The following is a 72,089-nucleotide window of genomic DNA, read 5'->3' on the forward strand; positions in this document are numbered from 1 at the left end:
CCACCCTTGATTTTTACTTGCCAGTCATGTCTGTGAGTCTGTGTCTGATTCCAGTTACAACTAGTTGCATTTTATTTGCTCTAGGCAATGAACTCAAATAGACAATGTTCTTAAAATTGTATAGTTTTCTAAAGAAAGGGCTCTAAGGAGTAGACAGTTTTTGGCTACTTAACAACTTTTTTTTTGCTTTTTAAATATGTTTGCTTTGTTACTAATCTTCAAATTATTTGATTTGTATTTTTAAAGTGAGTTTACAAGTAAAAGTTTACATTTTCTCCCTTTTGCTTTTTTAGAATGATGGAAAACCAGAAAAACAATTCTTGAAAGAATATTTTACATAACAATTGGACAAACCAAAACAAAAAACAAAAAACTCCTTATATACTGGTCCTGGTGTAATGTCCTGTAACACTGCCTAGCAGAAAAATTATAAACTTGTCAAAGTCTAAATTAATACAAATAAGAAAAACATGCATGAGAATTCTATTGCTGAAGGCAGAATTCTACAAAATATGTGTAGCCTGTTATAATTTTGTCTAAGAAAAAAGTAAAACAGGATATATATGCAGCCAAAGGGAACGTTAAGAAAAAAAAAAGTCTCTTGACTACAAAGTTCACATCCTGCACTCAGACTTGGGACCTAGTCTTCCTGAGGATATTTCATTGTTGATTTGGTTTCAATTTAGTTAATAGAAATCTATAAAATTTCTAGTATTCTCCACTAAATTAATCACAAGTTATAATTTTTAAATAATTAGCACTTCTTTAGTTCCTGATACTTAAATAAATGCATGATTAAAAAAAAAACAACTATAATAATAATTAGTATACTAATAAGCATTTTAACTACATATATCTACAATGTTTAGAAAATAGAAAAAAGCACTAAATTTTAAAAATAGCATAAATTTAGTATTGATGTTTCATATAATTTTACATTTAGAATATAATTTTTAAAGGGGACAGATTTCAAGATCCATTATCTACTCTTTCTTTCTTCTTTTTTTAAATTGGGATCAAGAGCTTTCCCAGGTTAAATCTCAAGATAGACTCAACAAGACAGATTCAAGACAGATACTCCATCCCCAGACAAACATCATTCCCTAGAGTTTAAACCTTTGGCAACAAAGCCTTGTTTTCCAGAGGCAGGTTACTTTGTCTATACATGCTTCTTAAGGTGTGTGTGTGTGTGTGTGTGTGTGTGTGTGTGTGTAGAATTGTTTGAAATGAATTTGCCTCATGCATAAACAGATTTTTAGTGAATAATTTAATCATGTATAAATTCATGATAATCTCACTGCTACAAAGAATGAGAAAGAAGGAAACCTGCTACTCCTCCTTTCCCATTATCTTTCTATGCAGTGCATTAAATCCAGAATCTCTGGCTCCTTCAGGTCACAGCTAGCAGGATTTTTGTTTCTAAAACTCTAGCTCTTCCTGTTACTTATACAAGCTCGGTGGGCCCAGAGGAGGGAAGATATCAGAGCCTGGAGTTTGGGTGAGTTGACGTAGCTGAGCACGAGAGAGGACATTCCAGTTGCAAGGAAACAAGAAAGGATAAAACTAAAAACAAAGAAATCAGTAGCCTGGCACACACAATAAAGAGGCTTCAAGTTTCGGTTATCAGTCTAGATACACTGACTCTCCTTAATAGAAGCATCCAGAAATGCTCAGAAAATGTGATGATCCTTCTATGTCCGTATGCATGCCTGTGGTAATGCCTGCCACCATGCCGGACACCAAGAGGAAACAGAGCTGTGTGTGCAGAAGTGGTGACTGTTCCCAGGGAAGACAGGTCACTGTCAATCCAGTAATTAAGGTGTGAATTTTAGTGCCCAGAGGCATAAGTTTAGGTCCTGAACCTAAGCAAGGCAAGAAGTTGGAACTAAGATAACTATGTAAAACTAGGATGCTTAGGTTTCTCATCAAAAGGAGATTAAGGAAAACAAAACAAAATGAAACAAACAGAGATGCAAAGATGAGCACAAGGAAGCAATAGGAAAGTCTCTCTTGGTCTGGGACATTGATTCAGGCAAAGTTATTCTCCACCGAGAAACCGTCACCATAGCAGATGCTCCATATGGTTGTGAGGTTGATACACTCTGCAAATGGTTCCTAGACCCCCCAACTCAAGTACCTCATGCAAACCTGGTCCCCAGCTTCTGGGATTCTTACAGTGTCTATCACAATCCAACAAAAAAGCACCCTGGAGAAAAATAGAATCCCACATAGCCAAGAGTACAACTTATAAAGTACCACTGGAATAAGCAGATAATAAAAGATATAAAGCAGACTAGGAAATCCTCTACTCTGAGTGAGAGCTAATAAACACCAAAATGGTTAAAAAATGAAAGACTTTCAGATAATAGGAAATCTGAATGTGTGTATATATATATATATATATATACACACACACACACACATATACACACACATGTTATTTATATACATATATGAATAAAATTCCTGATGATTAAAAAAGAAAAAAAAACACTTTAAAACATAGAAAAAAATTAGAAAAATAGAGTCATTAAAATGCTGCCTTCATACAAATAACATTCCTGAACTTTAAAATCCAACGGAAAGTTTTATACATATCAGTTTGTCAAATATTCAAGAAAATGTCAGTCATGAATATAAGCAAGGACATAGAGCAATGGGGACTCACATTCCTGTTGGGATTTCAAATTGGTAAAACTGCCTAGAAAACCAGATTGAACTTATATAGTCAATTCAAGGTGCTCAAACCTTCTTATTTCCATTAGGGACCTCGCCCTTGTGAACTACATTGCATAAGAAATTTTATTGAAATGCAATCAATAGGAAAATTAAGCACCTGTGGTAGAGTCATATAATTCTATGCTAGGTATCAGAAATTATTAACAAATATTAACATATATGGGTCTCAGGAATAACACCTTGTTTGGGATCTGCCTTTTTTCCTCTCTAAATTATGATGCCTTTTTTATAAAAATTTAAAAATTATAAGTGAATCAACATGTTGCTCTAATATTCATAATTATTTAATAGCAATTATTTTTTAAAGGGAAAGAAATCTTAGTTCCTGAAGAGATAAAAATATTCCTGGTTCCAAAATCAAAGATCAGCAAAAACTTGCATTTTCTTATAAAGACAAATAATATACCTCTATTATTTAAATAAATTCCATTTTCATTTTCCCCCCATTTATTCCCCTTGCCTCTTCTAGCTAATATTTTTGGTAGTTTCTAGTTTATCCACTACTTTTTCACCTTATATGCAAAGGACGGCATATCTATCAATCAATCAATTTGCTATAACCGTCGGTACTCTCCCAGGAGGCCAAATCAATAGGAGAGAAGTAGATATATAGATATGTAGATAGACTGATTTTGAGACTTTTCAGAAATTGCCTCACAAGAATGTGTGCGCTAGTAAGTTCATAGCATGAAGGGTAGCCCAGCAGACCTAAGAGGCAGGCAGGATTTCTATGCTGCCAACTGCAGACAGAATTTCTCCTTCTCTAGTAAACCTATCTTCACTCCTGGATCTTTCAACTGATTGGATGAGGCTCATCTATGTTATACAGGGTAAGATGCTGCAGTCAAAGCCAACTGATTATAAACATTGACCACATCTACAGAATGCCTTCACAGCACCATCTAGACTAGTGTTAGAACAAGGTCCTGGGAAGCACACTCTGGCAGAGAGGACCTGTGATATTAACCACAGCCTCTGCCTTCCCCATCTATCCAGCATTCTGCACCTGGGTTTCCCTGTGACAAAAGACCTGGAGATAATTCTATTTGTCCATAAACACGCCCCCTTCCCTCAACGACATACTTAATGATGGCCTAGCACTCCATTGAATAGCTATACCATTTATTCAATCATATTTCTGTTTTGATGTTTCCATGATCTTGATTTATCAATCTGTTGCAAAAAAAAAAAATCTTGTACAAATGTTGCTTAATATTTATCCCAGTGTTTAGGGGACGGATTGCTAGGATTGAGATTATCAAGAAAAGCAATCCATAGTTTTCTCCGATATCAAATTTCATTTCCATGGCAGTTCCATCATTTAGCATTCTATCCAGCAATGTGTAAGAGGGACTGTTTGGACATAAGATCACAATAAATACATACTTACATGCAAACATATGTGAAATTAAGTATTTATATTTTCTTGTAGTTTTCTACCTCCCAACCTCCAACCAAAGTTACCTTCTGCTCAAGGACATCCAGGACACTACCTCAGGTCCAGGCCATGAATAATGCCCTAGGAATAGGGGTAAGAGACACTCTTACAGGAGGATATGACACAGTCCTCCCTGTCTAGCAGGTAAGACTTGGTCCAGGACCTTCTGCCAATACCAAAATTCACATGCTCAAATCCCTTACATAAAAAGGCATAGAATTTGCACATAACTTACATGTGTTTTGCCATATACTTTAAATCATATTTAGATTACATATAATACCCAATACATAGTTAATGCTCTGTAAATAGTTGGGATACTTTAAGGAATTGTAAAGAATAAAATTTGTACATGTTCATTACAGACACCTTTTCAAATATTTTCAATCTGCAGTTGGTTGAGCTCGGGAAGGTGGAACCTCTGCAAACAAAGGGGCAAATGCACAAGGCAGAATTTTCTCACTGTGCCAGTGAATGGAAACTCTGAGAAAGCTCACTCCTGAGGTTTAATACACAGAGTGTATCAAGAGAACAAGAACACCTCCTCTTACATGGAGTCCAACAAAATTAATAGAAGTTAAAAAAAAAAAAAAAAACAGTGTGTGTCAGAGGGTACCAAGACCAGGGACAGAGAGGGAAAGGTTGACCAGGGGACACTGAGTCATAGGTAGGAGCAAGAAACTCCAATGTACTATTGCACAGATGGTGGAGGCAGATTACAATAATAAATGGTGTACTTCAAAAAATTAAGAAAGGATTTTGAAAGTTTTCATCACAAAGAAAGAATGCTTGAAGAAATAGAAATGTTTAATCTGATCATTGCACATTGTATACATGTATCAAAACATCACATGGAACTCCATAAATGTGTAAACTTTATGTTGATTAAGACAAGTAAACAAAAAGAATACTTCCTGTCTATCACAAGGAGAGTAGCAAGTAACGCCAGCAGCCAACTCCCTCATAGGTGGGGATTTCCAGGGGTCAGGTCAGGTTTCCTGGAATAACACCAGTCTCCAAATGGCAATGGGGGCTGAAGTGGTAGTGTGACTGTTTTCTTGAGGACAACCACAGATGCCCTGTGTCAGTTAGAGTCTTGGTGAATTTCTCCCAGTGGAAGAAGAAAAGGGTTATAGATGTCCTTGGGAAGATGCAGTTCTGAAGTGGCACCTACTACACCAGTGGATCTGGTAGAGGAGCAAAGACCTGGCCTCAGGGATTATCTTCAGTCCTTCCCCAGGGCTTTCACTGTCACTGTGCTGACATCTGTCAATCCATGCTGTAGGCTCCATGCATGTATCTTGACCTGAGAATCAACACCACCAGATGGTCTTGAAATTAAAATGTGTTCTTTTGTTAGCAATTTCATGACTCTTCATCAAGACTAAGAAGCTGTCATAAGGTGGCCAGAACCTCGATTGGCAGACACAAACTCACCTGCTCCAAGTGGGCTATTAAACTTGAACCGTGAACTCATGATTATCTGAACACTGTGGACAATATTTACCAAGCCCTGAGTCACATAGGATACCCTGATTCTGAAGAGAAGGGAGCTGGTGGGTACCCCAAACCTTGAGAGCTGGAAAAAATGGGACTCAGAGTTGATTTAGTTTGTTTGATACAGAGAACTGTGTTACTTACACTTCAGTATGTGGAACTAACACATATTCCCTATACACAAATAAGTTTCAACTCTATATTACAGAATCAATTCATCCAGTAACACAACTCCAAGTTCCCAAATTTCTCCATGTCTCTTCCTTAAATGTTTTACTTGAACAGATACAGAACACATTTAATTTTAATTAAAGGATTTTAAGCCAAAATAGTAAAAAAAAAAAAAAAAAAAAAGTTGTCTCACATATATCTTGACAATTACATTTCTGACCTGGTCAGGCAATTGCTCTACTCAGAGTCCTGGAGGGACTAGATGATTTTTAATTTCCCTGAAATAGACATACTGAGACCTTTACAAATGTATTTAAGTTCTGCTAAACATGGCAAGGTTTTATGTCAGATGCTGAGGGTGGACTGAAAGATGTAATCCTTTTTATTAGATATCAATCCACCAGTGCTTCCTGTTTAAGAGGTCCATGGGAGATTGTGAGAGTTACATCAGTTTAAAGCAAGCTGGCAAGAGAGTAATCCAATAACCCAACTGTCAGGAGAAATGAATCTAAATGTTAATATTTCCACATCCCAGACTCCTCCAGGTCTGGACTCGAAGAAACTGTAGCAGAGCAGAATGTTACTAAGAGAATTGCTAGAGCAACAGCCTGCTGAGGAGACACCGGAAGATCTTTTTTTTGTGCCTAAGGGAAACTAACAGGAAGCTGGCCACAGACACAGTGACTTTAAAGTAAACCTACACACCATCGTTCCTGACACTTGTGCCCAGTCCCCAGCAGGGGAGGGGGCTGCAGTCTAGAGGCTGAGAGAAGCAGCCATTCCTCATCTGTGTGTCTCCTCATGAGCACATCTGTCAAGTCACAAGCATTGACTGGGAACCACTGACCTGCTTAACCTTGAAAGTCACCAGAAGGTCGTCATCATTAAACTCATGGGGCATTGATTGGATTCTACCATTTACAAGCAAGTTGCACAGGAAACACTCCAATTCCTTTAAGATATTTGTATGTAGAGTGGGGGTGGGAGAGTAAGGACAAGATGATGAAGACTTCTGAAACAATTAGTTGAAAATACTGAACTATAAGTTTAAATTTTGAAAAGGATTAATTTGAAGTAGGCTGATGGGCACACTAAGTTTTACTTATTTAAAGTATATGTGAAGCAGATGTCATTACACTGCTGAGACCTACTGAAGATGTCATAAAAGTGAGTCTAACTTCTGTTCTCATGTAAAACATACTTTGGGAGAAAAAGATGTTAATAGAACTACAGGACTAATGAACACACAAAGATAAGGAATGAGTTTAAAATAAGACTTCTGTTGTGTTTGAGAGACAAAAGTGACCTAGTAGTGGATGGTAACAAGGTTCCCCAAGGCAAAGAGACTGGTGCCGGATAGGAAGGGCAGGTACATCTGTCCTCAGGCAACACCTATTATCCAGATTGCCCCCTCAATATCACAGAAACAGGTTTCAAGGTTAAGGAATCTTTCCTGAATCTCAGGGCTGAGAAGCCCCTGGACTCAAATCCAGTACCCTCCCACCCCAGAGTCCTCGCCCTCAACCATTCTATGATGCAATACGCCCCTGCACTGCTGCAGAGGTGCTCAAACGGCACCCTAGGATGCACCTGTCAGCTACACCTGAAAGCTTGAAGGAAATGCATGGTCTTCCTTCCCACCACAGCCCTGCTGGATTGGAAACAGTGGGTAGGGGGCAGGGGGTGGGCAGTGACCTGTGCTTATCCTTCCAGAGGACTGTGGTGCAGTAGGAAGGAGAGCAATTGCACCATGGTGTTTCAAGGGCCACAAGAGTCAGGGAGATCACACAGGCTTCTCTCTGCTCTGACTTCTGTCTCTGAGCCTCCTTTCATCACATGACTGAGCGCGTCTCTTCTTCCTGCACGACGCTTCCCTCAGCATCTCACTGTGTTCTGTCTGACAGCAAACCTGGCTCTTTCCTAAAAACACTGCTCCTTGTAATGTATAATATTTTTTTCTGGTAGAAACTAGCTATAAATATAGGTGGCCATGACATTATGAAGCCTCAGGAATTATAAAAGAAGAACAAAGAAGAACTAGGTGGAACACAGTTCTCTGAAAATTAAACTAGAGCATGATCTTGGATCCAAGTCCTTCTCCCCAGGTTTACTAGCACTTAGTAAGAAACTATACTTATAAGTGCAATGTTTTACTTAAGATTGCTATCTACATCAGCTGGAAGAAATTGGCTGTGTTTCTATTTGAATCATATTATACAAAATTGGATTAACTTACATTGGCCTTAGTTGAACCACATATCCTGGGGTAGTGAAGCTGCCTCTCTAAACTCCTCACTTGTGTGGATATAATAGGACATGCTCCCCACAACCAAGGCATGTTCTCAGCACAGGACACTCCAACTGGTTTGCCCCTGCAGCAGTGGAATCTTCTACCAGCTGCCCATGGTAGACTCTCTCTGATTATTGCTAAACCCCACTTCTCTCAAGTTCACTTTCTTCCCTTCTTTTCAACCCTGTAGTGCCACTGTGCTTACATTCTCTCAAACACTGCTCGCCTGGGGCACTGTAGTTGTCTCCTCTGTCCACATTGTCCCCCTCATGCCCCTTCCTTCAGGCAGACCATGTCAGTCTCTCCTGTAGTCCGCGAGCCCTGCATGAAGCCCACCTGACTGGTTTCTCCTCTAAGGGCAAGGCCAACCCTTCTGGCTAATTTCATCAGCACCTTGTCATCCCTGACTGAACCAAAGGAGACCAGGAAAGGGCAGGACATGGTTTGCTGAAATTTTGAGGAAAGAACCTTCCTTGCTCTTATGGGGAGCTTCTTAGAGTCCTACCTCTCCCTATGTGTATCAGGAAGCAGGCTGCCCCAGGAAAAGCTGGCAATTCTATTTTACTACAGAAAATGTACCAATTGTAGTGGGCCAAGGGAGAGGTGAAGTGACAAGGACAGGTCCCACGTGATATTACTGAAATGCTTGAAATTCACATAATTGCTAGACTCGCTTGTTACAAGACCCAATAAATCTCCTTTATGGTTGAAGTCAATGTGAACTAAGTTTTTTCTTCTTATTTTAGCCCTAATACATTCAAAATGCTATAGATCATTCCATTAAGGAAGGCAGTTTTACATAAGCTTCAGAAATGTTTGTACCCTATGAGCCAGCAGTTCTTCTTTTGAGGGAGATGTAGAAAGGCTTAGGCAGTCAGGGCAAGATGGCCAGTGAGGAGGTCGGGGACAGGACCAGAACAAAGGATTACGGAGAGGGTCTTCTGATGAGGCCAACATCCTACCTGACCAAAGTGCTGGTGTACACAGGCGGCAACCCAATCAGACAGACACTTGTGTCTTGGTGCTCCTAAGTGTGGGATCCAACAGAAAAACAAAAACAGATGCATGGACAGAGGGACACCGATCAATAATAGTGAGGAGCACGTGGACCAGGGAGGAGGAGATGAGGAAAGGAAGAAATTCCAGAGACCATTAAAAAAAAAAAAAAAAAAAAAAAACAGACCCAACCCCCCATTGGATTCCCAGCTCTGGGGCCCCTTCTCTTCCAAGAAATCTGTCTCTGTATATCTGTTGCCTTTGCAATAAACCTACTTCTTGCTTGCTATCACTGTGCCCTATTCTTCACTTCTTTGCCGACTGGAGACAATGAAGCCAGCACTCCTAGACAGTAAGTAACACTTCTACAAATTTATCTTGAATATTTGAACAGAGAGAAAGATATTTATATGCTCAAGTCAATTCTCCAATAATCCTTAGAGGAGTGAAATAATCAAAGTAATCTAAATTTCCAATTTGTGAATAACTGAAAAATTAGGATATGAAGGAGCAACCACATACCATCCAGTCCATGGGAAATGCCAAATAAAGTCTGTACAAATATCCACCATGAGAGCTATACCCTGCTATGAAGCATGTTTTATTAATCTTATTTTATTTATTAATTAAATTTTAATTAAAATTTATTTATTTATTAAAGTTTTAAAAAAACCTGTACATTATGTTATTTAAGTATCAAGAGCTTTGCACACATTATTATGCATATTCTTAGTCCTGGTTACACAAATAATCTAGGAGAAGCATTTTCAAAAACACAGGAAAATAACATTGATCTCTCTGGGGAAGTAGAACACACACATTGGTAAATGTCAACAATTTTGAGTGATTCCAATGCACAGTGAGGATTAAAAATTACATTATCATTTTCTTTATCCTCAGGACAGCACTAAGTAATATTTGTGTCACCACCTTGTATAGATAAGCACACCACAGACAGGTTCACTGAGTAGCTTCCTATAACACAGAAGAGCCTTCACCCTACCTCGGGATTCTGATTACAAAAACATCATGTTGAGAGCAACATGTAGGGTTGTCTTGTAGGGTCAACATGGAAGGAACTGAGGTGAAAAGAAAAACAAGAAAAATCAGAAGACATAAAAACATTTATGTTTCTGGATGGAGGGCTTAAAAATAATTTAGTGTTTATTTCTTACACATTTAAAAATGTTACTTTAATAAACATGCTCCCCCATTTCTTCCTGGTCTGCTGAGGAAATATAAAATGTGCTTTCTTAAGAAGACACTAAGCTATTAAAACAGAGCTCCTCAACTGTCAATTACCTCATAATATAGTTTTTGGAATTATGGCTTTCATTGATTATCCACAATATTCTGTCCTTAAAATTTCTCCCATGCATATTGTCCAAGAAGCCAGATGCTCACACACAGAGCTGGAGCTGGTGGGGCCCGCAGCCTCCCCTCATTTGTAACTGCCGCACTGACCATCCTCATGGAAGACCCCACCCCTGCCCCAGACCCTGATCTCCTGCCTGGGTTTGCATGGCAGCTCCATCTTGATCAGGATCTGTCATTTTAGGTAAGGCCCAGGGTTAAAAAGTTTAAAATCCACTGATTTGAAGTAAGCTCTGCAGGTCTGGTGAGAAGACAGCAGTTCACACAGGAAAACACCCTCAGGAACACCAGGGAGGCCCTGGAACCTCCTCCAGGAGAGCAGACACAGTGGGTTTCCATGTGCTGCAGTAAGGACCTCGAACCTGGTGGTTTAAAGAATTCAGTATCAGTCTTATATTCCTAAACTGTAAAGACTGATTTGAGTTCCCCAGGCTGCTCCTTCCTGGAGGCTCTTGGGAAGAAACTGTGACCCTGCCTTTCCCAGCATCTCGGGACTGCCTGCCCTTCTCTGGGCATGGCCTTCTCCTTCATCTTCATTCAGCACCAGCGACCTTAGAGCATCCTTCCAAAACTGCTGTCTCTCTGGTTTTCTCTCCTGTAGTCATGGAACCCTTTGATCAGGGCAGGAAAGCTTTCCCCCTTTAAGGGCTTAGGTGATGATCTTGGGCTCGCCCAGATAAGCCACAGTAGTCTTCTCAAGACTCTGAGTAATCATCTGAAAAATCCTTTTGCTACATAAGTAAACTCACAAATTCTGGGAATTAGAACATGGGCCCATGTCGGGGGACAGGGCATTGATTATTCTGTCCCCTAGAGTTCGTGTCCTTGTCCCTGCACACACAGGGAGACACCTCACACTCATTCACACCAACGTGCCAAAGAATGACAGTCGAGCATAGAAATTCTCCCCCTGCATGAAGCTGGGTGGAGGTAATGGTGAGAAACCAGTTCCCGAAGCGGTTCCTTTATCACAAGCTGACTGATTTTAGGGAGGCCTATCCCCTTGACACAAGGGTTTTACCAACATTCGTTTTGTTGGCATATTCACACATGCTACTGCTAATAAAATACATGCAAAGGAAATATTTTACAGGTATAGATACTTATTTAATGCAAAAAACGGGAATTAGAATGTTTTTTATTAAAAATCATGGATTCCGATGTGGGGGCTCAGCAGATTAAAATGTTCATGTTGTACCTTATTACATATAATTTATTTCAAATAGATTTTTTTTGGGGTGCTGGGGATTGAACCCAGGGCCTTGTGTTTACAAGGCAAGCACTCTACCGACCGAGCTATCTCCCCAGCCCCCAGATATTGTGTTTTCTTGATAATGCAGCTCACGTCTTTCCACATCTTCTTAAATGGTTATGGAACCTATCATTGCCTTTTAGAAAAAAAATTTTAAAAAGTCAAATTCCTGAGGGCAGAATTGTCAGGTTTCCAAGTTAAATAGCCTTTTCCATTAATGAGATGTTCCAGAAATGTCACAGTCCTAAATAAAAGGCTGTGGTAATGCCCAAGGACATGTGGAAATGCTCCACTCACTCCAGCATCTTCTCTGCACAGCTCCAGCTCCTCAAGACAGTTTTGACCAATTCTGGACACAAGACAGAAGTGACAGCCACATCCATGGCCCCTGCTGGGCTTCATTTGAATTATCCAGGTCTTCGAGGCTCTCTCCATACTTCATTCACTCTCACAGAACACAGCTGGGCACGGTGGTACAGGCCTGGAATCCCAGCTACCCAGGAGACTGAGGCAGGAAGATCAAAAATTTAATGATAGCCTGGGCAATTTAGCAGGATTCTGTCTTAAATAAAAAGTGGTTGAGCACTATCCTAGCATGTGTGAGGTGCTGGGTTCCATCCCCAGGACCATAAAATACAAAGAAAGAAAAATACAACAAAAACATTCATAGACTATCTAAATATGCTTCCATCAGAAAATTTGTTCAGACCTGTTCTTTTCTACCAAACACAAGATTCAGAGAAGGTGGGATTATGCTTCAAATTTTATTCATCTACACTCAGGATATTTCTGCAAAACCACTGAGGAAGATTTTTTTGGCAAACAAACCCTGAGGCCCCCTTGTTTATCTAACCCCGCAGCAGCCAGCTCAACCTTGGCTACTTTAATGTCTCTCCACATAAATGCATGTTCAGATGGAGGGGAGGGAGCACATGTCAACAGGGGGAACCCGCAACTCCAAACCTAGAGACTCAGATATCAGTGAAAATGTGCTGGGATGCAGACTGGGGTGAGATTCCCATGGTTTCCACATACCACTCCCTCCCTGGTAGAATCTGTCTTGTGGAGAGAGGGGATACAGGAATAAGCACACTGCTAACTCCTCAGGTGGGTTGGGTGGTCCTGCTCTCAGAACACACTGGGAGAATCCAAGTGGAGATGATGAAGTATTTGGGGGCAGCAGCCACAGGATGAACAGGAAGGCATCCTAATATGGGACTAAAGAGTCTTAGAACCACAGCACAAGGTGAGGAAAAAAGCACAGACCCCAGTTCCCATACTCTAGCCAGAAATGGAGTGATTTCCCCAGGGGCAGGAGTGGGTAAATGGCAGACCTGGAATCCAGACCCAGGGGTTCTAACTCCTATCCTCCCTGTCTCCATAGGGCCTCTCATTTCCTTTATTATAACTACCCCATAGAATCCTTGGAACAGAAGTTATTGCATTCAACTGAAAGCAGACTTACAAGCTGATCACAGGCTTTCTGTCCTGCTGAGAAATCAGTGATTCCAAAAGGAAAGATAGACCTTTACTACTGCCCATAATTTAATAAAGAGGGTTCTGACAGAAAGGCCCTTGCTAGGCTAGGTCCCTCCTCATAGACCCTGGAGTAGACCTCTGGGCCACTCTTATTAGGAGTCAAGAATGTAGAGCCCCTGCCCACTCTCCTCCTCATACAGATAAAGAAAAATTTACAAAGATACCAGGGTAGGCCTCACTATAAGAGGGTTGATTAAAATATACATGTTACTTTCAGCCATTTAAATCAAATTGCCATGTGCAGGATATAAATTTAATAGCCATAAATCAATTACATTTCAATACATCAGTGATTAATCAACTGAAGGAGAAATCAGGAAAACTACCACATTACCAATAACCTCAAAAAATATATATTTGGTACTCAATGTAATAAATGAGATGAAAGAACTCTACAATGACAACTACAGAACACTAAAGAAATAAGTTGAGGAAGGCCTCAGTCAATGGAACGATCTCCCATGCTCTTGGATAGGTAGAATTAATATTGTCAAAATGGCCATACTACCAAAAGCACTATACAGATTTAATGCAATTTCTATTAAAATTCCAATGATGTTCTTCATAGAAATAGAAAAGGCAGTAATGGAATTCATTTGGAAAAAGAATAGACCCAGAAAAGCCAAAGCAACCATTAGCAAGAAAAGCGAACCAGGAAACATCACAATACCAGACCTTAAATTATACTACAGAGCTATAGTAACAAAGCGGCATGGTATTGGCACCCGAACAGACATGTTGACCAATGGTACAGAATAGAAGACATGGAGACAAACCCACAGAAATACAGTTATCTCAAAGGTGCCAAATATATACATTAAAGATAGCCTTTTCAACAAACGGTGCTAGGAAAACTGGAAATCCATAGGCAACAAAATGAAATTAAACCCCTATTCTCACTCTGTACAAAAGTCAACTCAAGAATCAAGGACCTAGGCATTAGACTAGAGATCCTGTACCTAATGGAAGAAAACATGGGTTCAAATCTATATTGCATTGGCTTAGGAACTGATTTTCTCCATAAGACTTCTTAAGCAGAAGAAATAAAATCAAGAATCAACAAATGGGATGGAACCAAAAACTGCTTCTCAGCAAAGGAAACAATGAAGAATGTGAAGAGAGAGTCTGCAGAATGGGAGAAAATCATTTCCGCCTGCACCTCAGATAATCAATCTCTAGGATATATAAGGAACACAAAAAGCATAAAAAAATCAAGTAACAGTCAATAAATGGGCAAAGGAACTGAGCAGACACTTCACAGAAGAAATAGGACAACAAATATGTGAAAAAATGTTCATCATCTTTAGCAATTATAGAAATGCAAATTAAAATTACATGGAGATTTTATCTCACTTCAGTCAGAATGGCAATTATCAAGAATACAAGTAACAATAAATGTTGGTGAGGATGTGAGGAGAAAGGTTTACTCATACATTGCTGGTGGGACTATAAATTGGTGCAACCATCATGGAAAGTAGTATGGAGATTCCTCAGAAAACTTGGAATGGAACTATTATTTGACCCCTTTATCCCACTGCTTAGTATATAACCAAAGGTCTTAAAAATCAGCATACTATAGTGATGCAGCCACATCCATGTGTATAGCAGCTCAATTCACAATAACCAAACTATGGAACCAACCTAGGTGCCCTTCAACAGATGAATGGATAAAAAAAAAAATAAGTGGTACATATACACAATGGAATATTACTCAGCTATAAAGAGAAATGGAAATTTTGGCATTTGCCAGTAAATGGATGGAACTAGACTGTCATGCTAAGCAAAATAAGTCAATCCAAAAAAAACCAAAGACAGAATGCTCTCTCTGATACATGGGTGCTAACTCACAATAAGGGGGAATAGGGAAAAACAGAAATACTCTGGACTAGACAAAAGGGAATGAAGGGAGGGATATTGGAAGTAGGAAAATTAGGAGAATGAATCAGACAGTACTTCCTATATTCATAGATGCTCATATATGAATACTTGATCCTGCTTGGAATGCAGCCATGGTGCCCCCCACAGCTCTTCACTCCCAGGACCATGGCACCTGCGAGGACTCTCAGAGCTCCTCACACCTGCACAGTCAGACCCCTTCCACATCTCACTTCACGGTTCCTAATATTCTTCTCTCCAGTGTGAGAATTATCACTTCCTGAGACTCCCCGCTAGGCTGCTCCCCTCTTGTGCTCCTCTCCACACTGGTGGACTCTGGCCTCCTTCCTTCCCACCAGCCTCAGCTGCTCTGTCTTTGGAGACTCCTGGCTCCAGTGCCAGCTGCTCTCTGCTCCTCCCCACCCAGGTCTGTCTCCAGCATTTTGGAAGCTTTGCTTCCCGCCCACCTCAGGTCACGCTGCAGAAGTGAGCAGGCCTTCTGCCACCTAGCGGAGAATTCCATGGGCCTCCACTGCTCATGATGGAGAAATGACAGCGATTCCCCACCAGTCAGCAAGAATCTGCAAACAGGGAAGCTGGACAAACCCCCTGCTCTAACCCTGAACTCAGGGACTTTTCACTCAAATCTCACATCAAGCTTCTGGGCAATATTTTCCTTCATTGTAGTCAAAATAAATAGGCATTTTATACATTCTAAGGCCTGTAATTTATAGGGGAATTAAATAATCATCTCCATTAAGAATACACCAACACAGTCACCACTAGACCCAATGCAACTCTTTGTTTTCTCTTCCCCATTATTTTGCACTGACAGTGGAAAGGCAGCACCTGATTCTATAGCTTCCACAACATTCCCAGCTAATCCCTTTTTCCTCCTGTGTGGACCATAAGCCCTTAGTCTGTTTCAAAGCTACGATGACATACAGTTCTTTTGCCAGTGGGACCTGGCAGCAATGTACCGTGTGCTGGGTGAATGACCAGGAGATAAAGCTGGGTTCCAATACTCAACTCTCAAGCTGTCAGGCATCTGCCTCAAGGGAAGGAGGCCTCCATGGGGGACACAGTCAAGCACTTAGCCATCCAGGCTTGCCACCCTCTTCCCAACCCCCACACTGACAACAGCTGTCCCCAACCAATCAAAATCTTAACACGTACCAGCAGGAGGCTCTAAAACAATAAAAATCCCTGATTCCAAACATATGAGTACTTCACTATCTCAGAGAATTCAAAGGGATGGCCCTGGTTGCAGTCTTTGCTGACTAACTAGCTATCCAGATCAGAATCAGGCCCACAATGAGGAAAATCCCTGTAATTCTGTTCACTTAGCAAGACTTCCCTCTGTATAATCAGTCTGTGCCCACAGACCATCCGTAAGTCCTGCACCCGTGTGCCCATAAGGCAGGTGAGTTATCTTAGCACAACTTCTGTATCTCAGCAAGGAATGTGACAAATCATTGCTTACCCCAGACTAGGGGAGAAACCTGCAATCACTGGCCCAGAAGATTTTGGTCTCAGAAGATCATCCCCATCCTGACTATAAGGGAAGAAGGAGAGCTGTGAACTTCCTGGGACTTACAGTAGGTGTGAGGAGGCTGGGATCGCCTCAGCCAATCCCCGTGCCTCCACACTGAGCAACACGAGATTGCACGGTGGGTTTCAAAACCCCAGTGTACAAGCATCACCTGGGTTAATCACCTGTAGTTTAGTAGTTTCCCTCACAGGATTCTACTCAATGATGAACATCTGGGTGACCCCGGGGCTTGTGAGGAAACTGTCCAGCACTAAGGAGCAGACCTTGAATGACAAGGAACCCCAGAGGGCAGGCCCTGCCACCTCATGGGAGGCTTTGTTCCCACCTTGAGAGCATCCTCATCTCCTGGCTGCCTCAGTGATGATAGCAGTAAAGAGCGGACATGTTCAGAGTCCTTACTCTGTCAGGGGGTTAAGAGGAAATACTTGGTTTATCTTCCCTGTTTTATAAAAGAGGTCTACAGGGATTTTTCTATACTTGAGGTCACACAGCTATAAGGTAACTAAAACCAAAAGACCTCTGACTCAAGTTCTTGGTGGGACTGCAAGGGGTCACAGCCCAGGAGAGTGAGTTCAGGGGAAGCTGTGGAAGGTGACGGTGTGAACGTGGTCTTGGTCAAACTCCCTACTCATGAGATGCTGAGTTCTACATGAGGTCACTCATTTCATATTGACTTCTGTCCTGGTATTACCTCTTTGTTATGGATGAGGAGACACTGAGGTCCAAAGAAATTTACAGTCATGTGAGACTGACTATAGGAAGGCAGGTGCAGATATTAACATGTCCTTGATCACTACCTGCAGCTACCAGCCCTGGAAAGCCACAACCCAGGAAGCCAACCTGCTAGCATATAGACTTATAAGGAGTTTGCTATTGTTAGTAACAACCTAGAAAGCTAAACATAAATACAAAAGTCATTCCCAGACAACAGGATTTAATAGCTGAGTTCTCCCAAGATTTTCTCCCATTTTTAATTTAGGATGCAAATCAAATGTGCACCCTAACCAGTCCCCCAGAAGGACCCTTTTCTAGTTAGCCTGACCAGCTTTCTACACCAACATCTCCATCAAGCTTTCTCTGTCCTCCGTTGCAAGACACTCCTACATCTGTCTGCCTTTGAGTCTGCCAAACAGAAGTGATGGTGGTTAAATCTTGCACAGTGAGCTCTCAGTAAACACCTGTTCTTGTTCTCACTGATTGGTCCCTATCTCCTCAGTGGCCTATGACAGCATATGAGGGGAAGCCTGGGACCAGCCTCAAGCTCTGGGGCCCCAGAGTCCATTCTCTTAGCTTTGACTGAGAATGCAGAGCCTGCTCTGGGACCTTCAGCTGAACTCTCAGATAACCAGTTGCTTCTGCCAACCTTTGCAGGTGGCTGACTCCTAGACTAATTTACCAACTTGGTTACAATAGTCTAGTCTAAGAGTTCTCAGCATAAGCACTATTCACATTACTGACTTGCTAGTCTTTATTCCTGGACTGGGGGAGAGTCCTGCACATTGTAAGATACTAGCATGTCCCTGGCTTCTGGCTACCCAGGTGCCTTTACCATCTTCCCAGTTATAACAAGTAAAGCTGCCTCCAAACAGTGGCATGGTTGGGGATGGGTGGAGCAAAAGCTACCCTGAAGACCACAGATCTAGAATCGTGCTTCAAAAACCTTTTAAATGTAACTGAACATGTGAGAACCTTATTAAAAATGCAGAGTGATTCAGCAGGTCTGGGTGGGGCCTGAGAGTCTGCATTTTCAACAGCTTCCAAGTGATGCCCATGTTTCTGGTCTGAGCACAGAACTTTAGAAGCAAAAATCGACATTAGAGTGTTTTCATTAACATGTAGATTCCTCCAGACAGCCCAGAAGATGCTGATACAGAGGACTCGAGCTGTGGTTTAGGTGCCTGTATTTTAACATGAACAGTCAAGTGTGATAACCCTTGTTATGTTCTAATAAACACTCGACCAGTGCTCCGGATTTAAATATTCAGAGCAGAGACTGGGATACCAGGGGAATGACATCCTAAACACAGTGAACAACTGTGACAGGAGACATTGTCCTAGCTGTGTTAAGAGTGCTTGGCTTTCTATCTCAAGGAGAGGCTCTTGGTTCACACCACTGGAGAGGCCCTGCAGGAGGTGGTGTCTCAGGGTCTCTGACTGCAGGCAGGAGGAACTGATTCTGTTTTCCATGGGCAGACATGGACTGTCCTCAGGGTAAAGGGGACATCACAGTGGCTCAAGGGGGAGATGCAGCTGCAAAGCCATTCAGGAAGTCTCCTTGAATGAATCCATTTCTGGATTTCTTCTCCAGAAGCATTACTTAGCTTAAGACTCAGTAAGAGAAAGAGAAGCAGAGAGACCAATGCAGACACACCCCAGAGAAAAATATTTGCCAGGCTTGATATTGATTATAGATTGGTCATCAAATACTCTGAATCTTTCACTCTATGGGTATGGATTTCCTGGGGCAGAAGTGTAGTAATCTCAAGGCCAACCTCAGCAATTTAGCAAAACCCTCTGAATTTTAGTGAGAACCTGTTTCCAAATAAAAAATAAACCTGACTGGGGATTAGCTCAGTGGGAGAGCATCTCTGGGTTTAATCCATTGCACTGCCAAAACTTAAAAATAAAGAATAATAAATATCTTATACATTTATCATGATACTGCTTCTAATATTCATTTGTATTCTCTATATTATAGCTGCACATTCTATTCCTTTCCTATATACAGCTAGTGAATCATCTACTATGAATGAAACCAACCTTTACTGATGGCCTACTGTATTGTACAATCCTTTGCAAGTTACCATGACACCTACAGAATACAGGTTAGGAAGATCCCCTCCGAGAGCTTCATGGAAAGGCTGTTGGGGGCTATGCCATGCGGACTACGCCAAGGTGGCGCCTGGCAGCCAGCCAGAAGTTGTTTTGGTCACATGGGCAGTGAGGAGGTTAATTAACATAAGCACACTCAGGTGATTTGTCATTGGTTGTATTCAATTAAGTCCACGCACACAATGCTGCACATGTGTTCTCCAGTGCTCCTGATCCTGCCTGCTTGTTTTGACCTTTACCATGATTGGGCAGCTGGCTCCTCACCTAATCTTCGCATAATTGGCATCAGCCCTACCCTTCACCTCCTGGAGGGGATATAAGCCAGCTCTCCTCGAGTGCTGGGGTTCCAGGTTCGAGGTTCTGGTTCCCGGGTTTCCTGAATCTACAATAAACCGTTCTGAATTCAAGAGCCTTGCTATTCGTTTGTCTCCCGCGCTAAATTGACTCCGCTGGACGGTGTCAAAGGCTGGGTTATGGACTGGACCACGAAAGGGAAACATCAGAAAAAGGCTTTCATTAGAAAGAAATAGGAGAAATAGGAGGTAAGAAATTCTAGGCTGAGAAAATGCAGATGATTTGACATGCACATAATTCCATCACGGTATATGTGTTTCTCACAGGCACAAATATTGCACTTGGCTCATGCTTTTCATTGATTTAGATTGAGAATGTTCCAAATGCTCAAAGACTCCAATGACAGGCAGAGTATCTGAACTCTATACAAACTCCATCTTTGCACGTGTCCTCCCAAACAGGTGGCCTTGTCAGACTCTCATCAGACTACAAGTGGGGCCCACACTGCCACTCCAGATTCCCAACTGCATGCCAGGCATGGCAAATGGTTCTTGTCAACGCCACATTCAACAGCCACTGCTCTTAACTGAAATTCTCTCTTCTGATTAAAGGAATCTTCCACTTAAGACCTGGCTCTGCTTAGGACAAGAACACACATAATCAAGAAAAATCTTGTCAGTTTTTTGATCTTATGTTACTTTACCCTTACCATCCCTGATAATATTTCATAATAAAAATTAAAAGTACTTAAGTTTCTTTTATTTTAAATCTACTTTGCATGGTTATCAAAATGATGTGACTAAGAGAGCTTATTTGTATACACAGATAATTGGAATTTCATGGGAACCAAAGAACTCTGATGAGATAGCAGAAGAGAGAAAGCAGAGGGGAAATTAGTTAAATGACTTGCCCAAGTTCACAGTGATTCTGAGCAAACCTAGGTTTCCTTTACCCTATTGTCCCTTATTTGCAATCAAATCACAGACTTTTGAATGTATTCTCTTTTTGATTTGGGATATTACAGATTTCTTAAATACTTAATCCTGGAGTTAGGATTAAAGAATCTGATACATTAAAAATATCTTAGATCTGGCATGGTGGTGCATGCCTGTAATCCCAGCAACTCTGGACATTGAAGCAGGATAGCGAGTTCAAAGTCAGCCTCAGCAACTTAGTGAGGTCCTAAATGACTTAGTGAGACCCTGTTTCAAAATAAAAACTAAAAAGTGCTGGGGTTGTGTCTCAGTGGTAAAGCATCCCAGGACCAAAAAATAAAACCCCAGTTGTTGATTGAGGCATGCAATTCGTTTTAGGGATTTTACTTTCATCCTAGAAAACACTGCATCAGAAATGCTGATCTAGGTCAACACCCTCCCATTTTATGGATGAGAAAGGTGAGGTCCAAGAGACTAACCTTTGACCTTGATGAGAAAATCACATAATCAGAACTAAAATTCAGGTTCCTCGTAACAACTGTTATTTGTGTTGAAGCTTTCGATTTCCTGAAAGTCTTAAAAAGCAAGATTGAGGTGTATAAAGACACCTGAAGTGGGACTCACTGAGCAAGGAGTCAATAGAGCTCTTGGGTAAAGTGGTTAGGAAATTGGAGTTTCAATTTAAGTCAGGCTTTGTAACAAACAGTTTTGAATTTGTTTATCAGCATAGCACGGTCTAGGTTTACAGACTATTCTTCAAAACTGCTGTATCATTCTGCATCTTATTTTGACAAGCACAGCAACTAAATTGAAAGTAAATTCCAAAGGACCTCTAAGAAGATTGTAGTAATTTTAGCCTGGATGAGTTGAAATGCAATCACCTCTGAGATAAGCTGTAAGTCCAGCTATTTCATACCTTTCCCTGTTCAATTCTGGTACTCATTCAAAGAGAAATCTAATTTTTTTTTTTTTTTTTAGTGGGAAAAACTGGAGAATGCTGAAGTAGACCTCGAAGACAGAGCCTCCCTCAGGACCGCCCCTCCATGGCTGTCAGAACCCACTTAGGTCTCTCTTGGGCTCTCAGGGTCTGAGGGCCTGACAGTGCACCAGGTCCTCATGCAACACAAACTCAGGCAAGTCTTGAGGTTACTTCTTTCCTAAGGGGCAGGCAGGACTGGTCCAGGGCCCTGGGGCCTCAGCCTGCTGACTGCCATCACAGGAGGTGTGTCCCACCTCAACCAAGCCAGCAGCCTCTTGCCAGAGTCCTGGAAATAAGTTAACCTGACTCCCCACCCCACTAGAGCCACAAACAGATACACGGGAGGTCATCCAACTGGAGGATCATTAAGGGATGACAGAAGCCTAGTCAGGAGATGATGAGGCAGAAACATACTATCTACTCCTGTGTGAGCAAACCAGACAGGTTAAACATGACAGCACAGCTCCCACGTCTCCCCGAGACCCTGGCCTCAACTTCATTCTGCCTTTCTCAAGCTGCAGGGACTTTTCTCTTGTTCAGCTGTGTGCCTCCATCTTTCCGCCTAAATCCCCATCTGGCTATTACACACTCAAAAGCATCACAGGATTTTCTGAAAAAGCTGGTGAATCGAGCTTAAAGCAAACAACGATCTCCTAGTTCCAAGGCTATTTCACTCCATCCGTGTGTCCTAAGCCTAACCACATGCCGTCAAGGACCCTATACAGGTAGCTTGTGAGGGAGATGTTTGAGCAAAGATAGGTAAAGACCAACACAACTTGGGAAGGGGATGGAATAAAAATTTCTAAAACCATGTTTATAAAGTCAATGCCTTAAACAGATAAAACACTATTCCAAAATATTTAGTGGTTCTTCAGTGCAGGAGAGAATCACCTAGAGAAACGGAAACTGGGAGAGCCCACTGTCAGAGATTCTGAAACCAGAGGTCCAGAGCAGGGACCCGGAATCTGCATTTCTGTCAGGTACCTGCAGTATTATGTAGGTGATCCTGCTTGGAAAAGCTCTGACTGGTGGCACACAAGCCTGGAAATGGCTGTTCCAGCTGATTGTCACCTTTTGACTTTAGAGGTTTCAGAAATGAATAAATTCATCCTCAGAAAGTCTTAGATATTTGCCCAAGATCTTACATATTACAGAGAGCCAGGCCTCAAAACCAAATGTCTCATGTCAAATCCAATGACATCACAAAGTCTGGTGAATTGAACACTAATTAAAACATGAACATGAAGGAAAACACTATTGTATTAAAGAAACCATGTGTCTGAATGGTCTGAAATAAGAAGAAAGAGAAAGGGGACTTTCTCCTTCTCACTGTCATGTGTGGTGTTCTCTCCTCAGACTTCCCGTGGGGTCATGCACTCTCTGCTGACTGTACTTCCAGCCTCATCATGACCTGACCAGACACATCATAGGAATATGAGTAAATAATGGCTGAAATAACAAAGAGGTGAGTGAATAAATGAATGAAAGTGTGAAAAATATGACTTGGCACCTGGACCATTCCTTTAAGGATCAGAGAGAAGACTAGGATGCAGCCTAGAAGGGGTGACCAGATGACACCCGGAGCAGGGCAGGGGCTCATTCCCTCTGCAAGACAGAGAACCAGCAGAGCAGGTGTGAATGTGCAGAACCCCCTGGCCCCCGACACACCCCCATCCACTCTCAAGGAACAACCGTGATGCAGAGCAGGAGTGTGAAAACACTTGATAGGATCACACTTCTCTCAGAAGAACTTTAAGTCTGAGAGCTTGAGATGTGATGGACATGGCATGGGACAGTGAAGTGACCAACACTGATAAACCATCCTGCTGCATTCAGAGCCAAGCACTCGTGTGGAAGACCAGGGGCCAACTCTGTGCCTTACACACACTTTCCACGTCTGAAGCTCTTGTCCCCATTAGACCCCATGCCTGACTCTTTACCCAGCCATGCCTGTTAGTTTGTCAACCTGATCACTTAGAGCAGGTACAAGCCAGGTTTAGGGCTCAAAGGAGCCAAAGAATGGAGAGTAGTGTTTCAAGTTTCTCTACTGAGACCCTCTAGGAAAGGTGGACAAACCCCTTCAGACTCCTCACAACCTGAATTATCCAGATAAAGCCTCCTCTTATGGAGGGCCCTCGTGAGTTTGCTGCATGCGTTATCCAGAACCAGTGACGGTGACGTGGCTGGAGGCATAGGATGCAGATTTAGAGACTGGGGCACCCCTCCTGGCTCTACACTGACCAGCTCAGGGACACTGGACTTGCAAGTAACTTGGGTGGACCTCATTTACCACATCTGTAATATAGGAAGGATATTAATGACTCTCTCACAGACCAGATTAAAGGAGGTAATACACGTGAGAGCTCAGAATAGTTCCTGGTTCATATTGAGTGTCACGTTATGTTAGATGCGGCTGGTGTTCCTGTGGTGGTGGCACCTACCTGTGGTGGTGGTACTCCTCCCATCGCTTCCCATTTAACCCTGGAATTGATATTTCTCAGAAAATTAAGAATTATATAGTTGAACAGATTTGCCCAAGGTCACACAGCCAAGAAAGTGACTTGGGTCCTACTGAATTCAGACACTCTGACCTCAAATTCCACACCTCCATGATGGCTAAATATTTAATGATCCCACGTGCTAAAATGAGTGGAACCAGAATTGCAAAGAGAATCAGAAGCTGAAAAAAATGAGTGAATGAATGATGAATGAAGAAATTGTTTCCAATCCTGTCTGGTACCGACACTGATGTCATCCACCGGGACAACCATCAGTCCAATCACCGCACTAAGACTTTTAATCTGTAAAATGAGGACAAGGACAGTTCATACATAAAGGTAGTGAACACATATCTGAGCTACCACTATGAATCAAAGTATAGTTAGAGAAGTGCCACACAGAAATCATGCAACAAATCTCTCTTAATGTCAATTGCTTGTTGTGAATCAACAGTCAAATGATGGACATAAACTTTTAAAAATCTTGGCAAATGACAATACTTGAATCTCAGCAACATTTTTATTAACAAGAAGTCCATAATAGAAGGATAATGTTTTGCTTGAAGAATTGTCATCATAACAGTGAAATTTCAGGCAATAGGACACTGAAAGAGAGGATGGCAAAATTCTAGGGGTCAGGGAATGGATGGCTCTTGAATCATAAAGCACAGCTTAGCATGGCAATGATTCCTAGTCCAAAATTTGTTAGTTGCCTACTGATAGCCTGATACAAAGGCACACCAGGGTTCAGCAACTTGCCTAAAATGCTCCATTAGAAAGAGGCGGAACCATAGTTTGAACAGGGATTTCTGACACCTGGACCCATGCACCTAGGCCACTTCTTGTGGTGCTAGCCATGCCTGCTATAATATAAACCAGTAAATTCAAGACGGGCCAAATGGTATATTGGCCCCGTATGAAGTCAGACTACCTGGTATCAAATTCTCCTTCTTCCACTCACTAGCTGTGTGAGTTACCTTCTGCAGTTTACTTAACCTCGAGCCTTGGTTCCTTTACCTGCACAATGGAAGAGAGTCTAGTAGAACTTACCTGTCTCATGTTCATGAAAATTAAACACCATTCTTCTCTGAGTGTCTAGACCACTATAGTATTTAAAGGCCAGTAAACTTTAGAGCTAAGAAAACATTTAAAAAAACATCTCTAGTCCCTTGCTTTTTAATAAGATAAATATAGAGGCTCAAGAAATATAGAGATGTGCTCAAAGTCATCTAGACCATTGGATGTTGCTGTTCTAAGCCCTGGTGCCATGCTCCTCGGTGCCAGGACTGACTCCTGTTCATCATCTTGTATCTCAAGCACCTGATGCTGTAAGGGTCCTGGGAAACACAGAAGAGGGAACAAGAGATGAATGTAAAGAGTAAAATAGATGAAACTAAGGACAGGATAAGAGACTAACAAAGGAGCCCAGAAGACTCAGTGGTCTACTTTGAAGATCTAGGGTGGTGTTGGACTTCCAACCTCTGTGTTGAGCCTCTCTGACAGTCTCTCCTCCAGTCCATGTCCCGTTTCCTTCTTCTTCCTATCTGGTGCTCTCCGTTCTGCTGGCAGAAGCCTGGACATAAGGATATTCTGAAGTAGGGGCAGTAGCAGGGATCTGGCACACACTGAAGTCCATCATTGTAAAACAATTGCTGCATAAAGCACTCCAATTGCCTCCCTTCACTTCCCCTGCCTGGTTTCAGTGCTGAAGGGGACACCTGGTATTCCATTAGGCTTGTGGGGAAAGGACCGTCCATCAGTCCCCATGCAAGGAGATAATTAGCATGATGACTGTTTTAGTCAGTTCTTTCACCTCTGTGACCAAAAGACCTGACAAGAACATGTAGTGGAGGAAAAGTTTATTTTGTGGCTCATGGTTTTAGAGGTCTTTATTGTTCTGTGCTGGAGATGAGGCAGAACATTAAGGTGGAAATGTATGACAGAGAAAGCAGCTCAGGACATGGTACCAGGAAGCAAGAGAGATTTCTCCTATCACCAGTGAGAAAATATATACCCCAAGGCACAACTCCAATGACCCACCTCATCCTGTCCTACTGTACCTGCCTATAGCTAGCACCCAGTTAATCTGTATCAGAGGTTTATGTACTGATTAAATTAAGGAGGAGTAGATAAAAATAAAAAATGTATGCTTAACTATACAGAAATTGACTTGTTTATGCCTCTGACCAGATTGTGAGCCTCAGGAAAACAGGGGCCAGCACTGCCTTCAACCTGATGGATGCCTAGCCCCATCCTCAGCTCTGTTTCTTAACTGGCTCCCAGTGGATGTGTGTTTAATGGACAAGTGCAGAAATGTCTTGGGCAAAAATTGGGTTATTAGGATAAACAAAGGGTTTATCCTTTCACACAGGGGAAATGACATGAACAGAGAGGCAGAAGGCAGAAATCATCTGGTCTTGCAGAAGGGGGATTGAAGTAAACCATCTGGAGTAAGTAGAAGGTTCAATAATCAGCAAGATTCACACTAAGATGGGGTCAAATCACAGAGCGCTTTCAGGTTGAGAAGCACAGGGAAGGCAAAAAGAGATGCGAACCACTATATGCTCTCTATGTCTAAAGAGTTTCATTGAACTGGACACAGTGGCACACACCTGTAATCCCAACTGTTTGGGAGGCTGAGGTAGGAGGATCACAAGTTCAAAGCCAGCCTCAGCAACTTAGCAAGACCCTATCTTTAAACCTAAAAAAAAGGGATGGGACTGGAGATGTGACTCACTAGTTAAGTGCACCTGGGTTCTATTACTGGTATAAAAAAAAGTTTCATTGAAGTGAAATTCAAATAGTAAATGCCACATGTTTGTTTAACACTTTGATAAGTTTGGACACAGTATGTACCTGTGAAGCCACCCTACGTTCAGAACAATCAAGCTAATGGACACATCCTTTCCTCTGAAAACTTCTCCGTCTCCTGGTAATATTGTTTTCTGTCTTTTCATACTCCTTTCCCACCTAGTCCCTGATCTGCTTTCTGTCTCTCTAGTTTGCATTTTCTATGATTATGGATAGAGGGAATCATATCAGTGTGATGGCAAAACCAGACCTGGTTGTGAAATGAAATTACAAAACCTTATGGTAAGATACCAACGCCTGCAGAAGGGGTCAGTTCCCCTTCCCTCAGCCTTTCTCCAGGAAGCCTAATTAACCATGGGCCTCTGCCTGTTGCATTGTCAACAACTGCTCTAAGAATCTCACTCCTGAAATGTAATAGATGTCTGTAAAAAGAGCTGTTTCTTCTTATCTGTTCTGTGAACATGATTTATGTTAGAGACCTTGCACAAGACCTTCAACTGCATAGATTTGAAATTTTTTTTTAAAAAGAGGAAAATGCCCCAATGTTAGGATGGGTCTACGATGACATCAAATAACCTGTAAATATTGGGAGAAACTGTGGATTGTTGTGGGACCCAACTTAAGAACAGACTGATCACCACTGAGAGGTCCAAATTTGAGAGTTTTTATTAGCTAGTTGGCTGACTGTCTCACACAATACCACCAAAAACGGCTATTGGGAGAACAGCCCCGACCATAGGGTTGCAGGGGTTTTTATACCGTAAGTCAGTACATCAGTCATAAGTTTCTGTCGCTATGATTCAAAACTACAAACTAACATCATGAGATCTAAAATCATAAGCAGAAGGGGAAGTGGGTCAAAATGATCTGACTTAGGTACAAATTAAAGAATGGTCACTAACATCTAGACAATCACAGTTGACATCAGTGTTGACATGGTACAGTGTTTAGGAAAAATAAGAATCCAAAAGAGAACAATTTTTCATTACATAGGAATTGCCATTTTGTGTTGCCAAACATGTCTTGCTAAGCAACTGATGATGGGTTCAGAGGCAGGATATTCCCATGGGAGAAGCATTTCCTTCATAACCTGGAATCTCAGGGTAAAATGGAGTCTGTTTAGCCATTGCCCGTATAGACTGTCCTATAATATTTCCACGGAGTCAAATATGTCAGCCTATCACAGGGATCAGGGCTCAGAATTTGGAGTTTTTATTTTCCTCTGGGCCTGTCGGTGTAAAATAAACTTCTCCTCCTCTCTGAGTGCTGCTTGCTGCTTCTCAACCCATCTGTTTCCTGCAACACAAGGACACTGTTTCTACCTGGATTTTCTCACTCAATCCAATACTTTGCAGATTCACTGGTACTAGTGTGTGTATAAATAATTTATTTTATTGCTGAGTAGAATTTATATGTGGCTAAGACACAATATGTTTATCCATTCAGTGCTGTGGAAAGTTGTGTTGTTTCCAGTTTGGGGTTGTTAGACAAGAAGACATGAACTGTGTATATAAAGCACCAGAGGGCTGGACACTATTTCTCTTGGGTAAGAGCTAGGAGAGGAATAGGTGGGGCATGTGGAAGTGGTTGGTGCAGCATTTAAAGAGAGTGACAGTCCTTCTCTGAAGTAGATCTACAACCTGGTCCCTGCCCTCAGCCAGCTAGAGCTCCACCTGCTCCACATCCTCACCAACACTTGCTATGGGATGGCCAGTCCAATCATCCTCCTGGGGGTGTGACCTGGCATGTCACTGTGGATGGCTGGCATTTCCCTAACCAATGCTGGTGCTGAACATCTTTTTACATGTTTGCTTTCCATCTGTAGAGTTTGTTTATTAAGTAACTCTTCTAATCTTTAGTCCATTTCTACTTTTTGCTGTTGAATTTGGATGATTCTTTATAAATCATGAAGACAAGTCTTTTACCCAGATTTCAATGCATTCCTACTAATAACTAAGCACTTACTTTGGTCTGATGCTACACACCTGCTTCATACACAGGGTCTCTTACTCTCAGTCCTGTAAGGAAGGTCCTATCATTATCCCTATCCTACAGATGGGACGCCTGAGGATGACAGAGATGGAGTAAGTTGGTAAAGATCTCACAGATAAAAAGAGGTGAACCCAGAACTATAACTCCAAAATCCCTGCTTTTCAATAGCAATTCCAGAGTCCTGGGAAAAATCAATCCTCCCTAATGCAAGATCTCCAAGAAAAAAGAAATATGTTTCACTGTCAGAAACCAGATTCTTCACAAATACATTTCCACATATAGCAACCCACCCAAGAAGTCTTTGAAGAAGTTTTGACCTGAATCCTCACAGCACATTTTGGGATACAGTGTTCTGTTCCAGAGCAGAATAGTGTGGAAGGCAATCACAGCTGGTCTGTGCCTAATATTCTTCCCTGGGCTAAGTGCACCTGCATGACTCAGCCTCCAATCAACTGCAGAGAGAGGTGGGACCTCAAGAGGGAACAAGTGCAAGAAATGAGTGAGGTCACTTTTAAAGTTTTTGTGGGGAACAGAATTAACAATTTATTGCTTTCAGATAATATCAACCTTATGAAAGAATGCATAAACAGACTTTAAAATTATTTTCACCTTTCACTCACCATGTCTCAGAAGTATAACATTCTTCTTATCTTGTTAAGCCAACTCTTTAATTGATACTTATATTATGCCATTTTCTGGTAGCACTTTATGAAGACACAGAATGAATAACAACACTTGTGAAACCTCATATCCATGGGTTTCATATTAAAAGTATTTAACCTCTGATAAGGCATATTCACTGATCAATCAACCAAGCACCAGTCAGTATTCCATGTTACTGTATTCTGGAGAAATGTTCTACCTATAATACCTATCACCTTGTAAAATTACATTGTTTTTCAGTTTTCAAGACACCTTTATATCAAGTATCTCATTTGAATCTCATCACACTGGCATCTAGGCATGATTATCCCCATATCGTATATAAAAATGATCAGAAAGGAAATTATTTTTTCCACTGCTTTGTGTAGCTGGTTAGTGGTAGAATGGAAATTAAAATTAGGTCTTATGACTCATGGCCCCATCTCTGGCTCTAAGCACCAAATGATCCTGTTGGAATAATTTGCAGACACCAATGGAACGAAAATGATGTATTTACTAGAGGAAATATATGCTAAATATGATGCTTCAGGTTCAGAGATGGAAAGATGAAGAAGAGGAGTAAAACAGATTCCAAAAATGTTGGCTCAAGAGAACTAAACATTCCTGACTAAATGTGTCTGTGGCACCATCCCAACCCGACACTACTCTTGCTGGTCCAAGTCTACAAAACCTTGCTCCTTAGAGAATATGCAGATATCAGCAGTGATAGCCATCAGATGGGAGTTGGTTTCCTTGGGAAGACTCTCAGCCTCCCGTATCCCACCTACAAGACCTATTGAATCTGAATGTTCACAAAATCCCAAAGGGATTTGCATACTCAATGAAGATTGAGAAACAGGGCTCTAGATGACCTATCATTACCCGATAGATCTGCACCTTCTCTGCTATGATGGCAAAGTTATTATTAAACATTCTCTATCCCAAATTGTCCAGTGGGTGCTCTACAACTTATTGTCTAGTATGAGAAAGAAAAGACAGAGAAACCTATTTCTTTCAACCTCCTTGTAAGTTCTCAAGCAGTGGTGTGTCACTGTGAAACCTGATTCCTTCCATGGAGAAGCTGCTCCCTCACAGGCCTCTCAAGTGAGAGCTGTTTCTTCTTCCCCATTTAGGTGGAGTCCAATCTCCTCACAATCACATAGCATCATCATTTCCTCTTTCTTCCAACATCCCTACCTCTTGTGAATCATGTGTTTTCAGTCTCTGCCACCTATTATTCCACCTTGTATCAATCACCAACCTCCCTCATGGGCTTCCTTACTCACTGAAGATGAAGTCTGGAAGTCACTGCTTGATTCTTCACCTCTCTTTCACTGCTCACCTCTCCTCTCTCACTGGTCTCCACCTCCTCTACCCTGTACTGTGTCAGCATTCTAGATGTTGCTTACCAATGACATGGTCTACATCAGATTCTCATCCTACAACTCACTCACTGCCAGTGGTCTCCTTTCCCTCTCCTCAGTCATACTCCCCCATAGCCAACCACTATACTTGGTTATTAATTACTCAAACCTTCTGAATCCTTTACAAAACACAGGCTCTCATTTTCATGATTCTATCAACTTTACCATCTCCTGTATGTACTCATGAAGACCTCCATCCACAGGTCCTCCTGCTTTGTATTGTCTGTTACCTGCCTCAGGTCTCCAGTCCCTTCCTTCCTCCTAGATTCCATGCTCATTCTCCATAACCAGGCCTTTTATAAGCTACCAACCCCTTGCTTCTCTCTCCTCATTTAGTCTACTTGGCAAAGACCCAATTTTACCCAAAGCTTCCATTCATTTTGCTTCTAAACTGAAGCAGCTGAACTAGGCTAGAGAAAAATAGGCTAGATGACTACAGGTCTATCTTGTCTCTTTAAATTTCTGAATATGGAACTCAAGTGGACCTTCAGTTCTATAGAGCAATTTTACCGTATTTCCCCAATCATTTTCTTTTCAATTCTGAGATGGATGTCCACATGTTCTCATCTCTGAAATCTCCAACCCACTCTCTCTCCTTACTCTCAGTCCCTGTCTCACTTTTTATCTCATTTAAAAAAATCAAAGCAAAGAAAGCAGAACCATTGTGTCTTTCTTCCACTAAATAGCTCAACTCTCTTCCAAAAAGCTCTGTTATTTCAACTCCATGAAGCTAAGTCCTCATTACATTCATTGGGTCACAAAACCTATTTGCAACCCAAGACATTGCTCCTATGATCAATATTTCTTTCTCATTGTTATCAGTTTCCTTCTAGATATTGAATCATTTCCAACAGCATGCAAATATTCTACAATTCACCCATTTGACCTTACATTTCTCTGTGGCTCTTTCATTTGTAAACTTCCTCTCTGAGAAAAACTCCAGAAAATATCGGCATCATTTTCCTTCTTTGTATTCAATTTACAGTTTCACCCACTTTGAACAGGTTTCCTCATCACCACTGTATGGAAGCCACTATATCAGGTCACCAGCACCCACCTTGCCTGATCCAGTGTCAGTTCTGCAACACAACCTTTACTTTTCACTTCTTCAAGTCCTGTCAGGTCCCTCCTCTGCCCAGGGAATTTTGTTTGGTCTTGTTCTGCTCTACCAAATGATTCTCAGCTAGCCTGAATAAAGTATTAATTACTACCAATTTGGCAAGCTCTCTATCCTAGGAAAATGCAAATTTAATAGCAGGCTCCTATTAAATCAAAATGAATCAATACAGAACAGTGAGACTGCAAGGATTATATCTTGTAATAATAATTGACACATTGTGACAGAAAGCTGTCATTTTTAGCTGCAAGGTATAAACTGAGTTAAATAATCTCTTAGGATTTCTATTTCTCCATCAGTATAATGGAGGGGGGTTGCATTGGAAGTCTAAGATCATTTACTGCAGAGTCCAGAAGAGACTCGGATCCTCGAGAATGAAGGGATTATTAGTCAGTGGCTGAGGCCAGAAGGACAAGTGTGTGAAGATTAAATAACTGGCCACCTCACTGGTATGAAGGAGGCATCATGATTCTCTGATCTGCCAAGTGTGAGAGATGTTGATAGCTGCCAGTATGTCAGCATATCAGGGCCCTAAACAGCATGGCGCTATCACAGACCTCAGGTGAAATGTGCCTCTTGCCTGCTTCTCAGAGCATAAAATTTATTGAAGAGGAAACATGAGCTTGCATTTTATAGGTAGACATAAGACATATAATTCAGTAATTCAGATAAGCAGAGGGAGGATAACGAAGAAAAATAAGAGAAAAAGTTTGGATGCTCAGGGAACACCTCAGGGGTAGGGACCCCCAGGAGGCCTGGAGTTACTAAAAATGTCACCTGCCTCAGAGTGCTGTTGCACACTTGCTTTCTGGCTTCCGTGATATAACTGAGTGCTTTAGTGAGTTTTTCATTGCTGTGAACCAAATCCCTGCCAGGAATAACTTATACGAAGAAAAGTTCATTTTGGGTTCACAATTTCAGAGGCCTCAGTCCATGGTCAGCCAGTGCCACTGCACTGGGCCTGAGATGAGGTTAGCACCTCAGCTCATTAATGCTGAGAAGCAGAGAGGGAGAGGAACCTGGGACAGGACATAACGACATAATCCCCAAGGGCAAGTGCCCAGTGACCTAACTTCCTCTAGCTACACCCCAACTCCCTGTAGTGAACACCCATTTGAACATCATTTAAATTAGGATGAACAGATTGGGTTACAGCTCCTAATTTAATCATTTCACCTCCTGCATTAACACATGAGCCCTGGGGGATATCTCATACCCAAAGCATAACACCAAGAAGGTCAAAGCTTGTAAATATAATATACTATGATCAGCACTCAAGAGATTTTAGGTAAGTTAGAAAAACTATGATATCTATGGTTATTCTCTTCTAATGTTAATTATAATTTAGCCTGTTCTAAGTGCTTTGACTTTCAGAGCACTTTAAAGATCACATTCAAATAAACTGTACAATATTGACACAGAAAATCAATATGTTGGATAGAGCTAATACAAAATAGAACTTCTTTGTCTATATCAGAATTCTTTCGTTTTTAGTCAAGTTATAGAAAAGATACAAACAAAAACAATTCTTATTGAATGATGACCATGGTCCAGGGGTATGTAGGTATTATTTTTAACCCATTCAACAACTTGAATGACTTTAATTATTATTATGCTTCTGTCAAAGATGAGGAAACTCATTTTTAAATGGTTAAACTATTATCCCAAGTCACATGAGAGTCAAATCCAGGCTTCAAATTCCACTGTGTAATCTCTTATCCACCTGTCCATTCACCCTCTGTTCTGACTTTGGTAATGGATGCTAAGAACACAGTGCGTGTCTCATACTTCCACTCTCTCCAAAACTGGTTCCCAATGCAGACCTTCCTGCCAGGGTGGAGTTGTGTGTAATCTGGGACAAACAGGGGAAGTTTTTTGGCGAAGTCATGCTAGGAAATTTCTGGCAGACCTATAAATGAGCAGATGGAGAACCACATGAGGACATAATGTTGTTCACCTTCTGTTTCTCCAGCTTTCATAGCTCCCAAACCACTCTAGAAAGCACCTGATACACAGCAAGGGCAGAGAATGTTAGCTCAGGGGCAGGCCATTTGGAAGCTTAGTTTTTGCTCTGAGATAAATTTTGCGACATGAATATAAATTAATTAATAGGATTTCTATTTTTGACCAATATATCCAAACATGTACTTGGGTGGCCATTACTTTTTGTATCAAGCAGTCAGCTTATGAAGCTGCCGAGGTTAATGGATGAAAGGTAAACAAACAATAAATGTTAGGTGATATTCCAAGTGCAAAAAAGCATTTTGGGCTCATCTCTTCAAATATTTTCAATATAAAAAGTAAAGAAACAAGGTCCTCTAGACTTTGAATTTCTTGGTTCACATTGTGAGCTAGATAGGCATGTCTAAGTCCAGAACTCAGATCTGTTGACTTGGAATTTACTTTTTCATCTCTACAATTTTTAGCATAGTAAGATCTATATAGCAGCAATAGGTGTTGGCGAGGATGTGGGGGTAAAGGTACACTCATACATTGCTGGTGGGGTTACAAATTGGTGCAGGCACTCTGGAAATCTGTATGGAGATTCCTTAGAAAACTTGGAATGGACCCAGGTATCCTTTTGAACCAAGTATCCCACTCTTTGGTTAATACCCAAAGGACTTAAAATCGGCATACTACAGTAACATAGCCACATCGATGTTCACAGCAGCTCAATTCACAACAGCTAGATTGTGGAACCAACCTAGATGCCCTTCAAAAGATGAATGAATAAAGAAACTGTGGCATATATACACAATGGATTATTATTCAGCCACAAAGAAGAATAAAATTATGGCATTTTCAGGTAAATGGATGAAATTGGAGAATATCATGCTAAGTGAAATAAACCCAATCCAAAAAAAACCAAAGGCCAAATAATTTCTCTGATAAGTGGATGATGATACATAATGGGGGGAGGGGGTAAGGGAAGAATGGAGGAAGAATGGATTGTGTAGAGGGAAATGAGGGGTGGGGAGGGAGAGAGGGGAAGGAAAGAAAATGGAATGACACAAATATCATTACCTTGTGTAGATGTATGATTACACAAATGGTGTGACTCTACTTCATGTGCAACCAGAGAAATAAAAAGTCGTACCCCATTTGTGTACAATGAATCAAAACATTTTTAAAAAAATATCTATATAGCAAATTAAACATTTAACTTGAACAGAGAGAGAAAAATGTGAAAAAAAAATACGAAGGAGAATCAGTGTGCTGGGAAGGGATGACCACAGAAGGGAAGAATCATCTCTCACTTTGGAGTCAGGAGAGTAAGTAGGGTAGATAGTGTCAGAGCATATTTTCATCTAAGATGAACTAAGACGCGGATAGAGAATGACTTCTCTACTCATTCATTCATTCATTTAACAAATGTTTTTAAGTGCTTACCAGATGCCAGTCAGTGTGATGGATGATGGAGATACAGCAGTAAATAAAATAGGTACAGTCTCTACTTTCATGGAGTTTATATTTCAAAAGCATAGACAGACCCAATAAAATAAATCAAGTAAACACAATAAAAGAAAATATTTATTCAAAAATTGCAAGTTGAGATTTCTGTCAAGGAAATTAACCAAAAGCAGGAGAGAAAATACTACCAGACCCTTGCTTTTTGGGAGGTCTGAGGGAAAGCCTCTAACAAGTGATATTTAAAATGAGAACTGAACTATGAAAAGTTGGCAGGTTTTCAAAGACCCAGGGTAGAGGGTGAAGGAGCTACATGTGCAAAGATCCTCAGTCAGCACAAAAGGGCAGGTTGGCCCTGAATGAAGTTTGCTGCTAAAATGCTTTGGGTAGGAGGGAAAAAGAGAAAAATGAGTAGGTTGAATTGACAGGGTGGGGGACAAACTGTGGGATCTTGCAGAACATGTTGAAGATATTGGAACTTATTCTAACAGCAAAGAGGGTCTAAAGAAGCATTTTAAATTGTGGAATGACATGAATCTTCTGGTATCTTAAAAAAAAAAAAAAACAAAAAATAAAACTCTCCTCTTCAAAATCAGATGAGGCTAGATTGGAACCCAACTAAGACCAAAGCTCAGGTTTCCCAGTTCTGCACATGCTGATCTTGAACAAATCAGTTTTCTCTTCCATGTCCATCTGCCATTCTTGGTGGGAATGTCAAATACAAAATCTTTCTGAAGAAGCAATCAGTTGACCTGTTCCCACAACACACACATGGTACTCAATGAAGACTGGGAAGGTGACATCCCAGTTCTCTTCCCGATAGTAATCCCAACAAGATACATGATTCTGAGCCTGATGTAGGTATCAGAAAACAAATGCTGAAAGAGGTTTAAAAGACTTTGTTGTGAATAGGGAATCAATAATTTTTTCTGAACCTCTTGGAGCATCTAAAATCTCAGTTTTAATTTTATATCTCTTCCCATGCAGGAACCCCTTAGAATCTTCAGCCTTTGATAGTATAAAAAGCAGTACAAAACCCAAATAATCATCTGCTCTCGCAAAACAGATACACATTTCTTCCCAGTTTCACTATTTCTGTTTAATCTTAACTAATGCAGTAACACAATAACACTCTACATCATCCTATGGATGTGAAGCCACCAAGACTCATTGTAAACAGCACTTGAGCTTAGAAGGAAAGGAGGGAAATATAACAAAGGGCACCTCATGTCAGTGAGTTTGGGGGACTGAGAAACAGAAGGAAGGTAACAGGACCTGCTGAGGAATCAACTCCCAGCACTGATGCTGCCCATCTCTTTAGGGATTCAGGTCTATCAGTAGCATATTCAATATGACCCAGGCTTCATTAGGAGGCTCAGACTAGTGGCTTTAAATGACTGAAACAAATTTAATGTTTTCAATGGAAGTGATCTCCAGACTTCTTAGCATTTCCATCAACTTCCTTCTCAATGAAGATGACAAACCTGGTTCTTTGCAAGACTGATTAAAGAAGCAGAATGTTGCTGGGCATGTTGCTTCATGCATGCAATCCCAGAAGCTTGAGAGCCTGAGGGAGGAGGGTCATGAGTTCAAAGCCAGATTCATCAATGTAGCAAGACCCTGTGTCAAAATAAAAAATAAAAAGAGGTAGGGTTTGTGGCTCAGTAGTTAAGTGCCTCTGGATTCAATCTCATGGGAAAAAAAAAAGAAAGAAAAAGAAAAAGAAAAGATGCAGATTTTTTTTTTTTTTTTTTTTTGGAGAATGTGTCAAATAAAGAAGGAGATGGGAAAATGGTTTCTCATTCCAGTCAGTCAACCTGCCTTAGCCAAACTGCCTTAGCCAACCTGCCTCTTGTTCAGTTCCTACCATCTTTGGGTCTTGGTCCCTCATCTTGCAGGGAAAAAGTCAGCTTAGATGTTTCCTAAGCATTCTTCTGCTCTAGCAGCTTGTGATTCTGTATACAAACACTCCACTCTCAGAAGGTCACGCACCTGAGTCTTTCTAGAGGGGTAAGGGGACAATAGGAAGCCATGGGTGCCTCTCTCTGTTCTTTGACCCCTGGTGCATGTTTGTGATGCTCGGAGTGCAGCCTATGAGGGCAACAGAAGACAGCCAACAAGACTCTCAGCTCTTCAAAGAAGCAGGCCATGGACTTGCTAACCTGGGATCTTCATAAATGTGCTCATGAATAAACAGGTTAATTTTAAGAAATTAAGGTGGCAAATGGGGATCTATATTCATCCCAATTGCTGCTCAAGGCTCATCTTCATTAGCTCCAGCACCACATCATTGAAGTTATAGTAATCCTAGAGACACAGACAGAAACATTGAACACATCTTAATGAATAGTACACTGCCAGTCCATTGCTGAGGGAGGGAAGCATAAGTGTGAAGAATGTAGGAAAAGGGTTTATGACTCCTGTCCCTGCCCCCTTTCTGCTCCCCTGCTCTGGGCAGAGTGCTGAGCATGTGGGTGAGTGTCGTGTGTACACAAGGTCACACCTGCTGGATCCTAACATAGTCACCATTACAGGCATTGCAGAGCCAGTGTTGTGCAGGAGGGCTGAAGGGGGACATCAGCACTTTGGTACCCCACTACCAACTGAAACTCAGGGGTCTTTCACTTCAGTGGTGATGAATGAGTTCAGAATTCACCAGGTGTTTCCAAACATGGCTCTGATTATAAAGCCAAACTGGAAAGACTGAGGTCTTGGAACTTGATATTAAGGTCACCTTTATACATATGGCAAATGTTCAGTGAAGATCTCCCATGTGTCAGATCTTGTACTAGGTCCTGGGGTCACCTTGCATATTGTGGTGCATTGGTCAACACTAAGAAAACAACAGAGGTACATACTGATAGCTAAGCTCTAAACTTTCTTTGGATTTCTCCAATGTTGTCATTAGTGTCCTTTTTATGATTATGCAGCAAGTCCAGATACCACTTTCAAGTTGTCATGTTTCCTTAGAGTCTGTAGATTTGTGGCCGTTTCCCAGTCTTTCATTATTTTTCATATGCTGCCAGTTGTGAGGAATATAGACAGGTTTCATGAAATGACCTTCAATGGGGTTTGTCTGATCTCTCCCATGATTGGATGAGGGATATAGGCCTTTAGAAATACAAAATACCACAGGGATGAAGTTCCCTCCCTAAAACATTGTAATTTCACATGACACCACTGACAATACCCTTGAGCACTTGCTGAAGTAGGGTTGGGCTGTTTTATGCACTGTAGAATTCTGTTTTTCCTTCTTATACTCTACATTTGGAATTGTTTCACTGAGACAAACCCACACTCAAAAGGTGGGGAGATTAAGCTCTGCCTTCTGTATGGTAGGGTGTTCTACGTATATTTGGAATGTTTTATATGGGAGATATGTCTGATCTCCCCATTTATTGACGTATTCAGTCATTTATATCAGTATATGCTCATTTATATTTAGTTTATACTTTGTTATGATCCCATATACTATCGTTTATTTTGTTGTATTAATTCCCCCAATTTTGGATGTTGGGAACCCATTTAGTTCATCTCTTGTGTCCCTTTGAGATGCTCCATCACTTTATGTTTTGATTACTTCCTAGCTCACTGATAATACCTAGTGTTCCAGATTCAACTTGCATTTCCCCTGACATAACCCTGAGAGAGCCATTTCTCTTAGGGGCCCAGTTTCCTGTGATTGGAGGATGGTATTTTTTTTTTCTTCTTCTTTTTTTTTATTGTAAACAAATGGGATACATGTTGTTTCTCTGTTTGTACATGGCGTAAAGGCATACCATTTGTGTAATCATAAATTTACATAGGGTAATGTTGTTGGAGGATGGTATTTTGAAATCAAGGTCTGGTTTCAAAAACAGTGAGTGATCCTTGCTTCTGGAATACCATGGCTCCAAGTTCTTTCAGGAGACAGAATTAGGGAACACAGATATGTAATGCTAAGCCAGGCATTCACTGTTTACTGTTATTTTTTCTGTATCTAACCATCTTACATACACATTAAGATAAATATGGATTCATATTATTGTCACTAATTCAGTTAGCCCAAGCTTGTTGTAGTCTTCTGTTCTTGCTTATCCATAATTTTCCTCTCCAGAGGTGGAAAACCTGACATCTACTATCTAATAGTTGGTAAATATCAACTATTTACCTATTTCCTCAACCCCAATATACACATTAATTAGTTTCAGAATTGTTGTCCTGTACCTTCATGATAAACAGCTTTACCAACTAAAACATAGGATTTATTGTACAGTTTCTTTTCTTTCTCTTATCAACTTTTAGTATAATCATCATTTCCCAAAATTTCTTGGGTTAAAGCTTTCTTTCCCTACTCCCAATAGTGTAGTTATGTCATATATTTATCATATGGTTAGATTCACTTTTCACCATCTATATTTCATCTTAGAATCCCCCAATTTCCTGGTTATTTCTTTATTTTGTAGCTTACACACATTAACATTCTTTCTTAATGATATGAAGTCTCTGGATAAAATCCTATGTTCACCACTCAAATACCATATCAAACAGTTCTATCAGTCTACAATTTTCTTTAAAGAATACAATCATTTGATATTTTTAAAAAAGTTTTAAAAATTTAGTTGTAAATGGACACAATACTTCTATTTATTTATTTTTATGTGGTGCTGAAGATTGAACCCAGTACCTCACGTGTTAGGCAAGTGCACACCACTGATCTACAACCCCACCCCCAATCATAATTTAATATTTGATGCAACTTAACGTAGAACAAATTTGCAAAATTTCTTTCTAAGACTGAAACAATATATTGGCTAACTCTCTTTCTACATAGTTCATCCCTATTCCAATCCATTTTTGTACCCAGCTGCTCCTATATCTACCCTCTGCTGGGAAATACTGATCTATTTTCTATCCCTATGGTTATGCAAGTTTTCAGACTGATAAGTGAATGTAGTTATACAATAAGTAGACATTTGGTTCTAGAATCCTTTTCTTAGCAAAATGCTTTTTAAGGTTTGTCTTGGTATTGAATGAATCAATGAGAAATTTAATGACAGACATGAAAGATGAAAGACTGGAGATTTTTTTTTTTAATGATAAAGGTATGTTTACTCTCTTCCCCACCCAGGACTTCATTACATGTATGAATTTAGAGAGGTAATCCATAATGAGACTTATTTTTCATCTATCAACACTATTATGGTTTAGATATGAGGTGTCCCCCAAAAGCTCACATGTAAGACAATGTAAGAAAGTTTAGAGGTGAAATAATTGGGTTATGAAGTCTTAACCCAATCAGTGAGTTAATCCTCTGAGCAGGATTAACAGAGCAGAAACTATAGGCTGGTAGGGTGTGACTGACAGAGGTGGGTCCCTAGGGGCATGCCTTTGGGGTATATTTTTTATATCTGGCAAGTGAAGACTCTCTGTGCTTCCTGATCATGTTCTGAACCACTTTCCTCCACAACACGCTTCTTCCACGATGTTCTGCCTCACAGGGGAATGGAGCCGCTGTCTATGGACTGAGGCCTCTGAAACTGAGATCTCCCAAAATAAACTTTTTCTCCTTAATATTGGTCTTGTCAGATCTTTTCATCACAGTGATGAAAAAGCTGACTAAAACAACCACCCTAGAAGGTGAGGGTTTTAAAACATATGTAAACTTTTCTAGATTAAAGAATAATAAAATAACTTAACATGTTATACAATTTAATACAGAACAAATTTCTCAGATTTCCTGAAGCAGATACCGTCTGCTGGCTCACAGAACTTATCTGATGTCTCCCCATCTCAGACCTGTTCTTTGTCTTCCTCACAGTAGTGGAGGCTGCACGTGGTTACCATGATAACTCACGACTCCCTCCCTCGCAGCTAGCCATGGCTGGTAGCACTGTTCTTGCCTGCAACTACTTCACACATCTCCCTTACGCCTTCCTTCTGTCTGAAACATAGAACATGATGATGTTGAAGTTAATCAAGGTTCAGGATCCTTTTGGAGGCAGTGAATATAAAAGGTGGAGCAAGAAGAAGGAGCCTGGTTCCCTGTGGCTGTTGTGCTGTGGCACAAGCCCTGGATCTGCCCCAACTTTGTATGAATGAGATAATCCCCTAAGCATCTCAGCTGCTGTGGTCATGTTTGATGTTGCTTGGTTGCCGAACACAAAGCTAATTGAGGCACCCTGCAGTGGTGCTGGATACAGGGATCTCTGGGATGTTCAAGAAGTGCCTAATGAGCTTTCTCTCAGCAAAGGAAACTATCAGCAATGCGAAGAAAAAGCCTACAGAGTGGGAGAAAATCTTTGCCAATCATACTTCAGATAGAGCACTAATCTCCAGAATCTATAAAGAATTCAAAAAACTCTACACCAAGAATGCAAATAACCCAATCGACAAATGGGCTAAGGAAATGAACAGACACTTCACAGAAGAAGATCTACAAGCAATCAACAAACATATGAAAAATGTTCAACATCTCTACTAATAAGAGAAATGCAAGTCAAAACCACCCTAAGATTCCACCTCACCCCAATTAGAATGGCGATTATCAAGAATACAAGCAACAACAGGTGTTGGCGAGGATGTGGGGAGAAAGGTACACTCATACATTGCTGGTGGGGCTGCAAATTAGTGCAGCCACTCTGGAAAGCAGTGTGGAGATTCCTCAGAAAACTTGGAATGGAACCACCATTTGACCCAGCTATCCCACTCCTTGGCCTATATCCAAAGGACTTAAAATCAGCATACTACAGAGATACAGTCACATCAATGTTCATAGCTGCTCAATTCACAATAGCCAGACTGTGGAACCAACCTAGATGTCCTTCAATTGATGAATGGATAAAGAAACTGTGGTATATATATATACAATGGAATATTACTCAGCCATAAAGAATGATAAAATTATGGCATTTGCAGGCAAATGGATGAAATTGCAGAATATCATGCTAAGTGAGATAAGCCAATCTCAAAAAACCAAAGGATGAATGATCTCTCTGATAACTGGATGATGACACATAATGGTGGGAGGGAAGGGTTAGTGTTAGGGTTAGAGTTAGGGTTAGGGAGGGGGGCAAGAATGGAGGAAGGAAGTACTGTATAGAGGGAAAAGAGGGGTGGGAGGAGTGGGGGGGAAGGGAAAAAAATAACAGAATGAATCAAACAACATTACCCTATGTAAATTTATGATTACACAAATGGTATGCCTTTACTCCATGTACAAACAACATATATCCCATTTGTTTACAATAAAAATTAGAAAAAAAAAGAATTGCCTAATGATGACTCAAAATTCAGTGAAATAGCTATTTCAATTGAAATCAATTATGTTTAGCTCTTTTAAACTAAAAAAATACTCTGCCAGACTTTTCTGAAGGTTTGCAAATGACCTAAAATTACTTCCTTCTATAAAGAAGCTGATTCTAGACAATGCGGTGTATCCTCAAGAGAACTTTGGACTTGGAGCTAGATCTGGGTTTGCACATCTTTTAATTAGTCATGTGATAAACCTTTATGCATTGATTGCTGCTGTTTATTAAATAATTATTTCATATGTACCAGGCATTCTATGATGAGACCATTACATAAATAAATGCACCTGCTTTTTATAACTATATTAAGTCATAATTTCACATTTTGCAAGAAACTTAGGTTCACAGCAATATAATGAACATTTACACGGCTAGTAAATGGCAGAGCTATAATTCAAATCGAAGGCTGACAAAATCCAACCTTTTCCAGTTTCAACACCATAATCTATAAAGTGTTTACTGATGCATTAGTTTTTTCAGTCTCACCATGTTTTGGTCCCAGTGGAGAAAAATATGAAATTTGGAATTGGTAGTAATTATTTTAACCATACAGTGCTCTAGATATTATGTGTTATTTGTACGCCTGGCACATGAAACATATCAAATATGAATTTATATAAACAATGGATAAATAATAAGTACATGACCAATAAACTATCAAAATAGACTGATAAGTGAAACAAAGTGCAAAGAGAAAAAGATTCCAAAGTTAGGTTTTTGAAAAGACTTAACAGAGGTTGTGTAAGTCACCTTTGCATAACTGCAACCAAAATGCCTGGTAAGAACAACTTGGAGGAGGAGAACCTTAGTTTGAGACCATGGTTTCAGAGGTCTCAGTCTGTGGTCTGCTGACTCCATTGTTCTGGGTCTGAGGTGAAAGATAACATCAGATGGGAAGACATGGTAGAGGAAAGTCATCAGCTCATAGCACCCAGGAATCAGAGTGTTACCAGGGAGACAAGATATACTCCCTGTTTGGGGTGCAAATTAAGAACAGATCGATCACCACTGAGAAGTCCAAATTTGAGAGTCTTTATTAAGCTGGCCGGCTGACTGTCTCACACAATGCCCCCAAAAAATGGCTATTGGGAGAACAGCCCCGAGCACAGGGTTGTAGGGGTTCTTATACCAAAAATCACATTAATCATAAGTGTCTGTTGCTATGATTTGAAATTACACATTAACATCATGAGATCATCGACAGAGGGGGAAGTGGGTCAGAATGACCCTTACCTAGGTACAAACTAAAGAATGGTTGCTAACATCCACACAATTACCATTTATATGGTACATTGGTTACTACATAGGAGTTGCCATTGTATATTATTAAACATGTCACACCAAGTAACTGATGATGGGCACAGAGATGGGGTGTTCCCATGGGAGAAACTTATTTCCTACATAACATAGAGTCTCAGAGCAAAATGGAGTCTGTTTAGTCATTTCCCTTAGAATCTGACCTATAACATTCTCATGGAGCCAGATCTGTCAGCCCATCACACTCCCCAAGGCCATGTCCCCTCTGATCTACTTCCTCCAACCACATTTTGCCTGTATACCGTTGCCACCCAGTGTTGCATCCAAATTATTAATGCATCACATGGATTAATCCTCTATGAGTGACAACTCTCATAATCTTATCATTGCAACTCTGAATAGTCCTTCATTAACACAGGAGCTTTTAGGTGACACTTCCTATCCAAATTATAATGGAGGTGAAGACAACACATCTTAAAAGATGACTGGAACTTTGCACATCTGTGAGGTCCTCTCAGTATTAGGTATCTGTGTGCAGGTTCTCATCTCCAGCTATACCAGAGGCATCAGTGACAGAAGCCACGTTGGCCTCTTTTCATGACTCAGTGTTCTCAGCACAGGCCTTGGGCATGGTTTGTGCTGATGGTGCTTTGATTGGATGATTTTGATGGGGATGCTGTGATTCAGCAAGATTCATTACTTTCTTGAAGACAAACTGGTAATAGTTTACTTTCTAATCTATTATTTGGAAATGTCTAAAGCATATCTCCTAGACATTCAAGAAGATTCTAATCTGTCAGGAGAAACACTCCAAGGGCTTTAGAGATACTTTGTTGAGTATTGTGATTCCTCCAGAACAAAATGTGGAGAAACATCATCAACAAAATTGAAACTACAAAAACGTGGATTGTTCAATGAACTCACTCATCCATTTTTGCAAAAATTTATTCAATGCCTAAAAATGTATCAAGTATCATTATAGGCATTAGGAATACAGCACTAGTCTTGGTGGTTTTGTGTGTTATTACAAAAGGCCTAGAAATGTATCTTTTTTCCCTTCCTCCCTAAGTGTGTGTGTGTGTGTGTGTGTGTGTGTGTGTGTGTGTGTGTATGTGTGTGTAGATCAGAGACCGTGGGTAAGAAGCTTGGGGATTTTAAAAAGGAAAGGGCTTTGGAGTCAGAAAGCAACATTCAATGTAACCTTCATTTAATGGTATACACTTGTCAGGTATTTGACAAGTATTTGAGAGGCAACTATGTGCTAGGCACAGAAGTTACAGTGGTGAATAGGCAGGCTTAGCTCCTTCTTTCACATGATGCATGTTCTAGGAAGGAGAGATAATTTAATGAGCTTGTGAGCTGTGGTCCTCTGACAAACAGGCATGAGGAGATTTATTGGAGAATGTGCTTGTGGAGGAAAAGGGAGTGGAGGCAGCTGAGAGATCACGGAGAGTCATCAGTCACAAAACACACCTACTGCTTGAGGAGGAGAGGAGATCAGGAACACGTGTAGAAAAATTTCCGTGTGGTTCTCAAGATGTGTTAGTAAAACGGCTGAGTCCTGCAGCCTGCAGGAAGTGCCTGCTTTGTATGGCTCAGGCTCTGTCCTAAGCTGGGAGTGGCTGGTGGGCGGGTGTCTTGCTTGCTCAGTCACTGAATTTCACACTCCTCATTCGGGGATCCCAGAGGTGACTTTGCTTGGTCACCATGACAAAGCGTGTTATGTGTCATGACTGGAAAGCACAGGGCTCTAGGGGAACATACAGCGATAGCCATAGGTGTCCCTGAGGAAGGGATGTGTGGGGCGATAAGTCAAACTTACCCAAGAGAGGAGATGAACCAGGGAGAGAGAGCATTTTGGTCCTATACAATGGCATTTAAGAGACAGAGCCTAGAGATGCTGAAAGGAAGGAAAGGAAAGCAGTCTGAAGACAGCATGTGAGAACAGGGAACAGGGAGGAAGGAGGGGGGATTTGGGAGAACATGTAAGGTAGCAGGTAAATCCTAGTAAGCAAATAAGCAGCTTAGGTTTTTATCAAGTCAAGTAGGAAGCATTCGAGCATGAAGTGGGGGTGGAGAAGAACGGAGCTGGGTCACAAGATCACCTTTGCAGTTTAGAAATTCCACTCTGGTGGCTCTGGGGAGTGCAGACTGGCTGAGAGCAAAACTGGAAGACCTAAGACCAACTAGGAGGCTCTCCCAGCCGCGGTGCCTGGACTGCAGCTCCACGTGTGGACGTCTGGGCCATGATTAGGAGAGCAAATGGCAGATTGCTAATCGAGTGAACGAAGTGGAGAGAGAAATTAAGGAGGGCCCCCCAGGTTCAGTCTCTTTGGCCAGAGAATAGGGAAGGATTGCTCAGATTCTTCAGGCTTTGGTCTCCTGGTCTGAAAAATGAAGGTTAAAAAAGATATATCTACCACATAAGGGTGGTTCAAAGTTAAATTAGATAAAGTAAATAATGTATCTAGCACAGGGATAGCTTTCAATGGTAATTCCTTCTGGACTTCTACATACAAGAGGATTTAAGGTGTGCTCCTACTGGAGAATCAGAGTAACAATAGAGAAATTTAGGTTTTCTCTGTCTATGCTGCATCCTGTTTTCCTGCTCCCATCTGTTAGATTATTACATGGAATATGAATAAACTAAATTGTAACTCAAGGACCTTAATACAGTGAATCATTATATTAATTCTCCTGATGGGAAATCCAAGCCCTTAGAGTGAAAGATGCAGAATAAATGATGGTCAATCTATATTCAATACCAAGATAGGTTAATATTTTTCTCTGGGGTATGTGTGTACTGGTCCCTCCTCTTCTCTGTCTCTTACTCAGTCTTAAGCTGAGTTAACACTTCTGGAGAAGAAAAACTGGAAATGTTTTAATTAAAGGAGTCTTGCTGACTGGCCTTGCTGTGGCATCCCCTGACTTACCTCCTCCTTGAGCTTCTGTGAAATTCCCTTTACCTTGAACATAGCCCATGTCTGCCCCAGGAAGCCAGAATCTGTTCCTCCTCCTGCAGTCAGAGCCCTGAGACACCATCTCCTGTAGCGCCTCTCTCCAATGGTGCCTTGAGGCAGAAAGCCAAACATACTTAGGGCTGCTGGGACAATGTCTCGTCACAGCTGTGCACCATTTTACAATGGCATTTTCATGGGATTGCAGGCTCTGCTCTGCATACCTGAACCCTGAGCACTGGCCCCACAGTTACTAGAACATGACAAGGGTTATCACATTGACTGTCCTTGTTAGAATACAATTGCCTAAGCCCCACTCGAGGCCCTCTGAATCAACCTCTTCTAATGTAGACTTTTGCCTCTAAAGTGCTGTCCTCATACCAGAAAAAACATGGTCATCACCGGGGAGCTGTTGAAAATGCAGACCCTCAGGCCCCACCTGTTGGATATGGAAAATCACAAACCTCAAAATAGTGTGGCCCAGGGAAAGGGAATAGGGAGAAGGCAATACATTGATCCTTTCCTGGTGACAAGACAGGCCCCGGGGAGGAGATATCCATTAAGTCAGAAATGACAGACTCTGGAAAAGGTCAAAGCATTGATCCTTCCCTAAATAAATCCTTTTCCAGATACCAACCACTGACCCCAGGCCCTTCATTAGGCCCAGTAAGATAAATCCCCGAGCTTGACTACTGACCCCAGACTCCCTCCCATCTTGCCCAGGTAAACAGACACCATACTCCATGTACAAACAGAAACAACATGTATCCCATTTGTTTACAATAAAAATAAAAATAAAAATAAAACAGACACCAAATTCCTTAGTGTCCAAGCTGACACACTCATTAATTAAGGAAACTCTCAGTATGACTTACATGAGCCCAGTCCCCTCCTTTGTTCAGTGGCTCATTTTCCACCAGGACAGCAAATCCACTGGCATCACCTGTATCCTGCATGAAGCTTTGTTCCTGAATCAACAGCTGAAATGTTCTGTGAAGTTGGCATGCAGCCCAGTCTTTTTATGCTACCACCACCCAGGCCTATGGAATCGCTCTGCATTTTTAAAATGATTTCCATGTGATAAGTTAGACATTGCAGGTTTTTGAAGCACAATTCTAGATCTGTGGTTCTCAGGGTAGCTTTTGCTCCACCCTCCCCCAACCACGCCACTGTTTAGAGACAGCTTTGCTTGTCATAACTGTAGAGATGGTAATGGCACCTGGGTAACCAGAAGCCAGGTGTGTGCTACCGTCCTACAACGTTCAGGACACACTTCTAGTCCAGGACAAAAGACTGAAGGGACAATAATGTGAACAGTGATCATGCTGAGAACACTTGGGCTAGATTATTGTAACGAAATTGGTAGATTGTTCTGGGAGCCAGCCACCGACAAAGGCTTGGCAGAAGCAGCTGGTTATCTGAGAGTAGAGTTGAAGGATCAGGAGCAGGCTCTGCATTCTCAGCCAGAGCTAAGAAAATGAACTCTGGAAGCCCAGATCTTGGAACTGAGTCTCAGATCTTCCCCTCATATGCTGTCTTAGGCCACTGAGGAGATAGAGACCAACCAGTGAGAGCAAGTACAGGCTTTATACTGAGAGCTCCCTGTGCAAGAGTTAACCACCATTTCTTCTGTTTGGCAGACTCAAAGGCAGACAGGTATAGGAGCGTCTTGCAGTGAAGGACAGAGAAGGCTGGATAGAGATGCTAACATAGAATGCTGACTCAGGCTGACTACAAAAGGGGCCTCCTGGTGCGGGGAACTAGTTAAGGTGCATGTTTGATTTGCATCCTAAATTGGAAATGGGGAAGAGGCTTGGAAGTTCTCAGCTATTGAATCCTGGTTGTCTTGGGATGATTGTTGCATAAATTGATGTTTAGCTTTCTAGATTGTTACTAAAAGCAGAAAAGTTCTGATAGGTCTATCTGGTGGCAGGCTGGCTCCCTGGGTGGTGAATCAAAAAGATGGGGTAGTTTCCCAGGGCAGTTTGTTGCAGGTGGAGGTCAAGGTCATATCATCTTCTGTTCTTTCCTTCTTCTGTTCAGTCATGTGACTAAATTTCTTTGGACCTCAGTGTCTCCTCATCCACAACAAAGATATAACACCAGGACAGGAGTCAATAGGAAGTGAGTGACCTCATGGAGAACTCAGCCTCTCAGAATCTCATCTGTAGGGAGTTCGATCAAGACCTTGTCACACTGTCACCTTCCACAGCTTCCCCTAGCTCACTCTCATGGGCAGTGACCCCTTGTAGCCCCACCAAGGACATGAGTCAGAGGTCTTTTGGTTTTAGTTACTTATAGCTGTGTGACCTCAAGTATATAAATATCACCACAGACCTCTTCTATAAAACAGGGAGGATAGCTGCATCTACTGCTGAAGTTAAGCCAGATATTTCCTGTCAAGCTCTGACAGGGCACCTGACAGAGCAAGGACTCTGAAAACATCAGCTCTTCATCACTATCGTCACTGAGGCAGCCAGGAGAGGAGGATACTCTAGAGGTGGGAACAGAATCCTCCCTGGAGGTGGCAGGGCTACCCTCCGGGGTTCCTTGTCATTCAAGGACCTCTTCTTAGTGCTGGACAGTTCCCATCACGTGCCCCGGGGTCACCCAGGTGTTCGTCATTGAGTAGAATTTTGTGAGGGAATCTTACAAATCCACAGGTGATTAACTCAGGTGATGCTGTTACACTAGGGTTTGGATTGGAGTTTTCTCCCTTAATCTGGGGTAAGCAATGGATTGTCATGTTCCTTGCTGAGATACAGAAGTCTTGCTAAGATAACCCATCCACCTATGGGCACACATACCTATGGTCTGTGGGCACAGACTAAATCTGCAGCAGGGAACCTCGGTAAGTGAGCGGCACTACTGGAATTGTAGTCATCTGTGCATGCTTCTGATGTGAGCCAGCAATGACTCACAACTATGGTTGTCTCTTCAGTGAGTCAATAAAGTCAGTGAGTCATCTGGAATCAGGGATGTTTTGTTTCAGGGCTGTTTGAAAAGGTAGGAGTCTTGGGGAAGTGGAATTTTCTTGTCTCATCCTGGTACATCGGGGAGGTATTTTTTTAATTTTCAATTTTTTTTTTATTTTTACAGGCTGCACTTTGATTCATTGTACACAAATGGTGTACAACATTTTGTTTATATGGTTGTACATGAGGTAGATTCACACCATTTATATAATCATATATGTACATAAGATAACGATGTCTGTCTCATTCCACTATCTTTTTTACCCCCCACCCCCTCCCCCTCTCATTTTCCTCTACACAAACCAGTTTCTCCTTTCTTCTCTTACCCCCTTAACCCCCACCCCATTTTGTATCATCATCCACTTATGAGAAAAAACATTTAGTCTTTGGATTTTGGGGATTGGATTATTTCATTTAGCATGATATTATCCAACTCCATCAATTTACCTGCAAAGGCCATGATTTTATTCTTATGTATGGCTGAATAATATTTCATTGTGTATCTATACCACCGTTTCTTTATCCATTCATCTATTGAAGGGCATCTAGGTTGATTCCACAAACTAGCTATTGTGAATTGAGCTGCTATAAACATTGATGTGGCTGCATCACTATAGTATGCTGATTTTAAGTCCTTTGGGTATAAACCAAGGAGTGGGATGGCTGAGTCAAATGGTGGGTTCATTCTGAATTTTTTGAGGAATCTACGCACTGCTTTCCAGAGTAGCTGCACCAATTTGCAACTCCACCAACAATGTACAAGTGTGTCTTTTCCCCCTCATTCTTGTCAACACCTATTATTTCTTGTGTTCTTGATAATAGCCATTCTAATTGGAGAAAGATTAAAGCTTAGGGTGTTTTAAATTTGCATTTCTTTTATTACTAGAGATGTTGAACTCTTTTTCATATATTTGTTAATCACCTGTATATCTTCTGTGAAGCATTTGTCCAGTTCCTTAGCCCATTTATTGACTGTGAACAGCTCTTGTCCTTGGAGAGGGTTGGTTGGGAAGAGGGTGACAAGACTGGAAGGTTAAGCACTTAAGTCTGTCTTCCATGGAGCCCTCCATCCCTTGAGGCAGATGCCTGAAAGTTCTGGAACTGAATGTTGAAGACTAGGCTTTTTCTTGAGGTCATTCAACCAGCACATGGTACATTGCTTCCAGTTCTCCCTGGTCACAGAATTGTATGTGTCATCATAGCTCTGAAGCAGGCTAAGGGCTTATGGTCCACAGAGGGAGTGGAAGGGTTATCTGAGAGCATCATGGATGCTGTAAGATCAGGTGGCTGCTTTTCTACCGTCAGTGCAAACTAATGGGAAGAGAAAACAAAAAGACTTGCATTGGGTCCAAGGGTGACTGCTTAGGTGGCATCCTTAATTTAGATTATTTTTACCTAATTCAACTATTAATTACAAACCCTAGAATGTATAACATGCCTATTTGTTTTGACTGTGATAGAGGAAAACTTTGCCAAGAAGCCTGATGTGAGATTTGAGTGAAAAGCCCCTGAGTTCAGGGTCAGAGCAGGGGGCTTGTCCAGCTTCCTGTGTGCAGGCTCTTGCTGACTGGTGGGGAATCGCTGTCATTTCTCCATCATGAGCAGTGGAGGCCCATGGGATTCTCTGCTAGGTGGCAGAAGACCTGGTCACATCTGCAGCTTGACCTGAGGTGGGTGGGAAGCAAAGCTTCCAAAATGCTGGAGACAGACCTGGGTGGGGAGGAGCAGAGAGCAGCTGGCCCTGGATCCAGGAGTCTCCAAAGACAGAGGAGCTGAGGCTGGTGGGAAGGAAGGAGGCCAGAGTCCACCAGTGTGGAGAGGAGCACAAGAGGGGAGCAGCCTAGCGGGGAGTCTCAGGAAGTGATAATTCTCACACTGGAGAGAAGATTATTGGGAAACTGTGAAGTGAGATGTGGAAGGGGGCTGGCTGTGCAGGTGTGAGGAGCGCTGAGAGTCCTCGCAGGTGCCATGGTCCTGGGAGTGAAGAGCTGAGAGGGGGCGCCGTGGCTGCATTCCAAGCAGGGCGGCACTGAGAGGCCCAATGATTGAGAGAAATGGATGTCACCTGGCTCGCTCTCCTGTCCCTAGGAAGGGGAGGGAGGAGGTGGAAGGCCCTTCTCCCCATCCTTGGTGAGGAGAGATGGGAGGGAGATTCTTTTTTTCTCTATCTGTCTGTTGAGAGATTTCTTGTTAATAAGTACGACACTGAATTTGCTGCTGTAAACTTCAGCCCTGTGACCCTCCTCCCCAGGAGACATCCGCATGGGGATATTCAACAGGAGGTGTCTAGAAATGTGGGTAGGGGAAAGTAAATTTAGAAGCAGCTCCTGAAATGGAAAAATAACCAAAGTAATGCCATTTTGTCTGACCTGACTCCATTCTATGCTTGCTTATAATGTTTTCTTTTCAGCCTCCTGAAGCTGTATCTATATTGACAGTACAGTGGGACCTTCCCACGTCCCTGACTCTGGGCCTGATGTATAACAAAAATGACTCTGAAATGTGCAATCAAAACTGTTTTCTCATGTAATCAAAATAACTGTCTCTACAGGGTCTTTCTGACCTACATTGTTGGAAAGACATCGTCAGTGCCTCAATTGTCCTTGTGGTTTTTGTGAATTTTGTCTTTGTAAATTCTGTACTTCCAAAATTCAGGGGTTGGGAGTGCTTTGAAACATTAGCCTGCTCCCAGCCACTGCTTGCCTGGCATGCTCATTAAAAAAACCCTTTTCCCTTGCAATTTGGCTCAATATGCAGGATGGTTTGTAATTCTCGTGCACCCCATAACATTACTAACAAAGTTATCAGCAAAAGGGTTTCTTCTGTGGGAATCAAATCCTTCTTAGCCAAAAGACTTCTCGAAACTGTCCCCCTAAGTCTTGTGGATCCCACTCTGACTTGATGGAGCACATTAAAATGCCTTTTCCTTATATCTTTTGGTGAGGGGGCAAGGGTTCATTAACCTGGAGAATCAAGTCCTTGAAGCAATCGCTGTTTTGGAGAGTAGGTGTTCACTGTAGGGCATAATCCAGCAGTGGAGACTGCTTAACTTGAGTTTAAAATGGCAAAGATTAAATAGAGATTGAAAAGAGAAGATTTTCATCAACTTTTCTTTGACTTTTTTGTTCTTCAAAACTGACTTCAAGTAACAATTTCTGTTATGCTCCAGGCAGGTACATGGCAGTTTGATTTAAATGCCTCAAGATAACTTATGCACACTTTCATCTACCTTCTAATAGTGAGGCCTAACTTGGTAACTTTGTAGCTTTTTCTCCTTCATCTGCACAAGGAGTAGATTGGCTGTGGCTGCGTATTCTTGACTCCTAATGAGAATGGTCTAGAGTTCCACTCCAGGGTCTGCGAGGAGGGAACCAGCCCTGCAAGGACCTTTCTGTGAAAACCTCTCTGTTAAATGATGGGCAGGAGTGCAGGTCTTGCTCCCCTTTTGGAATCACTATCTTCTCAGCAGGAAAGAAAGCCCATGGTCAACTTGTAAGTCTGCTCTCAGTTCAGTGGAATAGCTCCTGTTCCAAAGATTCCATGGGGTAGTTATAATGAAGGAAATGAGAGGCACCATGGAGACAGCGAGGACAGGAGTTAGGACCCCTGGGTCTGGATTCCAGGTGTACCCACTCTTGCCCCTGAGGAAATCGCTCCATTTCCTGCTAGATTATGGGTCCTGGGCTTTTGTTCTCACCTTGTGCTGTGGTTCTAAGACTCCTTAGTTCCATATTAGGATGCCTTCCTGTTCATCCTGTGGCTGCTGCCCACAAATATTTCATCATCTCCACTTGAATTCCTACTGAAAGCAGGACCACCCAGCCCACCTGAGGAGTTAGCAGTGTGCTTATTCCTGTATCCCTTCTCCTAGAAAGGACAGATTCTACCAGGGAGGGAGTGGTGTGTGGAAACCAGGGGAATCTCACCCCAGCCTGCATCCCAGGACATTTTCACTGACATCTGAGTCTCTAGGTTTGGAGTTGTGGGTTCCCCCTGTTGGCATGTGCCCCCTCCCCTCCACCTAAACATACATGTATGTGGAGAGACATTTAAGTGACCAAGGTTGAGCTGGCTGCTGCAGGGTTAAATAAACAGGAAAGCCTCAGGGTTTGTTTGCCAAACAATCGTCCTCGGTGGTTTTGCAGAAGTATCTTGAGTGTAGATGAATAAAATTTGAAGCATAATCCCACCTTCTCTGAATCTTGGATTTGGTAGAAAAGAACAGGTCTGAACAAATTTTCTGATGGAAGCATATTTAGATATTCTATGAGTGGTATTGTTTGTTTTTTTAATGGTGCTGGGCATGGAACACAGCACCTCACACATGCTAGGCTAGTGCTCTACCCCACTGAGCATTTTAATTTTTTTTGTTTTTAAAGACAGGGTCCTGCTAAATGGTGCAGGCTGTCATTGAACTTTCAATCCTCCTGCCTCCGTGTCCCAAGTGGCTGTAATTTCAGGCCTGTTCCACCATGTCCAACTGTGTTTTATGAGAGTGAATGAAGGATGGAGAGAGGCTCAAAGACCTGGATATTTCAAATGAAGCCCAGCAGGGGCCATGGATGTGGCTGTCACCTCTGTCTTGTGTCCAGCACTGACCAAGACTGTTTTGAGGGGCTATGGCTGTGCAGAGAAGATACTGGAGTGAGTAAAGCATTTCTATCTCTCCTTGGACATCACCGCAGTCTTTTATTTAGGACTGTGACATTGCCAGAACACCTTATTAATGCAAAGGGCTATTTCACTTGAGACTTGACATTTCTACCCTCAGGAATTTGACTTACCATTTTGTTTTCAAAAAAGTGATGGCATGTTCCACAGTCATTTAAGATGATCTGTCTTCTTGATAATGAAGTTCACATTTTCCCTCAAGATCTATTTGAAATAAATCACATGTGATAGTGTGCAGCATGAACATTTTAATCTGTTAAGCCCCACATCAAAATCCATGATCGTTTAATAGAAATATCCCAACCCCTGCTTTTTGCTTTATACGTATCTACACCTATAAAACGTTTCCTTTGTATGTATTTTATAGCAGTAGCGTGTGAGAATATGCCAAAAATGAATGTTGGTAAAACCCTTGTGTCAAGGCTTCTGGGGTCTTTAAAATAGAGTCAGCTCCTGATAAAGGAACCACTTTGAAAGCTGGTTTCTCACTGTGACCACCATCCAACTTCATGGGCCTCTGCAGGGTGAGCATTTCTGCTTGTCTGTCATCCTTTGGCACGTTGGTGTGAATGAGCATGAGGTGTCTCTCGGCTGTGCAGGGACAAGGACAAGAGAAAGTATTGACACAAATTCTAGGGAACAATCACTGCCTTGTCCCCCCACATGGGCCCACATCCTAATTCTCAGACTTTGTGAATTTACTTACATAGTAAAAGAATTTTTCAGATGATTAAATTAAGGACCTTGAGAAGGGAAGACCGCTATGGCCTATCTGGATGAGCCTAAACTCTTCACCCAAGTTCTTGAAAGGGGTCAAGCTTTTCTGGTGGTGGTCAGTGGGAGCCATGCCTATGGAAGAGAGAACCAGAGACACAGCAGTTTGGAAAGGGCTGTCTAAGGTCATTGGTGCTGAATGAAGATGAAGAGGGGGCCATGCCCAGAGAAGGGCAGGCAGCCCCAGAAGCTGGGAAAGGCAGGGCCACAGCTTCTTCCCAAGATCCTCCAGGAAGGAGTAGCCTGGAGAACTCAAGTCGGTTGTCAGAGCTTCAAAAGTACAAGATTGATATGTGTCCTTTAAGCTATCAAGTTTAAGGTCCCAGCATGTAGGAACCCACCACACCTGCTTTCCTGGAAGAGGGTGGAGGACCTCCCTACTGCTCCTGGTTCTGAGGGCGGGTGCTTTCATCTGGGAACAGGTGTGCTGTGTGAGCTACTGTCTCCTCATCAGCTCCAGCTCTGTATGTGAACATCGGGCTTCTTGGACGATACATATGAGAAGAATTTTAAGGACAATATATCATATGGATAATCAATGAAAACCATCATTCTGAAAACTATATTATGAGGTAATTGATGGTTGCGGAGCTCTGTTTTAATAGCTTAGTATCTTCTTGAGAAAGCGCATTTTATATTTCCTCAGCAGAACAGGAAGAAATGGGGGGTCATGTTTATTAAAGTAACATTTTTTAAATTTGTAAGAAATGAAAACTACATTATTTGTAAACCATACATCCAGAGACATAACTATGCTTTTATATGTCTTCTTTTTAAATTGTTTTAGTTGTCAATGGACCTTTATTTTATTTTTTTATATGTGGTGCTGAGAATCAAACCCAGTTCCTCACACATGCTAGGCAAGTGCTCTGCCACTGAGCCCCAGCCCCAGCCCCCTTGTCTTCTGGTTTTTTCTTGCTTTTCTTTTCCCCTCAGTTCTTTACACATTGACCCATAGGACAAATGATGTTACTGTCAGCATGATGATTTTTAGGGCAGAAGTCCTAGGTAGGGTAAAGTCTCTCCTATGTTACAGGAGACAACTCGGTGAACCTGCCTGCTGTGTGCTCATCTATACAAGGTGGTGACATAAAAAGTACTTAGTGCCATCCTGAGGATAAACAAGATGATATTGTGATTTTTAATCCTCACTGCACATTGGAATCACTTAAGACCTTTGACAATTACCAGTGTGTGTTCTGCTTCCCCAAAGAGCTCAATGTCATTTTCCTGAGTTTTTAAAAATGCTTTTCCTTGGTAATTTGTGTAAATAGAATGGAGAACACGTGTAATAATGTGTGCAAAGCTCTTGGTACTTAAAGAACAAAATGTAGTTTAAACAAAAAACAAATGGATTGATAAACATGCTCCATAGTGAAGTACAGCTCTCGTGGTGGATATCTGTACAATTTATTTGCAATTTCCCATGGACTGGATGGTAACTGGAAGCTCCTTTATATTCTAATTTTTTTATTGTTCATCCTGAGGCTTCATAATGTCATGGCCACCTATTTTTATAGCTAGTTTCTACCAGAAAATATTCTACTTTGCAAGGAAGCAACACTTTCAGAAAAGAACCAGGTTTGCTGTCAGATAGAACACAGTGAGATGCTAGGCAAGACTTGTCCAGGAAGAAGAGACACACTCAGTCATGTGATGAAAGGAGGTTCAGAGACAGAAGTCAGAGCAGAGAGAAGCCTGTGTGATCTCCCTGACTCTTGTGACCCTTGAAATGCCATGGTGCAGTTGCTCTCCTTCCTACTGCACCACAGTCCTCTGGAAGGATAAGCACAGGTCACTGTCCCTCCACTGCCCCCAACCAGTTTCCAATCCAGCAGGGCTGTGGTGGGAAGGAAGACCATGCATTTCTAGCAAGTTTCTGGTGAAGCCGACAGGTGCATCCTGGGGTGCCCTTTGAGCACCTCTGCAGCAGTGCAGGGGCGTATTGCATCATAGAATGGTTGAGGATGAGGACTCTGGCATGGAAGGGTCCTGGATTTGAGTCCAGGTGATTAGCAGTCCTGAGGTTCAGGAAAGATTCCTTAATCTTGAAACTGTTTCTGTGATATTGAGGGGCAATCTGAATAATGGGTATTTCCTGAGAACAGACGTACCTGCCCCTTCTATCTAGCACAGTGTCACTTGCCCTGGGGAGCCTTCCCACCATCCACTACCAGGTTACATTCATCCTTTAAATGAACAAACGAAATACTCTTTTAAGGACACTCAATCCAGTTTTATGTGCATTCATTAGTAGGGCAATTTGATTAATATCTGTCTTTCCCAACCACAGCATGGTTTTCCTGAGAGCAGAGTTTAGCCTCTTGTTTTTATTAATAATCATGGTGTATTCAGTAGCTCCCAGCAGTGTACTGTCATCTGTTTTCCATACATTTTAAATAGAGAAAATTTAATGTGCAAATCAATTAAAATAGTTCCAATTCATGCTGTTCAAAATATAAATTTATAGTTAAACATTTTCAGCTAATTGTTTCAGGGATATTCATCATCTGTTCTCATTCTCCCACCCCGACTTTACAGACAAATTTTCTGAAGTAAGGAAATGGAATGTTTTGTGCGAAACTTGTTTGTAAATGGCTGAGTCCTACTAGTGCCATATTAGTTTCATGATGACTTTCTGATGACTTGCAAGGCTAAGCAGGTCAATGGTTCCCAGGCAATGCTTGTGGGTTGGCAGATGTACTCATGGGGAGACACACTGTTAGAAATGGCCATTTCTTTAAGCCTATAGACTGCTCCCCTGGAGCTTAGGCACAGGAAAGGTTGTGTATAGATTTTAAGGCCATCACCCTGTGTCCAGGTTCTCACTGGGCTCCAACCTATAATGAAGGATAGTGTCTCCTCTGGGTGCCATTGGTTTAGCAATTGTCTTGATAACATTCTGCTCTGCCACAGATTTTTCAAGACCAGAACTGGAGAAGTCTGGGATATGGAAATATTAACATTTAGAGTAATTTTTCCTGGCAGTTGTGTAATTGGATTTCTCTCTATTTTCAGGTTATTTTAAACAGGTGTAACTTTCATGATCTCTCATGGACCATGTACCGAAAAGCATTGCATCCATTCAGTCCACTCTTGGCATCTGACATAAAACCTTGCCATGTTCAGAAGAACTGAAATGTATTCATGAAGGCCTCAGTATTTCTATTTCAGGGACCTTTAAAGATCATTTAGTCCCTCCAGGATTCTGAGTAGAGCAATTTCTTGGCCTGATCAGAAATGTAATTGTCATCATATATAAGATATGTCCTTTTTCAATATGAGCTTAAAACCTTTTAGTTGAAATCAAATATATTCTGTATCTCTTCAAATAAAACTCTTAAGGAAGAGACCTGGAGAAATTCAGGAACTCAGAGTTTTGTAACTGGGTGAATTTTGCTATAATACAGAGTTGAAGTTTGTGTACAGTGAATATGCATTCAGTTCCAGATATTGAAGTGTAAGAAATTTCACAGTCCATTTCTCTATATCAAATTGAATCAACTTAGTCTCATTTTTCCAACTGCCAAGTTTTGGGGTGCCCTCTATCTCCCTCCTCTCTAGGATCAGGGTATCCTGTGTGGCTGAGGACATGAGTAAATATCATCCAGAGTGTCCAGTAATCATGGGTTCACTGTTCCAGCTTAATATTCCACTTGGAGCAGATGTTTACTCTGATCTTCTCACCATGTATACATGTCCCTAAAGCCAGGTCTTGCTCTCCACCAGATCCACTGGTGCACTTTGCACCATTACAGAACTGCACCCTCCCAAGAACATTCAAAACTCTTTTCTTTTATTGGGAGAAATTCACCAAGAATCTAGCTGACACGGAACATCTGTGGTTGTCCCCAGAATAGCATTCATACCACTGCCTTCAGCCCCTGATTGCTATCGGGAGACTGGTGTTTTTCCAGGAAACTTGACCTAATCCTTGGAAATCCCCACCTGTAGGGGAGTGGGCTGGTGGTGCTACTTGCTACTCTCCTTGTGATAGACAAGAAATATTCTTTTTATTTAACAAAATTTACATATTTATGGAGTCCCATGTGATGTTTTGCTACATGTATACAATGTGCAATGATCAGAGTAAAATCCATTCAAACTTTTATCCTTTCTTTGTGATGGAAACTTTCAAAATTCTTTCTTTTAGCTCTTTTGAAATACATGGTTCATTAGTATCTATAGTCACCTACAGTGCAGTAACACATCAGAGCTTCTTTCTCCTATTTATAACTCAGTAACCACTGGTCAACCTTTTCTCATCCCTCTCTGCTCCTGGTCTCTGCACCCTCTTGCACCCAGTATTCCTTCAACTTCTGGAACTTTTTAGATTCCACATAACAGGAAATGTTCTTAATTCTCTTGATCTATGAAATATCATGAGTTCATTAACTCTTTTTTCTTGGGGTTGTCAACATATGTACTACATCAATGGTATGTACCACTATTTTACCACTATTTTATAGTGTTAAAATGTTAATTTTTTTCCCTTGTGTTTCTATGTGTCTTTTTGTAAAAGGCTTTTATTGTTTACCACATTTTTATAATCCTTGGTGCTCTGCATTTGTTTCCATGGTCCTGAATTTGAATATGTTACAATCTTTCTCATTTGAACAGCATGCTTTAGTGTTTCTCTCAGTGCAGAGCTGCAGGCATTAAGTTCTTGCAGTTTCTACCTATCTGAACAGATCTTTCTCTTATCCTCAACCTGAAGGTTATTTTCACTGGACATAGGACTCTGATTAAAAACATTTTAACTATTTAAAAATTGATCTTTTCTACCCTCTTGTTTTTGATGAGGCATTGACCTTTGTCCTATTGCTGATGAAACATCATTTGTCTGTCTTCTCTGGCTGCTTTCAGGATGGTCTGTCTGTCTTTGGTCATCAGAAGCTGCCCTGGACTTGGTTTTCTTTCTAATTATCCTGATTGAGCTTTCCCAAATTCTCAGATCAGCAAGGATATTTGTTTGTTTCCCTCAAGTTTGAGGAATATTTGGCCTCTTTTTATTCAGTTCTTTTCTGTACTATTTTATCCCTTCCCTACTCTGTTGTGTCAATCTCTCTCTCTCCCCCACCCCCTCTCTTTCTCTCTCTCTCTCTCTCTCACACACACACACACACACACACACACACACAAGCACACATGTCAAGATTTTATTGATTCTTGATAAAATGTGATGCTTATATTAGGTCTGATATAAACTTTGTTATCACGTTCCCTCTGCCCGCAGAGAGAGACACGACAAATATCTGAAGCTTTGGAAGTTTATTGTGCACAGTCCCTCTCCTACACTTCTCTTACTCCTAGCTTCCGCGCACTCCCAGCTTCCCTTCTCCCAGCTTCTTCCAGCTTCCGCGCTCTCCCAGCTTCCAGCCTCCACCTCTGCCGCTTCTTCCACTTCTGCCTCTTCTTCAGCTCCCTACTCTCCCACCCACCAGGCTTATATACACTTCAACCAATCAGGGGAGAGTACACGAGGTAAACGCGGACAGCTGCAAGCCTAGGATAGGTACACGAGGGGGGCATGCTCTAATCACATCGTTAACTAGCCAATCATTGGAATTTGCTGGTTGTTTACTGTATAGCTGGCCGCTTTTGGCTCAGCGTCAGGCACCATCTTGACCATGTCCAAAGGCTGGGGGTCCCGGAAACCCCGACATATCCCCCTTCTTTACTATTAAACTAAGGCTCGGGACCGTGCCTGTCTTAGGCTGAGTGGTCAGCATATGTCCTTACCCGTCATCAGAGTCTGCAGAGCATGCTGCAGCTCCTGTCTTAGGTTGGTACACAGCCACCTCCTTCATTACCCGTCTTTGACTACCGGTCCAGCATCAAGAGCCATACTAATGGGGGGCTGTCGGCCTTTAGGGCGGTCATGGCCTGATGAAAGATAATTTGATCTCTCTATTGGCTAGCTTGTAGATGCATGCCAAAACGAATGAAGAGAAGGAGGCCAAGGCAGAGGAATACCACCATAGCTCCTAAGCTTGCCCGCTGTTTGACAAATCTATAAACAGAAGAAAAACCATATAGCCATATTAAATACAGAAACAATATACATCCCAATGGAGTTACAATATGGGCAACACAAAACAGCTCTCAGGGAATAAACGCATCCCAGTCCCAAAAGTTCTTGCAAGGTATCCACTTGTTCTTATAATGAATCCATTCTCTGATAGAGTCTCTATGGTCTGTAAGGCTGCAGCTGTATCTTCGACCAAGTGATCGTTGTTATGGTTGTGTCAATGCTGTTACTGCAAGGACTGTGGTGGCAATGATCACGGCTGTTGCAATGTCAAAGCCTCTTCTGTTTCTTGATAATAGCACTGGCAATTCTATATCTGCAACAGAAACTAGGACTGGTAGGAAGATAGAAATGTGCAAATTGCACAGGTGGCAAAAGAACCATTCCAGTATTGTGAAAGATAGCACACGGTTAGTGAACAGTTAAGAGGTGTTATTAGAAATGTTAGTTGGTAGAAACATAAAAAGGGAGGAAATACACAAGCTGACATGGGAGGAAAAGCAATATTACAGCCAGGGTCAGCAGAACGAGTTGCTCTACTCTGGATCCGATTTGCAGTATGATTCCAACGGCAAAGTGCAGAAATTCCTCCTGTTAAAGCAAAGAAAGGCTAGAAATATCCTTGTCACCAAAAGCAGCACGACCTGAAAAATCATCAGTAGAATTGACAGGCTTGTAGAGGAATTGGTGAAAAGCAAGAAAAGGAAGAATAAAAAATGTGCTAGTTAGAAGTGAAAAATATGGCCAGGCTAACAATGGCCCACAGGTTCCGGGTTTGCCTCTCCGTCTGAGTTTTTGTCACTGGAGGAAGGCTCAGACTCGCCACCGCGAGGAGGAGCAGCATCACTTGCATGCTGTAAAACTCTGATTAGCCTTTCTGGAATCCAGACTGGAGTCTGTTGATCCTGTGGGAAAATACAAACAGACCCTCGGACCCAACGAAGGACTGGATCCGGTCCTTTCCAACAACCTGTCAGGATATCTTTCCATTTTGCCCATACTTGAGAAGTATTATGGGGATTATAATGTCGATCAGCTGCAGAATGGCCGTCCCTATCCAGAGTTAAGAAATTTAGAATGAAAAGAACTAAATTAAGTTTATCTTTAGGAGACTTGTAGGAGGCTCCTATTCCCCCTTTTTGTTTATTTAAACAATTTTTTAAAGTAAGATGTGCTCTTTCCACAATGCCCTGTCCCTGAGGATTATAGGGGATGCCAGTGACTGATTGGATGTTAAATGTTTGTAAAAACAACCGGAAGCTTTTAGAAGTATAAGCAGGACCATTATCTGTTTTAATAACTTTAGGTATGCCCCAGCCAGCAAATGCTTGTAGGCAGTGTTGAATGACATCTTTTACCTTTTCTCCAGAATGAGCGGAAGCCATAATGACCCCTGAAGCAGTGTCTACTGACACATGTACATATTTAACAGTACCAAATTCAGAAATATGGGTTACATCCATCTGCCAAATATGACCAGGCAGCAGTCCCCTGGGGTTAACTCCAAAGGATTGTACTGGGATTAAAGGAGCACAATGTTGACAATTTTTTACTATTTGTCGAGCCATACGTTTAGATATAGGAAATTTTCTGCTCAAAGTAGTGGAATTTACATGAAATTTTTCATGAAAGAGTTTTGCTTGTTCCTCTATGGAAAAAACAAAAATTGATTTGGTGGCCATATCTACCAAGTCATTAGCATTGGCCAAAGGTCCTAGTAAATTAGAATGAGCTCTAATATGTCCTACATAGAATAGATGTTTACGCTGTGGGATAAGGTTTTGTAGCGTAGTAAAATAAGAAGCTACCGTGGACATGGAAGAAATATGAGGTACCGTTTCAAGAACCTGTAAAGCGTTAACGATATATAAGCTATCAGATAGAAGATTGAATGGTTGATTATCTGCTAATTTAAAGGCTAATATTACAGCTGCAAGTTCAGTAACCTGTGCAGAGTTGGGTGGAACTATTATGGTGTGAAGTTGTTTACTGATAAGTACTGCACCTACTCCATTTTTGGAGCCATCAGTAAAAATGGTTACACAGTCTTTAAGAGGCTGGACACTAGTCACTTTTGGAAAAACTATGGGAGTATTTTTACAGAATTGAATCCAGGGATGTTGGGGATAATGGTTATCGAACTGAGCTGAAGTGGAACAATATAATACTGACCAATCATCATCATTATTAATTAGCCATTTAATTTGCTGAGTGGAATAAGGAGTTATAATAATAGACGGATGGATTCCAAAAACAGTAATGCAAGATTCTATTCCCTTGAATATTACCTGAGCAATAGCTTGGGGATATGATTGCAATGTTTTAGCCAGAGAGCTAGGGAGATTTATACTTTGCAGAGGTCCTCCTTGCCAAACTATGCCAAAAGGGGTATGCTTTTCTGAGATTATGATTAAACTTAATGGTTGAGTAGGATCACAACGATCAACGTAACACTGCTGAAGTCTATTCTCTACTAGCTGTAAGGATATCCGTGCTTCGGGAGTAAGTTTCCTAGGGGAATTCAAGTCAGGATTACCTTTTAATATATCGAATAAAGGTTTTAATTCCCCTGTGGATAATTTTAAATAGGATCTGATCCAGTTAATGTCACCTAAGAGTTTCTGAAAATCGTTCAAGGTATTCAATTGATCTGTCCTGATGGTCAACTTTGTTGGTCTGACTGTAGTAGCAGTGAGCCTTGTACCCAGATATTCTTGGATCTCCTCTAATTGTAATTTTTCAGGAGCTATCGTTAGTCCTCTCTTTTCTAATGCTTGAGTTATAAATTGTAATGCTTCTAACAAAACTTTTTCTGGATGGCAAATAAGTATGTCATCCATATAATGATAAATCAACAATCTCTTAAACTTTTGTCTAGTAGTTGTTAACGCTTTATCTACGTATATTTGACATATAGTAGGACTGTTAGCCATACCTTGAGACAACACAGTCCATTCAAATCTCTGGTCAGGCTGAGTGTGATTAAGAGAGGGCAAAGTAAAAGCAAATCTCCAACAATCATTTTTGTGTAAGGGTATAGAGAAAAAGCAATCTTTTAAATCCAGAATAATAGTAGGCCAATTTTTTGGTAGTGCAGTGACAAGAGGGAGTCCACATTGGATGGGTCCCATAGGGTACATTTGTTCGTTTATGGCTCTTAAATCATGTAATAACCTCCATTTTCCTGATTTTTTCTTTGTTAAGAATATTGGAGTATTCCAAGGAGAGGTAGAATGTTGTAAATGACCTGCTTGTACCTGCTCTTGTACTAACTTATGAGCTGCCTCTAGCTTCTCTTTTGTTAGGGGCCACTGTGGAATCCAGCGAGGCTTATCATCTTTCCATATTATAGGGATTGATGGTTTATCAGTGGCCCCTAGGAAAAACCCAATCCATGAGAATCATTTTTTGGTGGAAGTAAAGGCAGTGGTTGGGTAGATCCTTGACTATGTCTTCCTAATCCTTTTTTATCTTCATAGTTCATATTTTGTAACATATTTCTTACAGGAGTCCCTTGGTAAGTCTGATCAGTGGTGAGTTTCATATCCATTTGCTGCAGGACGTCTCGTCCCCATAGGCTAATAGGAACATTACAGACATATGGCTGAAATATTCCTGTGTGTCCCTCTGTATTTTTCCACGATAATGAGGAAGCACTTTGATTGGGGCTCTCTGCTACTCCTAAGCCTCTCAAGCTCTGAGCTGCTGTGATCAATGGCAGTGCTTTGGCCAGACCATTGCGCTAATAATACTTTTGTCTGCTCCCGTATCTAATAAACCTGTAAATTCCATATTTCCCACTTTTAATTTTAGGAGGGGCCTCTGTCCCATATCCATAGTAAGGTTTATTAAAGTGGTTCCTGTTGATCCAAAATCTCCTTGTCTTTTATTTGTATTTTTACTGGGCCACAAAGAATGTCGACTGGGCAATATAAGCATTTGTGCAATGCGATCCCCTGGAGAGATGACCGTAATTCCTTTTGGTGAAGAGACCAAGGCTTTTATTTGTCCAGTAAAATCAGGATCAATAACCCCTGGGTGTACTATAAGTCCTTTTAGTGTTGAGGAACCTCTACCTAGTAATAGTCCTACACTGTTCTGTGGGATTTTTTCATGCCAATCAGTATCAATCATCTGCACCCCCATATCTGGGGTTAGTATGAGTCTGGAGGTGGCACAGATGTCCAATCTGGCACTTCCTGAGGTGGCTCTGCGCTCCCCTTCTCTGTGGGAGGATACCACCGTCGGGGAACTTGTTGAATTACCCCGTATATTTGTTGCGGGCCCCGGGAAGGGCCCTGTCTCCCGTTTTTTTGAAGTTTAGGATTCAACCCTAGGAAATTATCCTCCCTATCTCTAATAGGCTGACAGGCACTATTCCAATGACTTCCTCTTCTGCATCTTGGACATAGCCCTGGGGCATAAGGTGTAACAGGTTTTACTATAGTTATCTCTTGTCTTTTGTTAGGGCATTATCTCCTTGCTGCTGATTTTATGCATCTATTGAAGCGTATTGGCCTTCTCCTATTAACATTTCTATCGGGAAACCTTGCCACTATGTTTCTGCAAGCAGTTTCAACAGCTATTTCTTGCCACTGAGCTCTCCAATTAGACATTGTCCTCCAGATAACACTGCTCTGCATACCTGTTTCCAAATAGTCTTAACTGCCTCTTTAAAGTTTTTTCAATGGTTGATGGTATCTCCATTTGCTCCTCAAATACGGGCAGGTTCTACAAATTTTGAAGCTCTTTCTATTAGGCTTAGGTTTCTCCTACCTTTTCCCCTTGTTCCTAAGTTTTCACTACCACTTGGTTATTCCTTCCGGGGGTTCTTTATGTTAGACTTAGTTCCCTTTTTTCCCTTGTTCTTAGATTTTTTGAGCAATTATTTTCTAGGTCACCACCACTCAATTTTTCCTCACTTTATTCTCTTTAAGCGTTCTTTTCTGTTGCTATTAGATCCTGTTCATGAAGATCCCCCTTGTGGCACACTGAGCAGCTTTTCTTCTATAAACCCTGGGCTTATTTCTACTAGGGTTTGAACATATGATCATACAGTGGTTTCCTTATTTTCTAGTCCTTCCCCAGTGTTTCTCCCTGAGGGGTTGCTGCATTCTGAATAATGGCGTCTCATGGTTTTTTAATAGTTCCCTGAGGGGTTGCTGCATTCAGACCCCATTGTTACTAATTTGAATGGCTTTAGTTATGGCAATTACAATAACAAACAGTGGCCTAGCTGCCGGGAGCAACGAGATTACTGAAAGGAAAACTATCAAGTGTGCATTAGAATTTTTATAGCGGCTTTTCACGTACTACCTAATTGGACCGCTTCAAACGTGTTTCTACTTTCACTTTAATTAGACCGCGTTCCACGCGTCAGGACCGCTGATGGCGTATCCCGATACCCGCGTTCTACGCGTCAGGATCCCGATACCTTTCAACCGGACCGCATTCCGCGTGTCCCCAGGACCGCCAATGGCGCATCCTGACACCCTTTAACCTTTTTATAACCGGTTTAACTTGTATAAAAAAAATTTTTTTTCAAATATCTTACCTCGTTTTCTTTTATAAGGCCTTCATCTTTCCTTCATCTCCCGGGTCTCGGCACCAGTTATCGCGTTCCCTCTGCCCGCAGAGAGAGACATGACAAATGTCTGAAGCTTTGGAAGTTTATTGTGCACAGTCCCTCTCCTACACTTCTCTTACTCCTAGCTTCCGCGCACTCCCAGCTTCCCTTCTCCCAGCTTCTTCCAGCTTCCGCGCTCTCCCAGCTTCCAGCCTCCACCTCCGCCGCTTCTTCCGCTTCTGCCTCTTCTTCAACTCCCTACTCTCCCACCCACCAGGCTTATATACACTTCAACCAATCAGGGGAGAGTACACGAGGTAAACGCGGACAGCTGCAAGCCTAGGATAGGTACACGAGGGGGGCATGCTCTAATCACATCGTTAACTAGCCAATCATTGGAATTCGCTGGTTGTTTACTGTATAGCTGGCCGCTTTTGGCTCAGCGTCAGGCGCCATCTTGACCATGTCCAAAGGCTGGGGGTCCCGGAAACCCCGACACTTTGTTACATGCAAAATTTGAATAAGTAGATACTTCTAGATTCCAAGATGAGTGCTGCTGAATAGAACTATAATATGAGCTGCCTACACAATTTAAAACTTTCTAGTATCCTCAATTTTAAATAATAAAGACACAAAAAAGTGACTTTAATCATTTATTTCATTTAAATCAACTTATGTTTTAACATTACCTTTTCAGCAGATAACCAATATAAAACTTGGGTCTTTTCAAATAGTAGAAATAAGCAAAGTCTTTGAAATCTGGAGTGTAGGATTGTACTTTCAGCATAGCTCAATTTAGATCCTAAATTTTCAACTGCTAAAGAGAAAGTATGACTGAAACCACAAAGTCATGTGTAATATTTTTTTGCTTTGTTTTCAAATTTTTTATTTTAAGTCAAAATAAATAAAAATAAATTCCATTTCTCACTTTACTAGTTACATGTCAAGTGTCTACAGCTTATGTGGCTAATGGCTACCATATTGAATAGTGTAGATTTAGATAAGACAGGGTTTCTACTAAAGATTGCTGCGAGGAAAGGAGCTTTTCTATGAACATTCAGTACAAGTACAATTTTATAGGAGTTAAAAGTAACATATATAATCATCTTTATCTTGTAAAAATAAAAGACTCCAATTTTAATACCTGTGAAGTTAAGAAAAACTATTTCCAATTTTTTTACAAAAGGACTTTATTACAAGAAAACCAGATTGGTTTGCATAATTTACATTATTTAAGTGCAGAATTTGTCAACAAATTGCTATTCTTAATGAAACATTGTTCCTTCTTCTATGAATTCGTTCCTTTGGAATTCATATTTAATAATGTCCTGGCTATAAAAACCTACTACTTTGAAAGTGTTCCATTTTGTTGACTTTATAATTATAATGGTGATATTGATTGTTGAAAAAGTGGTCTTTGGGAATTATGGTTATAATTGCCTCCAGTCCCAAGACAGGAGTGTGACTGTATTGATTTGTGTTCAATTCCAGCTCTGTGAAATAGCACAGTTCATGAATGGTGATTGACCTGGTAGAAAGTATATCCATTTACTCAGAGTTGCCTTAGGTGCCTATTTGGGGGTGACGATTCTCAGGACTCATCTAGTTGCATTTAGGCTTTGCTGCCAAATCTGATTGATTCTACCTGTGCTGAATTCCATCAGTGTCCAACCAAATTATAGAATCCACCTAACCATGAAAACAAGGTTCTATAATTCCAGAATCTGAGGCCAGGACTCTGGAGTATGACCAAGGACAGCGATGTCAGTATGCACCATCTCGATGGAGCCAAGTACCATGCACACAGTAGATGTGGGTAGTGACATACTGGCAGACGTAGAAGAAAATGACATAATAAGAGCCATGTTACTGTCTCCCTCTGTGGGTCAGAAGAGAGATCAGGTGACTAGGGATGAGGGTCAGAATTTTTTACTTTGGGGTTACACAGAAGACCTTAGGACATTATTTAATTGAAAACTTAGTGAGTGCTAACTGTGCACCAAATGAGGACTGTGTCCTGAGGGTACTATTGAATAAGATCATCACAGTCTTTACCCTCAAATACCTGAGAAGCCAAGCGGTAAATATCCAGGCATAAGTGGTGAGAATTTTACACTTGTTACCCCCTTTTAATTTCTCTAAAGCCAAAGCCCAAAACAACAAGATGTCCATTTTTCAGGGAAGAATCGTGAGGCCTGGAGTGTGACTTCTCCAAGGTCACCTAAAATGCATGTGGCAGGACTTTGGTTTCCACCCAGTGTGACTCGCTCCAGGTGGCACAGCTTTAAACTCCACTCCCAGCACCTAACAGTCACCTCCTGGTTCTGTATGAGCAGCCTCCTGCCACACTCCAAATGCAACTCTTTTGAGATTTAAAGGCATTCATATCCTTGCAAATGGGCTCTGTTCCCTAATGAAAAGAGATCCCTTCTATCGGTTTGCAGAACTTTACTATCTCTGCAATGCTGTGTGTTCTGGATTTTCAGGTATTGCCCTGGGTTCTGTACCCCGGGGCTTCAGTAAAGCTGTGCACTTGAAGGAGGAATCTAGACTTCCAAGGAGTGAATTATCTTACTTTTTATTAATTTAAATGATAGGATCTGAACTTGCAAGATCCCTTCCATTCTCTTTTTCAGTTCCATTATATTTAAGCTTGGATCTGCTTCTACAGAAGCAGAAACTTACTCAAGATATGGAGTGTGTGTCAGCCTTCAGACCAGAGCACTGGCCTTTTAGAACCCCTCACTTCTCCAGGGTTTGGACCAAACCTGAGTCCAAACAGGAAAACTGGTTTGACGACTTCTGGGTCTCTAGTCAAGCAAGGTTGCTTAAGTATTATGAACTTTCCTATGAATGTGGGATTGTGGATTGGGAGTGAGCCAAGTTCCCCTCAATTTAATTATACCCAAAACATCTGGTAAGCTCAGAGGGAGGATGCTTTGCTAACTTTAACCTGTGTTTTTATTTTTATTAAGTATAATGCTTACATATTACCAAAAGGGAAATTAGTATTTCAGAATCATAGACTTATAGGGCCATTCATCATGCCAGTCCTCTTTCCCTCGCTACTAAGTAAACCACCCTTCAATATCCCCAGTTAGTAGCATAATCTAGCATCTCCTTTGGAAGTTTTTCATATGCTTTTTCTCTATTGTTGTTTTTAACTCTATTAAATAAATATCAAATGTATCTCGATTTACCAAGAGAGAATGGATCATAAATGTTAAACAGGGAATGGCAATTAGTATAACATATTAGGACCTAGTTCTGTCTGAATCCTGTACTATAAACTCTCATAAAGTTTTGATCGTATCCCTCCAAAGTCAGGAAGCACTACTTCCCTCCAATGTCAGGACACTCACGCTCCAGGGCCTCTTAAATCTCTGTGGACTGTTGTACTTATGAGAAATATTTTCCTTTAATGGAGCTAAAATTAGTTCCCATTGGGCTTGAGCAAATTAATCCCAGTTTCCTTGTGATATATGGATGCAAGTGTGGTTCTTTTCACACATGGTGATCCTTGAAGAATATTAAGAGAGCTCCCCTCCTGTCTCCATTTCTCCGTTTCTGTGTTTTCCTAGGTTATATATTCCCATTTCCTTTCATGTGGTCCTTCCTGGGAGGTAATTTCTAGCTACCTTGCCTCCCAGTCTTCTAAAGTCATCTTGTTTTGAATGAGCCTTAACATGAGAATCTTGTTTGAGTGAAATCTTGTTGGACAGAATGTATTATTTAAGGAAAAGGAGACTCTCCACTCTAGTGACTTAGATAACGTTTGGCTTCTTCCTTTTGCACAGGAAATCTCAGAGGTGAGTGGTTGAATCTAGTGCTGTTATTCCATCATCATTAGCACAAACTCCCAGGGTTGGTAAAATCTTCATTTCCAGTACACAGGGTGGAAAATGAAGAGCAACCCTGAGTGCAAATCCATGTTAAGGCCATGAATGGAAGTTTGGCATGTCACTTTCAAACTTGTTCAGGTGCCTACACTGGCTGTAAGGCAAATGACAAATGTCATCTCACCTCAGGCAGTCATGTTCCCAGTGAAAACCCAGGAGATTTGACTACTGATAGAAAGGAAGGAAAGATGGCGACTATAGATCATTGCAGATTCTGCCACATACAATGTAAATAAAAAGCAAATGACAGCCAGGAGTGGTGGGGCACACCTGTAATCCCAGCTGCAAGGGAAGCTGAGGCTGGAGGATTTCGAGTTGGAGAACAATCTGGGCAACTTAGACCCTGTCTCAAAATAAAAATTTGAAAACAGGGTTTAGGATGTAACTGAATAGTTAACACATGGCTTGCAGGCAGAAGGCCCTGGGTTAGATCCTCAGTACCACAGAAGTCAAAAAGAGATGTCTTGTTGGCTAAGACAGGAAGAGAGGAAGTGTAGGTTATCTGAATAATCTGATCTCTAGCAAGTCGGTTAACCTATTAATGTTGCCATCTGTTCTAAACAGAATTTTTTTTTCATCTTCATACAGATAGTGTGAGTACTGTTATAAAAGTGATTTTGCTTGTTCACCTGAATGACTTTATAATGTAATTATAGCCAGTGTGTTATTCTAGAAATGATTTGTCTGAAATGATCCCATTTTCAGGTCATAGAGAGGTGATAAAAGATTCGCTAATTCAAGAAATGATGATGAAGTTATTCAGAAAACAATTTTCTCAATTTTAAAATACTTTAGAATTTTTGCCTCAGTGTTTAATGTACATTTTGGGGGAGAAATACAGGTTGGGGTTAACTCTTACTGTTTAGTGGAAGTTGCTATGATTATTTTCCACACTGAATGATTTGGGAAGGTACAGTCTGATTATGGTAATTCTTCAACTGAAGTTTCATTGATAAGATTATTGGCTATACTTTAAATCAATCTAAAACATTTAGACATTGCACAGTAAATAGAA

The sequence above is a fragment of the Sciurus carolinensis genome, chromosome 6, assembly GCF_902686445.1.
Source record: "Sciurus carolinensis chromosome 6, mSciCar1.2, whole genome shotgun sequence".
NCBI lineage: Eukaryota > Metazoa > Chordata > Mammalia > Rodentia > Sciuridae > Sciurus > Sciurus carolinensis.